This window comes from Lethenteron reissneri, chromosome 14 (genome assembly GCF_015708825.2).
Source record: "Lethenteron reissneri isolate LAM-NWPU_2019-01 chromosome 14, ASM1570882v1, whole genome shotgun sequence".
NCBI lineage: Eukaryota > Metazoa > Chordata > Hyperoartia > Petromyzontiformes > Petromyzontidae > Lethenteron > Lethenteron reissneri.
The window spans coordinates 2,801,324-2,860,321 of NC_083792.1; the positions used below are offsets into that span (position 1 = coordinate 2,801,324).

At 46.3% G+C, this 58,998-nt stretch overlaps 2 protein-coding genes and 1 non-coding gene across 9 annotated transcripts; 1 reads left to right on the plus strand and 2 right to left on the minus strand.

Annotated features, from left to right (window-relative positions):
* Positions 1-1,562: 1,562 nt before the first annotated feature.
* Positions 1,563-35,280, minus strand: LOC133342246 (ABC transporter B family member 1-like). 7 transcript variants are annotated; one of them, XM_061551279.1, is made up of 22 exons: positions 34,820-35,280; positions 34,671-34,711; positions 33,224-33,340; positions 32,474-32,632; positions 29,802-30,082; positions 28,853-28,935; positions 26,000-26,117; positions 24,141-24,252; positions 23,493-23,667; positions 21,796-21,856; positions 21,516-21,651; positions 20,220-20,408; positions 17,753-17,787; positions 16,795-16,885; positions 15,909-16,082; positions 15,327-15,388; positions 13,889-14,015; positions 12,233-12,366; positions 12,042-12,095; positions 7,241-7,357; positions 4,165-4,287; positions 1,563-3,482 (listed from the first exon to the last, which is right to left on the minus strand). In XM_061551279.1, the coding sequence occupies exons 4-22, from the start codon at positions 32,580-32,582 to the stop codon at positions 3,168-3,170; spliced, it is 2,496 nt and encodes an 831-aa protein (XP_061407263.1). In that variant the 5' UTR covers positions 32,583-32,632; positions 33,224-33,340; positions 34,671-34,711; positions 34,820-35,280; the 3' UTR covers positions 1,563-3,167. The 7 variants fall into 7 exon arrangements, with proteins under 7 accessions (XP_061407263.1, XP_061407262.1, XP_061407261.1 ...); XM_061551278.1 differs by lacking the exon at positions 33,224-33,340; XM_061551277.1 differs by lacking the exon at positions 34,820-35,280 and having other exon boundaries at positions 34,671-34,813.
* LOC133342454 (U6 spliceosomal RNA) lies at positions 34,943-35,047 on the minus strand. The gene has a single exon (XR_009755140.1). It is a non-coding gene; the product is annotated as a U6 spliceosomal RNA (small nuclear RNA).
* A 6,217-nt stretch (positions 35,281-41,497) lies between the features above and the next one.
* On the plus strand, positions 41,498-52,705 carry RTRAF (RNA transcription, translation and transport factor). Its single transcript, XM_061551283.1, has 8 exons — positions 41,498-41,658; positions 43,314-43,438; positions 45,221-45,320; positions 46,425-46,511; positions 46,816-46,904; positions 49,214-49,282; positions 50,016-50,064; positions 50,937-52,705. The coding sequence occupies exons 1-8, from the start codon at positions 41,598-41,600 to the stop codon at positions 51,089-51,091; spliced, it is 735 nt and encodes a 244-aa protein (XP_061407267.1). The 5' UTR covers positions 41,498-41,597; the 3' UTR covers positions 51,092-52,705.
* The last annotated feature ends 6,293 nt before the right edge of the window (positions 52,706-58,998 follow it).

Below are 58,998 nucleotides of genomic sequence, written 5' to 3' on the forward strand. Positions count from 1 at the left end.
ACTAGAAAACTATAGACAGACATATAAGCAGACAGACATCACACGGACACACAGAGAGAGGACACATATCGGCACAAAGAGAGGGGTCGTTTCTGTGACGGTCCCTTAAATATAGAGAGGGGGGCAGGGACGGAGAGAGGGAGGGGGCAGAGAAAATTAGCATATCAATGAGTGGCAAAGTGCTGCTGCTACTCTAGTAAGATGACGACGTGGCACGGCACGCAAGCTTGTAAATTAGGAGAAAGGCACACTAAAATTAAATAACCTCGCAAAATATCGAAATGTGATGTAATACAACACAGAGAGTCGGTCAACACACAATTAACGCATAGCCTGGTTGATTACGTATCTCAAAGATTGCTAAGTTAGAGTTTAAAATTTTCTTTTTTCTCTCTCTGGCTATTTGTTCTCTCTCCTTGTGTCCTCTCTTTGGAAGTTTCACACTTAAACTCTAACTTAGCAATCTTTGAGATACGTAATCAACCAGGCTATGCGTTAATTGTGTGTTGACCGACTCTGTGTTGTATTACATCACATTTCGATATTTTGCGAGGTTATTTAATTTTAGTGTGCCTTTCTCCTAATTTACAAGCTTGCGTGCCGTGCCACGTCGTCATCTTACTAGAGTAGCAGCAGCACTTTGCCACTCATTGATATGCTAATTTTCTCTGCCCCCTCCCTCTCTCCGTCCCTGCCCCCCTCTCTATATTTAAGGGACCGTCACAGAAACGACCCCTCTCTTTGTGCCGATGTGTCCTCTCTCTGTGTGTCCGTGTGATGTCTGTCTGCTTATATGTCTGTCTATAGTTTTCTAGTTAGATTTTTTGTTGCTATTTCTTTTTTTTGCCTGATGATGATTGCTTGTGTTGCAATCGAAACGTCGTAATATGCTTTTATTTTAATTTATTATTTTATCTTTAGACGTGACTTAACCGAAAGAACCAAAGAATATTTGTCTTTTGTCAACGTGACACCTTTTTGCTGATTGGCCGTGTCGGGTGGTGGAGGGTTACGACAAATTATAAAATAACGCGATCTAACCCAAAAAACGTTGATTGTCGAATATGAGACTTGAAGAAATCCAGTCGCGGTGGTATTGATTGATTGCCCCTACCAATAGCAATGTGGCTGTCCTAACCACTGACTAACAACAGCTAGCAATATAGTCATGAATTTGTTTGCATGTGGGAAGAAACCAGAGTAACTGGAGAAACCCCACTCGTCCGAGGGTATAATACTGAAAGACTCTCACTGCCACCAATCAGCGTCATACAATTCAATGCGTTTTTATCTGGGAAAGTCTCATCGAGGACTGTATCCAGTCTCTTTTCAATGAGAGACTGCGGTGAAATGTCTGGCCGATTTCAAGGCGTGTTTTGCAACCCCGCAAGACATTTTCTCTGCGGAGATGTGGATAGAGCGCTAAAATCACGTTGGAGCAAATTCATTTTGATCAAATATGAATGCTTGTCAAGTGTCAGTCTCTTTAGAAAAGTGTGCATTGTACTAAGACAGCGAATGGTTTACCGCATGCAAATGAATGTTCAGTTTGAGGTGTTTAATTGTTACACGTAACATGCAAGACCTTTCACACTCCTTTTGAGAACAGCACTTTATTACACAATGTACTGTCTTAAACACACTACATTTATGCAAAAATACAGTGGAATGCATACATTGATATACAATTAGGAAGAAACATTGATAAGGATTATTCCTGAGAAATTAATTCACTGAGGTCGGATGTTAACTCACCCGTGATTATCTTTCAATAATAATAACGTACTTATTTCCCAGGCGAGGCCACACTGATTAAGCAGAAACCGCCCAAACGTTTTGGGAACCATTCTTGCTCCGTACCAACGTGAGGTTTCCTGATATTGCAATGCTGCTCTTATCCAGCGGCAGGAGCTATTCAGTGCACAGGCGGTGCAACTGCACTCGGGCCCCAAGGGGGCCAAAGGCGCCCCACACAGTAAACATGGAACCTTGGGCCAACGGGTCCACCACATGCCAACGTTGACTCAACGTTGGCATATTTACCAGGCAGGCACCTGGGCCACAATGATATGGGACATTTCAATATTTGGAGCCAAGGGGCCCCCCGTTGCCACCACACTACGCCACTGCTTATAACCACATTCGCCTGTGACCAAGGTGAGGTGAGCACGACGAACGGGGCCAAAGGTGCCCCACGCAGGAGGGAATGTGGTCACACAAGGCAGCTGTGTAGTGTCACTCATGAGTGCATGTACACGCACTGTGCACACACATGTCATACATCTAGAATATCGCAATCACACGCAGCATGTAACATACTGCATCATGAGCAGCACAGTGCATCAGACCCATGAGTTGAGGGTGAGAGAGCCCCAAATAATTTGGGCGGGGTGAATGCCATATGCTGTGCCCCTTCAATAACATCTCCATAGAGCCACTTGGCTACTTGACAAGAAACAACATCGATACTTGCCCCCTAAATTTCTAAACTAACATTTTTTTTTTACCAGGATATGCCCACTGGGCTATATAGCTCTTTTTCAGAAGAGACCTGGCCACATGATATCCCAATTAAGTGGCTTATGTGGAAATTTATAGCAGCCAAATACTGAATGCAGGTTTCTAAATGTAGAGGTAAAAACCAGACAACCCAAAGAAAAAATAATTGTCAGGGTTGGGCTTGAACCCACGACCTTCTGCATTCCGGGCGAGGCAGTTAACATCTCACCACCGCGGCACCCCCAGTAACAGTTTCAATGCGTCTGTGTAGACTACTTCATCTTGCCTGACCACAGAAGAACAACCATGTACATGTGGCATCATAATAATACCGGCATCTCTCATCCAGGACTTTAGCTGTGTGCAATATTGAAATCAAAAGTAATCACACTCATTTTGATCTCCTCCGTGGATAAATATGACAGACAACTCGTACAGATGTAAACTCGCTCATACCCGAGGAGAGAAGGGTTTGTGTGTAAATACAGCGCTATGGACGATGACAATTCTTGTTTGAACCTGTTCAACGGAGTTTTTCAACGTACAATAATTTCCCTTCGTTTGTACAATCAAAAAGTTCCATATGTAAAGCAGTCGCACCTCTAGATTACCCATTTACAGGTCATTCGCTCTCACTACACAGCAAATTCGACCACACCGCGCTTGAGTCAGCCATTTGACTGCAAGTCAATCAGATCGTCGTCGGTTTCGTCATCAACAACAGCCTCCTGGCTCTGTCCTGGATCCGTCTGCTCCGAGTCACGGGGACTCAGCTGTTTCACTTTGACCTCCGCGCCATTCCCTTTGTCCCTGTCTCCGTTCTCGACTTCGCTGCCCACGTCCCCGTCGCCCGCACAGGGCGCGCTGGTGTGCCCAGCGCTGAGCTGGCGCAGCACGAGGCGGCGGTACACACCGCCCTGATGCGCCAACAGCGCATCGTGGGTACCACGCTCCACGATCCGGCCCTGTTCCACCACGACCACCTGCATACGGGAATGTGATGGGGGGCAGCACATCCCAGGTTTAAAGCAGATGCACCCGAGAAACCAGCAGGTCTTCCTCCTTACGAGGAAGTGTACATGCAAAAGGTGATTTAAAGACGGCAGAAGACTCGATTGTAACCATCATGCCTTGCATGTCACGTGACGTCTCCATGCTGTGTGTATAATGCCCATGGCCTGTGTCAAACAACCCAATCAAACGAGTCAAACCTGTGGCCATATTGCTTTAGACAGCAGCAGTGCGTGAGTGCATCATTCCTGGAAGCAGACTGTTGCGTGCACCCACGCTCATGAATTGTGAAAAGATGGATACATTTTTAAGGGCTATAAGTCAGCAACTGGATGACACCGGATTTATCCTTGTTAGAAATATAGTATAGCCATCATTGCCTACCATTCATTCATTTATTCCTTCGTCACATATGTAGCGTGCACAATACAAACCTTATAGGGACATTCAGAGGCACGTGGATAAGTTAACAGAGGAAAGTCTTAAGATTCTGAGAAAAGGCCAACACCGACGCCAATGCATGCAGCGAGAGGGGGAGGAGGGCGTGAACTCCGGGCAAGTGGAGCTGCGACAGAAAAGCGGCATTCACCTCGATTCAGAGGTGGGGGGATGGGGGGAGGGGGGCTTTGCATGGTGGAGATGTGGAAGCGTCACCTGTGAAGCGCTGCGCACGGTAGAGAGGCGGTGGGCGATGACGAGCACCGTCCGGTCCTGCATCGCTCGGTCGATCGCCTCCTGCACCAAGTGCTCGCTCTCCGCGTCCAGGGCACTCGTCGCCTGCGATCGACACACGGCCGACGGATGAGGGAACGAAGCCACAGGTGAGAGGGTGTGTAAAAGGACAGTGCGGGGTAGAGGACCGCGCTTGGGAGGCAGTGCCGTAGACACGACGATGCTGTGAAAATGCAGAGCAAGGAAAAACAGTACAGTGAAGATGGAAGGGCAAATAAATTAGTGTAGGTAAAAGAATTACAAAAAGACAGCAGGAGTGAAAGGGGTACAAGAAAACAGTACAAACCATACAACGGTGCACAACACGTTCCTTCGGAGTGGGCAGGTAGGAACTTGGTTGGACAGCGCATTTGTGCGATCCGTGTTGGATACCGTAGTCATGTTGGAGGTTGTAGCTGTTACTATTGCATCTGATGATGATTGTTGATTTATTGCTGTAGGTCTTTAAGTTCATGCTGCTGCTGCAGCAGGTTGCGCCTGTGCTGTGACGCCACCTCCTGCGTGTACCACGCGCGCCAATCCACCTGACCTGGTCTTCTTTGAACGGCCACGATGTTGTCGTAATGGCGCACCAGGTGCATGATGTTGAGCAGGGCATAGACGCCGCAGTCGAGAAAGGTCACCTGCGGGCGTTGCACCGGGGAAACCCGGGGCAGCACGTTGGCCACCTCGACAGGACCGTCTTGCATGAAACAAATGGCGTTCCCCGTTGAGTGGCTGGCCCTTATCAAGATGTCAATATTGAAGGCTCGGGCGGGTAAAATCGCTCCCTGTATAAGATTCAAATACTGTCAATAATAGCTGTATTATAATAAAATACTGTCAATTATCCATTTTCACACTCACGATGTATGTATCATGTCAGAATAATTTCTAAATAAGAAATGCCAAATCTATTTTTTTCAAATTAAGAAATGGCAACCTCGTGTCTTACCCACAAATGTAGCAACTACCCAAAGCGTTGAGTAGGCACGTAAAATAAATTCATCAACTGAAATTGATTATGCTCCTGACAAAGTCACGTGAGATTAGATTATTTACAATGCATGTACATTACATGCCAATGTTCATCATCATCATCAGCCATGCTCAATCTACTGCTGGGAGAAAAGGTTCCCCAATATTTTCCCCGATATTGTCACCATCCCTCATGATCTTGTGATCCACCCAGCTCATGCGCATGAGATGATCTCATTGCTTCATCTCCGTGGTGGTTATTTTCTCACACGTGTTTTCTCCATCGGTTGACATTCCATCCCAAGTTCTGTCCACTTGCTATTATCCCTTTAAGTCACGATGTGTCTTGGCCAAGCCTAATTAAAACTCTACTTGCATTTTTGCAATGATGCATTGAGGAGAAAGTAAAGTAACCAAAAAATAACTGTATGAATTAAAATAGAGATGGTCAAAATGAAAAAAAATAATAATGAAATAATGACTGTAAATCTATCACAATTAATTGAAAAACTGGAAAGTGTGCTGGGAGTGGGGGGGGGGACTCCAGTTGAATCGTAAACATGGCCACAGGCAGCCATTGCCACCATGCACACATGTCCAGTTAGGGATGTTCATTGAATTTTTAAGGGTGTTGCGATAATTGCATGCACAAAAGCTTATTAAAAAAACCATTACCAATCTACAGCACACCCACAATGACCGGAGTGAAATATGGTCAAAATAAGCTCAATGACTGACATGGCGTGGTTAGGCCTTCATCTAGCAGTGGCTTGACCAAGTGGTGTACGTTTATTATATTGTTTATATTGTATCTATAATGATCAGAACAATGACATTGCAAGATGCGTCTGTAAAAATGCGTGCCATGCGCCAAGCAGTTTGATCAAGTACTCAAAAAGTAGAAGATTATAGATTCCATGACTTAGGAATCAATACAATATTCCATAAGCAAACGGTACAAATCCATAATAAAAGTGCAGGAGATACAAAACACTGAGTACGCTTCGCCAGTACTCTAACTTACAATACGATATTATATGTGCATAGGCAGCTTATTCTGCGTCAAGAGATACGAGAAAAAAGCTTATCAATATACTCATGGTGTTTTTAGTGATAAAGCAAATATCTGTGGAGTCACGTACCGCCTTGAGGACTCTTAATAGAAGACTTAATATTTACGTTGAAGCCTATTCGCCATTGTTTGAAGCACCATCGGTGGGGGAGGGAGAGAGCACAGAGGTGGTGGGGTGGGAAAGGACTGGCACCAAGATGGCCTCGAGTGGCATGGGAGAGTTAACGCAGCGAATAAGATGCACGACAGACAGACAAATAATCCCTGGTGGGCAGTGTGGAACCTGTTGTTCCTACCTGTATGTAGAAAAAATAACTTGACTTTAGGTAGCCAGGCAGACAGCCCCCTTAACTATCGCCTCCCTCCCTTAGGCCCCTCCCCTGAACCTCCTCCCTTAGGCCCCTCCCCTCTCCGTACCCGGAAATAGGTTTCCACCAATCAAAGAGCTGTTTATGTTATATATTTATATATTTATTTATGCACGACAAACAAACAGACAGATGGTCGACACACAGACAGACAATAAATCCCTGGTGGGCAGTGTGGAACATTGTTCCTACCTGTAAATCTGTGCTATGCAGAAGGGTGATTGAAACGGCACCGCTGATATATTTTATATTAAAAGCCCGCTCAGTATTATTGATGAGTTTGTCGAGTGTTCTCGTTTATTGTTCCTGTGCATCACTGCCATCGCAGCTGAAGCAAATCATTTGTTGATTTTTTTTTACGACCAAATTAGCTTGAAACTGATCTATTTAGATCTGAGATGTTAGAGGGGATAAACCAAGTAAGTTACTTGGATGGCAGTCTGCCTGGGAATACCAGGTGTTTGCATGGGCTGATAGGTATTTCAATATTGGCAAGAGAACATAGAATGCTTATCCCTAGTGTACACAAATAAGTGTTCACTAACAGCACCTGTCCCGAGAGTAAATGTGACTTGATGTGTTGCCTTCAGCTCCAACGAACCTCATCGAGTAGCAGCAGAACTGGGTTCATGATGAGCGCCCGAGCAATGGCGATCCTCTGCTTCTGACCCCCAGAGAGTCGCACTCCGCGTTCTCCCACCATCGTTTCATAACCCTCCTGATGGGAAAGACATCGTTACAGCCTCCACGGTTGCCACACGGTCTCCGCAGTCGCCACATAGAATCGCGGTAAAACTATCTGTGGGATGGTGTTCTCTCTGCCTATCTGTCTGTCTCCAGCTCTGCATTTATGTTTCTCAACAATGTTCTGTCTCACTTTTTCTGGGTCTCTTTCTGTGTCTCTTTCTTTATCTTTTTCTCTCTTTCCTGTCTTCAAATTATTGGTAATCCTGATACATAATTAGCTTCTGTTACAGCTTACAACTATGTAATTATTGCAGCAATAGTAGTAAATATTATGAAAATTGTTGATCTCGCGTTAAGGAAGAGGGAATCACAGCGGCCGTTCTGGCACCATGACGAGCGGCGATATAAGAAACGCCTTTTATTAGTCACTAGCGGGAAGTAGCCGGCGTTGCCCAGGAGAAAAATATATTTCAAAACTTCTCTTAAAAACATAACATATACATACACAAGTACTAAGCTATTGTGAAAGCCCGGCGTTCCGTTTGTCCATTTGTCCATCAACAAAATTATAAGAGGCTTGAAGAAGTCCTGAATCCAAAAGTAATAGAAAGTGACAGGTAAATAGTTGATCTAAAAGGTTTCCTAAAATTTACCCCCCCATCTATATATATAAAATCGCAAATCTGTCTGTCTGTCTGTGTGTGTGTCGCCGGACCATACGCAGTTTCATTGGACGAAATGTGAGGGATTTGCGAGACGCGATTGGTCCGTTTGGTTTTCCACGGCGGTTGCCCCTGGCAACGGGTAGCGACGCATTTGCTGCGGGGTGGACGCCATTTTTAATTCCCGTTAAAAATATGCGCACGCATTAACACGCGACTCTGAGATAAGTTCATCAAAGTTTCACGTCCTCTCCCCCCCCCCCCCACCCCAATGTGTGCAATTACTATTATAGGGTCGGTAGATAATAAAATTAGAGCGATTAGACAGTATTATTGTAGCGCGGGGGGGGGGGGTTAACGGCCCCAGTACCCAGCCTCAGCCGGGTGGGCAATTTAGGCGAGGCCGGAGGCTCTGCACGGTACTAGGCCTCGACACCCCACCCGTGTCAAGCGACGACTTTGTGGTATAAACTCGATATACCCAGCGTTGCCCGGGGGGAAAATACATTTAAAATCTTCTGAAAACTTTCAAACATTACATACCAATGAAAAAACAACTGTGTAATTACTTTTAAACCCGACGCGCCAAGAATCGATTCTTTAAATGTTGACTGTACAAATAGTCATTAAGCTGGGTGAGCGTACTGGCAGTCTATAATGTAGACTGTAGCCTGGTTATTAAGCTGGGTGGGTGTACTGGCAGTCTATAATATAGACTGTAGCCTGGTTATTAAGTAAAGTTAGTCAATTTGTAACACGTAGGCTTTCGCGACCATTATTCATAAACAACGTTATTGGGTTTAGATCGCCTTATTTATTAATGTGTTGTAACCTTCCACCACCCGACACGGCCAATCAGTAAAAAAGTGTCACGTTGATAAAAGACTAATAGTTCACTGCTTTAGCCCACCGGTGTGTTCAAGCGTGAAACCACAACAATTACCATTTCAGAGTACGACGTATATGTAAGGTTTTTAAGAAATATATTTTTCACCCGGGCAAAGCCGGGTACTTCCGCTAGTAGGCATATATACCGACACACCCTACATACAATAGAGTGAGTAGTATCTGGCCCTACAGTAGTATCTATTGACTGTATAGTAGTATCTATTGACCCTACAGTAGTATCTACCAACTCTATAGTAGTAACTACCGACTTTAGTAGTATACACTGACTATAGTAGTAACTACTAACTCTACAGTAGTATTTACTGACCGTAGTAGTACCTACGGACTGTATAGTAGTGTCTACTGACTGTAGCAGTATTTACTGACCGTAGTGGTATCTCCTGACTGTAGTAGTATCTGCCGACTATAGTAGTAAATACTGACTTTACAGTCGTATCTACTGAATATAGTACTATCTACTGAATCTAGAGTCGTATCTATTGACTCTATAGTAGTATCCACTGACTATAGCAGTAACTACTAACTCTGTCGTAGTATCTGCTTACTCTATAGCAGTATCTACTTACTCTACAGTAGCCTCTACCGACTCTGCCGTAGTATCTACCGACTCTACAGCAGTACCGACTCTATAGTCGTAACTACTGACTCTATAGTAGTTTCTACTGACTGCAGTAGTATTCTTGGTTCTTTCGGTAAAGTCACGTAGAAGGGAAATAATAAAATAATAAAAATAAAACAATTAAATAAAATTCTCACGACGTTTCGGCCACAACGCAAGCAGCCGTCAGGTGAAGACAGCTGTCGGAAAGACAGCAACTTAATGAACACTGCTAAGCTTGGCAGCGTATTTTAAGCTGGGTGGGAGGAGGAGAGCGCCTTGACAAAGGAGTTTACATATCAACAGAGGAATTTAGCATGTTGATGACAAATGCAGCTTTGGGGTTAGTCACTCCTTGTGGAATGCGTACGCGGTGGGGGGTCTCAAAGTCATATTATGCTCGTGTATTATGTAGGATTAGCAGTAATAAAGGGAGGGAAATTTTCATAATAAAAACTGCAGCAGCCAAACCACTGTGTATCAAGCTAGTGCATTATGTGGAAAACAAAGAAGGAGTTTCTAAAGAACTACAAATACCCTACTACCATACAATAAACCGATGTGAAAAAAACTAAATATAAACTACATCAATATAATCAATGTATACCCAGTATACCCAGTTACTTAATGGTAATAGCTCAGCTTATTGGAGAGTATATTGAGTACATTGATTTACAATCTGAGTACGACGTTTCGCCAGTAATTATAACGAGCTTCACCAAATGTTGTGGCTTGGCTCTCCAACACACCGGTGTGCTGTACTTGAGACGAATTGGCATGTTCTGTTTACATGACAACCCTTACTAGTTGGATTGTCGGGTGGTGGCGGGTTTTAACGACATTTATATATGTATGCAATCTAACCCAAAATCCTCTATTATGGATGATATTGGTCGCGAAAGCCTACGTGGTAAACAGAACGTCACAGAGTGTAGTGGTGAGCCCATGTCCCGTGCAGAGCCCCTGGTCTCGCCTAGATTGCCCAGCCGGCCGAGGTGGCACCTTGGCAGGCTGGGGCTGGGCTACTACCCCCCTCCACCCACGATCCCCCCGCCCACTCTGCAGTAACATCTACCGACTCTATAGTAGTAACTGCACACATTGGGGTGGGGGGGGAGAAGAGGACATCACACTGTGAAGAATTTACCTCAGCGTTTTGTGTATTTTTATAGCATTTTTAACGCGAATGATAATCTTTCCCCAACTCCATGCACAAATGCGTGCTTTGGCGTGCGCTGAGCGGCATAAGGAAATAAATAAATCATAACAAATTGCACTAAATTGTTAATTTAACTACTTTAAAGTTGACGGATGTGAAAATGGAATAGCGCTGGCTCACCACGGGGCTTATCGCGTGGTACCCGGGTACTTTTTTTTAAACGTAAACCCCACGCTTCGCGAGCCAAATCCTTTGCAAGTTTTGTCCACAGACAGACAGAGAGACAGACATAGGTAAGATAGGCACCCCAATAACAGCCGCTCTGATTAGCAAGAGGTTTCCCCTCAGAGCTGAGTGCGGTCATTCATGATTTAAAATAGGGGGGTGGACAGTATGAGTATTAATTACAAAATAATGTAAAAAAACACGAAGAGGCGCAGGATTGGTGGGACCTGGACCTTTTTCAACAGTTTTACTTAACTTGACTCCTATGTTTGTCGTGGTCAAATCTTATAATCAAAATTTAGTCTACTTCCTGTTGTCCAATGAATTCCAAATTTTGCACACGTACTCAGATTCGGTGACAATGCATGCCTGCATCAAAATCGGCATCAATTTATTGGCTCTTTTAAAGCAATTCACATTTTGTATGGACGGCTTATTCATTTCATATTTATGTGGGTAGGTCAAAAACGCCGTGGTCCCTAAACTCTGGAATCGCCTCGCCCAAGAAGCAGGTGCCACGTGTCTCTTGTAAGCATGATGTCGTCCACTTCCCGTTGTCCAATCGAGTTATTTACTTTTGAGTGCACTTTATAATAAAAACGTTGTTTAAAAAAATCTTTTTTTAAGAAGTTTTTTTGTTGTTGAAATCTTAAATTAATCACGCGAGACCAGTCTGTGTAGAAAATGTCAGCTCTTTGGGCTTCGTAGATCCGAAGATATTAAGCGTTCAAGATTTGAAAGAATATAAACATGCACCAGGACAAGTTCAACGAAGTGTGTAAAAAAAATAGACCTCTGTCGATTCACCTCTAAAGCCCCATCTCACCGGTCCCAGCAAAGAGCGCAGCCATCACAGCCTTCCAAATTTTCTGATGGACGCGCTGACTACTACTGGCTGACTTCAGTGCACGGGCCCCGGAGCAGTTGCACTGCCTGTGTACTCGACAGCTACTCCACTATGCGGAGTCCTTGTACGCCTTCAAACGTAGCTTGAAATGCGTTACAAATGCTGCTGGGAGATAGCCCGATGCCATGGTGGAATCTAAATGTAATTTTAGTTTGCAAATGAAACAGACCCTTGCCGTTTTTAATTATTCATTAACCACAATCACCATACACAGGACAAGGTCAATTTTGTGTAACTCTGTTTGTTGATTGTTACCTCGAAGGATGAGATGAAGTCGTGCGCATTCGCTTGCTTTGCAGCCTCCACCACCTGTCTCGCACAGTTGAGCAGATGGACGAAATATGCCGAATAAACAACATTCACGGTCACAAATTCTGGGCGTCAATATTTTCATTATCTGTTTGTATTTGCCCGCAGGCATGCGGTATGAATGGTAAATGTCTCGCCTCCTCAAAAGTGGCCTCGCGACCGTAGGAGATATTCTTGTGGATCGTGGTCGCGAAGAGCACGGGCTCCTGGCTCACGACGGCCATGGTCTGGCGGAACCACTGGGGGTCCAGCTCCCGCAAGTCTGTCCCTCCTGCACTCGCACGAGTTTCCACAGCTCAGCGGGTACCGTGGCGGCCAGAGGAAGCAATGCAGTTCACCACTATACTTAGACATTATCACAAGGCAGAGTTCCTCCCTGTTAACCCTTTCACGTACGTCATCGGAAGTAAAAGGCCATGTGGGATGGCGTGTGGCACAGTCTGTCACCAACTAGCTATCGTTGAGTGCGGTCATGTCGCTACAATTCTCTGTGGCGAGTACAATGTCTTTAAAAACAGCGGCGCTATGCCTCTCGAAATAACAGGACCCTGCGGGGTGGGCTGGTAGGAACGAATAACCAAAGAATATAAACATAATGTATTATTACACTTGTTTAGCCAGGAAAGCCCCACTGAGTCTAAAGGTTTTTCTAGGGTCCTGCCAAATGTTTGCAGTAGGGGGCGATGTTGCTACACCTAATCGGACGATACGAAGGGAGAGTTTGAGGCCTAGTTCTAGGATTTAGGCCTAGCTGTAGGCTTTAGGCCGCTGTGAGTACATTTTTTATTTAAATGTTTTAATTATTTATGTAAAAGCTTTAAATGTAAATGTTTCTATTTAAAAACATCAGGGAATGTAACATTGTTAAACATTAACTCCCTTTCACACACGCGGGGGTACGATACGAAGGGAGAGTTTCAGGCCTAGTTCTAGGCTTTTGGCCTAGCTGTAGGCTTTAGGCTGCTGTGAGTAAATTTTTAATTGAAATGTTTTAATTATTAATGTAAAAGCTGTAAATTTAAATGTTTCTATTTAAAAACATGAGGGAATGTAACATTGTTAAACATTAACTCCCTTGCACACACGCGGGGGTACGATACGAAGGGAGAGTTTGAGGCGTTGTTCGAGGCTTTAGGCCTACCTGTAGGCTTTAGGCCGCTGTGAGTTAAATTTGAATTTAAAAGTTTTAATTAAAAGCTATCTCAGGGAATTATAAAGGAATGTTACACTTGTTTAGCCAGGAAAGCCTCATTAATTTAAATGTTTTAATTAAAAGCTATCTGAGGGAATTATAAGGGAATGTTACACTTGTTTAGCCAGGAAAGCGTCACTGAGTCTAAAGATTTTTGTAGGGTCATGCCAAGTGTTTGCAGTAGGGGGCGATGTTGCTACACGGACGGACGGACGGACGGACGATATAATCTATTGTAGGCTGGTTCACTTCGTTCCTACCAGTAAAATTAACGCTTACTGCTTGCGCATTCCAAGATTCAGACGTCTAGGGAAAGGGTTACGGATTAAGAGGTGGTAGTGTGGTTCAAGCATTCGAGGTGCCGAGTCAGCACCGCTGTGATCCTACGAGGGTATTTGGATTCCAGCCACTGAGTTGTGTGCTTCGACCACCGAGCCACCCAGCCTTGCGTGTAAGGATATCTGCTTCTGTTGAAGAATACGAGCCGAGTTGTATGGCAGCGACATTTAGGCGAAAGTGAGGTCACTGGGGTCACAACAAACACCCCAGCTTCATGCACACGGACAAAAGCACCCGATGTGAGACAAGGAGCGGTGGTTACCGAAGATGATGGATCCGGTGCTGGGGTCGTAGAAGCGCTGCAGCAGTGCCACGATCGTGGACTTTCCGCCTCCCGATGGCCCCACGAGTGCCACGACGGTGCCCGGCTCCACCGAGAATGACACGCCCTGGAACGCGCGGAGAGACGATCGCTCGCTCGGCCATCACAACCATGCCGCGCTCGCTCGTTCACAACAGCCACGCCACGCTCGTTCACTACAGCCACGCCACGCTCGTTCACTACAGCCATTCGCTTATCGTCAGTCTGTCACCTATTTTCTCTGCTACTGCTACTATCATTGGCGGAGCCAGTGGGGAAGTGGGGGGTGGCACGTGCCCCCCCAATAATCCGATCGATATCCCAAGTTTCGATCAGATCATTGGGTTTTATTAGTAATAAATCGGCATTTTGCGACCCCCACTGCCACTGTGTAGCATATTATTACGTGCCAGGGACTCTATGAGATGATAGGACAATAGTCTGAGTCCATAATTGGCAATAAGTAACGGCAAAGCAGTTATAAGTGACTCACAGAATTGTGCGCAGTTGCGTATACAGTACACGACTTCCCTGAAAGCAATCACCTTCAGCGAGCGCGATGCCGATCACACACGGTTGAATTCGACCCTCGGTCAATGGCTGCGCCATCGCCGCACACGCTTCGAATAAAAAGCAAGGGACAAGTCCTTACTTACTAACAACTATAATTTTTCATTGATGGAGGGGTTACCCCCCCCTACCTGAAAATCCTGGCTCCGCCATTGGCTACCATCATTACCCACAGCCACCTGCTCATCATCGGTCTGTCACCACCTTGGTTCTCTGCTACTGCCGCTATCATTTCCACAACCACTCGCTCATTATTGGTCTCTCATCTCTGCCACTATCAATTTGACAACCACTCATTCATCGTCAGTCTGTCACCTACTAGTTTATCTGCCACTGCTTCTGTGATGCCACATTATTGGTCTGTCACCTCCTAGGTTCTTTGCTATCGCTACTATTATTACCATGACCACTCGCTTATCATCGATCTGTTGGCTTAGAAAATATATGATATGGTGGTGGACAAGGAATTGTGATGGAAGAGGTGGACAAGCATAGACAGAACCCCCAGTGTACATATAAACCTACACACTAAATAAAAGGAGAGGGTTTTTTGCTGGTCAATAACAGATAAAACAAAGTTAAAGTAGTGCCTTGGTCAAATGAAAATGAGGAAGCACTCATCTCCCGTTTACAGCTCTGAGTCAGTGGTGGAAATTCCACATTCCTTTGTCAGGAATTCGTATCTATGGGAAGACCACTGCTGGCCCCGAAACAAAAAGGGCTGAGTCGATCCCTGAATAGGAATTGAACTCGCACACTTTAGCTACTGTCCCACCCATCCAAGACAAGAACAGATCAAGGGGTCAACACAAGGGACGGCAACACCAACCTGCAGAACCGGCGTGTCAGGGCGGGAAGGGTAGCAGAAGTGAATGTCGTTGAACGAGACTCCTGCAAATGCAGATACGGTCGACCGTTACAATGTCCACATTCACAAAGTCACAGTGAGCGATGGAGTGGACCCCTGAGCCAGTGGCAAAAATTCTACATTCCTATGGTAAGGGCCAGTTCATCTCTGAGATAACTACTGTTCATTTTCATGAAATGCAGTATTCATTTTATTTGCCCTTAGGGGTTGGCTGAAATTATAACCTTCCAAATACAAGCAAAGCACTTGCCAATACATTGCAAATGCCCCTATTATCGCTGCAAATGCCAGTATTCAGGTTACCATGTGTTGCTATGGGGACTTTTTCTAAATTTGAACACTGAGGTTCGTAAGCCACGTAATGCCTTTGGGTGGCGGTCTCATCTACACACTCAAAGTTTCCCGTGAAGCATCGCGTCTGGCAAGGGCTGACAATGCATTCCGCCGTTCGGCCTACCGTCTCTCCGCAGTCACACTGTGTAATGTATTCTGTGATCTTCCACTTGTGCGAACAGAAGGCCCTACCGCGCCTGCGACACTCACTGCCATCCATGCGCACGCTGGGCGGTGCTCGTCCGCCCGCGTTGGGGATGCGAGGCTGCCGGTCGAGTAGCTCAAAGACGCGCTGGGACGCGCCGACCGCCTGCATGAAGTCCCCGTAGAGCGACGCGAGCAACGCGAAGCCCATGGCCACGTTCAGCGTGTAGAGCATGAACGCTGGCCACGTCAAACGCGTGCAACAGGGGAGGCAGGTGGAAAGAAGGAGAGATGACACCGTACGTCACAAGGAAAGCTCCCAAACGTCCTTGATTGGCCAGGACAATGACGCTTTAACAAAGGCTGCAGCACCACCACCCCCAACTCGGTGTCTCAAAGGATTTAAAAAAATCGGGAGTTAGTCTCGGTATTACATTTTCTGGCCTCTTGAGGTTTATACGCATAGGTGGGGGCAATGAGCAGGAGGCGGGGCTAGTTCTTAAGTGGGCGTGCCTATATAAAGAGTCGGCAGAGCTGAAACAGGGAGGGGGCTGTCCGCTACCCACGTGTTCAGGTTGAGCCTCAAAAATTGGTAGCCTACATTACACTACAATTTGCCATCTGGGTGAGACTGCAGTCGTTGAGCTGGCTTATGTGCAGTGTGTCCCCCCCCACTGCCGAATCTGCCCGACCCGTGTTTTAGATTGTGGAATTTTTTTTTTTTTTAAATGTCCGTACGTGCCGTTAGTGATTATATGACAACTCGCAATAGGAAATTTGAACTCGCGAACCTTCCGGCTGCGAGGCGAGCGCCCTAAACGACAGCGCCACGTGGCTTATATCACAGCCCCGATACTTTATTGAACAACAAAGTGCACTTTGCATTCGTACTGCACAGGCATATAGAGAAGCCTCTATGCAGGATGATGACGATAGGGAACAAAGTACCCACCGGTGAGAGTGCCGACCGAGATGCCCGTTTGCCCGTGCAGGTTTTCATAGACCAGCTTCCCTCCGTACCACAGCACCAACACGACCGCCCCCTGTGCGGGAAACAAGAGAGGGTGGACGGAGCACGAAAGTCAAGCGTGAATGAACGCATCCAGTGGAGAGCTGCCGGTTACGCAGCAGCGCGTACACGTCAAGCCCCCTTTTTTTTACGTACTTCAACCTTGAAACAAATCGGGCCGTGCTGCTGCGGCTGCGTTGGTAATGGTGCACAAGCACATTTAACAAGCACAATTAACATTTTTTGTCAATAATGCCGTGGCCTGTAAGAAAAATATATAATCGGTGAGGTTTTAGGCAGTGGCCCTTCACCTGAAGGGGGAAAGTGCTGTTCGCGAGCACCTATAAAGGCTGGGAAGACACATGAGGGGATAGAAGGCCAACACCACGCCCAGCCACTTTTGTCTCCATATTGGCGATCTTTACACATCGCACAAGGTACCCATTTGAGGCCGAGTCGACCTAGCAGAGGCCCAGGACCGGTTCAGATAATCGTGATGCTTGTTGGAATCCTAATGCTGAACTGCCGATCTTATTCGCAAAAGACGCTATGGGGTATGTTTGTTCCCTGAACATACTTTACCATGCTGGTTTGTGATGGTTTGTGAAGAGGGAAGTCCAAATGACTGGTTTAGATATGACTTTAGATATGACTTTAGATATGACTGCTGAGTTGATCTAGCAGAGGACCGGGACCAGTTAAACATGTCCGCAACTGATGTTGGCCGTAAGTGGAAATTGAACTCATAGCGCAGCGCACTAACCACTGTACCACCACTCCGCACACCTTTGTAGCACATCACCTTTTAAATGTATCTGCTGTAGCACATCAAATATATGTATTTTAAGGCAGTATTGATGAATGTCTCGAGTTTAATGACGCGACAAATGGCTCGTCTTACCTGTGCCACTGTTCCAACAAGCCCGCTGAATGCACCTGTGACAACAAACGCACGCAACTTTCATCATCCTCTGCGAAGCAGGCTCCAGAGTAACATCCAGGATTGCGCCCGTTAAAATCCTTAGCCATTTGACATTAGATATATATTTTTTCTCCCAGTTTTCTCAGGGCCCCGCAGTGTAAACTACAATCTCCAATGATAAGCCACTAGGTAACTCTTTCCTCTTTCTCTCTCTGCTCAGCCGACTCTACATTACTGTTGTAAGGTAGCATCATGAATGTGATGATTATTTTGATTAATTTTGTACAGTTGAGAGAGAGAGAAAAAACACAATATCATGTCAAAAGTCAACCGACATTCACACAACAGTTCAGTCACAACTTGTTTGCTAATATAACATTTTCTTTCCGTGCGATTGTTCTCGGCTTGCTCGAGGTGGCTTCCTTCAACCCTAGTCCACCTACAACAATTGTAACCGAAGCAAGGGTTTGCCAACCTCACTCGGTGAAGCAAACCTGACACTGCTGATGAGACAGCGTATGCCGAAACCCGGTCCAGAGTTTTCTTGTTTTGAATCAATGCTGCTGAAATTATGAACTCCCAGAAGGCCGTACAGCTCATGGGTTATGCGAGAAATACTTAGTAGTTTACATGGAGAGGCAAATATCCGACAGAGATAAATCTTCTGCTTATTTATTTTGTTTGATCAATCTCAGGGAATTACTGCACTAATAAACAACAACAATGTAAATGACCAGATCGTGCAAATAAGAGCTAGTGAAACGCCAGATGGTGATCAATCATCCATTAGTTAAGGGGGAGTAACATAATGCCAACATTGTGAAGACACTCCAACACATATTGTGACGAAGTAACTTCACAACAAACATTTTAGATTTAGAGAATATAGATGTGAGCCAAATAACCATAATGGTGACGCATAATGACTACGTGCATTATATTGCCTTTTCCTTTCAACAGTCAGCTCCTAACAGCCTCGAACAACTCAAGGTAGGAATACTGGCGACATCACAAAGGCCTGGTAATAATAATTTAAACTTATAATGCCCCGCCAAGTATTCGCTCACTCTCGAAGACAGAGATTGACTCAGAGAGTCGCAAGGCAGGAACCGTAGAGAAGCAGGAAGGCAGCAGCCACGCAGTGAGCCGGCGCCAACAATCTGCAGCCCTCTATATCTTAAGATGTTTTTAACCAACTAATGAGTGATAAAGGATAGCCAAACAATCTGGTAAAGATAGGGGACCAGCAATGACTTATGGTAGGGGATAAAACAAATCAGACAAAACAAATGAAAACAAATTGAAGATGATTGATTAATTTCAGACGATGATCAGGGGTATTGGATGGGAGATTGTTGAGCACAAAAATAAGTTTGAGTTATGTAGGGGAGACATTGTTTAAATAATGGAATTGAGTGAATCCTTTGGGCAGAGCTCTAAAGAATCCTTCGTGGAAACCTGGCAAACTCTGTGTGAGGGAGAGACAGGGGGGCCTTGGGTCTGGGTGTGTGTAGAGGAAGAGACAGGGGGCCTTTGGGTCTGGGTGTGTGTAGAGGGAGAGACAGGGGCGCGCCTTGGGTCTGGGTATGTGTAGAGGTGGCTGCTGTGAGGTGGTGCTGCAGAGTGGTGTGAGAGCGCTGTAATGATGACACGCATGGGCAGAGACTGCGATTAAACTTTTCAACATCACAGAGCTGTGCTCCAGGGTGAGTGATGGTATAGCGGTCCCCGCACTGTGATCAATTCCATCAACACACACTACAAGCGTGGTGAAGTTATGGTGAAACGGCTAAGATAATCGACATGGCATGGGGAGCTCTTCTTCCATCAGTGGATTGACAAAGGGCTGCATTCACGAAAAATTGCTCCACTGCTTGGGACAACTTTCGATTTAAAGCTTTCGTGACTGCAGGGATTCATCTTCTTGGTTCTTTCGGTAAAGTCACGTAGCAGGGAAATAATAAAATAATAAAAATAAAACATAATAAAATACAATTCTCACGACGTTTCGGCCACAACGCAAGCAGCCACAAGTAGTGACTAATCCCATATCTGCATTTTCAATAAATATGCTAAATTCATCTGTTGATATGCAAATTCCTTTGTTAAGGCTCCCTCCTCCTCTAACCCAGCTTAAATATACGCTGCCAAGCTTGGTGGTGTTCATTCGGACGCTGTCTTTCCGACAGCCCTGTTCTTCCCCTGAGGACGGCTGCTTGCGTTGTGGCCGAAACGTTGTCAGAATTGTATTTTATTATGTTTTATTTGTATTATTTTATTATTTCCCTTCTACGTGACTTTACCGAAAGAACCAAGAAGATGCTTGGGACAACGTCGCTATGTGGGCTTTGTCGTGGTCTGAAATCCCCAGAGGGAGAGAGACAGACGCGTGGCTATGTGCGGTGCTTGTGATTGGGCTGTGGCGATGGCAGCGGCGGCCACGCACCCTCCGCCAACGCGATCTTGCGTCCGATGTTGAAGCTGCGCTGCACATCGCTGTCGTATTGCGCACTCATGCGTCCCTCCCCGCAGAACGCACGCACCGTGCGCACGCTGGACACGGCCTCCTCCGCCGTGCTGCCTGCCGACGCCAGCTCATCTTGAAAGTTCTTGCGCAGCCGCTTCACAAAGTTCCCTGCAGTGCATACGTACATCCATGTGTCCGTGTGTGCGTACATCCATGTGTCCGTATGTGCGTGTGTGCATGCATGCGAGCAGGCGTGGGGAGGACGGTAGCGTAGTGGTTAGCAAAGATGCGCTATGAACCCGGCGACCCGAGTTCGATTCTTGCTCATGACCAATAACCAGGGGTAAATGTTTTGAATCGGTCCTGGGCTTCCCCTAGCTCGACTGAGCCATAAATGAGTAGCTGATGCGGTGTGTAAACATCAGTATTGGGGAGACAAAGGCGGCCGGGTGTGGTGCTGGCCATCCACAGGACTTGCACCAACAGTCTGTTAAAGGCTCTGCGGGGAGTCACAAGCAGGGTGACTCACGATGCATCATTTTATCGATTAACATTTTTCACAAATCCTTTCCCACAATGTTATCCTGATTGTTCTATGGGCATTGTCATAAGAAGAAGAATCTATTCAGATCTCCCACAGAGCAATGCAACACAGTGTGTTAAAAAAACGGTCCACTGAAGCGGACTTCACAGAGCTACCTCTGAGATCCTTTCAAATGACCTATCGTCCATACAATTGGGGCCAGCATTGTCCCATTTGCCATACCACAAAAAAAGTTATGTTTGTCGCCTGATAGTCCAGCTGATATTTTTCATTCTCATAACTGGAATTTAGCCCAATGAAGTGCATAAACCAAACTCGATGTGACGGCTTATATGTGCTCTCATTGGTGACCTGGCTGAGACCATCAACTCACTGCATGTGAAAACCTTCTTGAATCACAAACACTCCACCACTGACGGAGCCAAACAAATTCAAATGCTTGGCTATGTCCTGCGGAAACCTGAATACTGCCCGGAAAACATGGTAATTCAAGGCTTAGTCCCAAGAAGGTTAGGCCGAGGCCGAACGAGAACAACTTGGATTGTTTACACGGGTGCTTGGACAGGTCTTCGTGTGTGACAACCACGCAAAAACTACCAATGACGAAGCCCTCTGGACCGTAGGGTAGTCCACCAACGCTCGGCTCGGGGAAGGCTGAAAACGAATGCATGTCGAGTGGCGGAGGGCGTTACGTCATAAATTTGGCAAAATAATTGCGTGGCTGAACTCACCGTACTGCACGGCTCCGATGGCAACGAAGGGCACGGATGCGATGAGGACCCCGCAGAGCGCGGGGCTCAGCACAAACATCACGACGAGTGAGCCCAGGATCTGCACCGCGTACCGCACCAGCATGGAGATGTTCACCTGCAGGGACACACCGAGTCCATCATGGCAGGAATAACGGTGTCACACCGAGTCCATCACGGCAGGAATCAGAGCGTGACAACAAGGGCTGCGCGTGTTCATGGACCACTCGCAGAGGTGCTCTGTGTGTGGCTGTGAACGTACTGTGACGGCGTTCTGTATCACTTGGGTGTCGTTGGAGAGGCGGTTGGTGATCTCGCCGGTTCTGTGGCAGTGACAGCACACGGACGAAACTCCTGAGATGCTTTATTGGCAACGAACATGACAGAATAAGGTATCCAACTTACACAGCATCCAAAGCCAATCGCATCTTGAGACAATGTACAACAGTGAAGGAAACACGAGCACTAGAAAGAGAATTATAGGATGAGGGAGAAAGCCAAGAGAAGCCTGTGATATGAGACGACTGGCGTAATGGATGAGTCATAGGTGGAGAAGAGAAAGATCTTGAATGCCAGACTACCTATGGGAGGGAATTTCAGATTCAAGAGCGGCAGCAGAGGAGTGACCACCTTGTGAAGTGGCTTCAACTGCGGGTTTTAAAAGAAGATCTTGCTGAAGCAGAAGGCACGGGGAGAGGAGAAAATCAAGATGGAGATGGTAAACGTAGGAGACGACAAGACAACGCAGATTCTTTGTTTTTTTCGGTAAAGTCACGTATTTAAAACAATAAATAAATTAAAAATGAAAACAACTAAATTAAATCACGACGTTTCGGGTGCAACACAAGCGTCCGTCTTCAGGTGGGGACAACGCAGTGAAAGCACAACCGCTTAAGTGTGTCTAAGAGATGGCTGTGACCAGGAATTATATAGTTGCGGAGGAAGGAGAGGGGGGAGAGGGCATGGTGAGTGTGGGGGCGTGGTGTTGGCTGGGAGGTAACGCCTGGAGTTCAAACTGAAGCTTTGTGATGCCGGGGGCGGAAGTAGATAAGAAAGCTAAGTTAAGCCAATTAAAAACATGCTTTGTTATGCTGCAGGGGGGGGGGGGGGGGTAAATTGTAGTTGTGCAAGCTAAACTTGCACGCTCGAAACAACGTGTGGCAAATTTTCCAAGTGTTGGAAGTAAGCCGGGCTTGGAGTCAAATTTCATAGTGATGGTAGTGTGTAAAGCTGGGAGTAAAAGACTGGGAATATGGATATGAATATGAAAATAAAAATAAAACTGGCTGCCTTGCAGTAAACTGCACGGCAACTAAAGTTGAAGTTGGTTAATTACATCCTTCCAATGATTGCTCAATTTGAATCCATCCTCTCGGTTGAAGTTATGTCTATGTTTGTATATCTGGATGGCTTCATGGACAAATCTTTGGTAGTATCCAGGAGGCTTGTAGAGTACTTTGGTATCGGAGAACACAATGTCATGAGAACCCGCAGTGTTATAATAGTGGTCAGCTACGGCCGAAGAATTCATCCTACCGTGTTTCAAATCTGACTTGTGCTTGCGAATGCGGTCAGAAATATGTCGTTTCGTTTCCCCGATATAACAATCACCACAGGTGCAACTTAGTTTGTAGACACCAGGGTACTGTAAGTCAGGAATGACATCCTTTACGGATGGGATCAGATCACAGAATTTGTGTACTGTACTGAATCGGAATATTTAATTTAGTTGTTTTAATTTTTAATTCATTGTATTTTTTACCTAAGTGACTTTACCCTGCAGTCACGAAAACTTCTAATTTAGATGAAACAACACCGATTCTGAAATAAAGGGCGATATTTTAGCTAAACTGGAAGTCAACGAAGGGATCGGAGGATTGGGTTGATGTGGTCACATTTCTGGCTGTGGGTGAGAAGCGTGAAGTTCCAGGCTGACAACTCGCAGCATTGGCCCATCACCTGTTCTCATCAAAGAAGGCCACCTCCTGGGCCATGACGGCCTCGAACAGCCGCGTACGCAGGCGTGCCACCATCCGCTGGCCGGCGAATATGAAGAGGTACGAACGCACAAACGAGCAGAGAGCCCCACCCACGTAGATGCCGAAGAGGATGAGGATGGCTTCGTTCAGCTCGTCTGGCAGGCGAGTAGAGGAAAGCGCACGCAACACAAGCAATCACAAGCAAAATGGCAAGGTCACACTTTCAGTTAGTTTGAGCTGGTCATCTGGATACGGCCGAGAGCTTTTTTGTGCACGCAATGCTGCACATCCTTTGCGTTTTGTTGAATCTACAATGCCAGACAATGCCCAACAGCTGAGATTCAAAGTGCCTCTTTGCGCAAGTGGGAAATGCGGTGACCCTCATCACTTTTTGTGGCCTTGAGTCGGTAACATAAACTTCCACTTAGTTTAACAGTTGGTCAACCTCCCCATCGGATGACCACGGTTCGACTTCCCATCAAGTTCTGCTCGTTTTTTTTCCATCAACGAGGAGGGATAAACGTCGAAAGCCGTTCTGCAAGGCTGCCTTGTTTACAAGATGTGACGGTTTACAACGTTCTTAGTCTCATCAGCGGTGTGGGTACACGGGTACAGAGGTGCCACTCACTCATGGAGGTCCTGGCAGCATCGATGACCTTGCCAAAGAAGAGTGGGGAAACCATTTGAGTGGCAGTGGAGCCTAGGAGGGCTATCATTCCCAGGACCACAATGCCGGTCTCCTGTCAGACACACCCAGAGACAGCAGGCCACACAGCAATATTGCACAGAGCACCGTAGCAGACAGGGGCCATCCAGCAACATATCAGACAGGGGTTACAGAGCACCGTAGCAGACAGGGGCCATCCAGCAACATATTAGACAGGGGTTACAGAGGAACATAGCAGATGGGGGTCACAAGCCCCTCCCCCCACCCACTCCAATACCAATACCCGCCATTCACCACTAAGTGACGGTGACATCACCATGGCGACTGTGCCAAGCCAGGTGCACTTTGAGGCCATGTGAAGTGTCGAAGGCTCGTTTACAGGTCTCGGAACAGACCCAGCTGCCATGGGTTAGCCGACTGAGATTACTGGTAGATGCACCAGCTGTACCCCTAATATGCTAACTTTTTGTATTTTAGACGCCAGGCACTCCACTCGTTGTTGTGAGCGTTGCTCCTCTGCCCTCCATTGTTGCTGGAGGGTGAATGCCTCCAACTGCCCAGTAGCGTCTTTCACGAGCCTCCTCCATAGAGGCTGATCTTGACATCGCTGGTACTAGTCGTCGGCAAGTCAATTCAGCTCCAAATCCTCTTGTATCACATCAGTCCACCTCTTCTCCAGCCCATGTCGTGCCCATTTATCCCCCTTTATGTGGCCCAACAAAAGCTGCTTGAGCATTCAGTGGCTGGGCATGCAGGCTACATGACCCAGCCGATGCAGCTTTGCCTGCCGTAGTATCTTACTGATGGGTATGTTTGCAGATATTTCAAGGATTTGTGAGCTCCTCACACAATCCAGCCTGGTTAAACCCAGGATGGATTGGAGGCAGACCAGCCTGAATGATTCTAACCAGCACAGATGTTCCATTAGAGGGGTTCACATTTCACAAGTATAGAGAACGGAGGCCATGACTGTGGCCGAGAAGACCCGAAGCTTCGTGTAGAGCGACAGGCCAGGTAGCTTCCACACAGCATTACACAACCAATGAAAAGATAATTCCACCCGACTGATTCAGAGTGAGACCTCTGCTGTTAAACCGGAGCTGGTCATAAGCACACTGACCAGGTTTGGGAAATGTGGCACATTAGGAATGGACCACTCTTTTAATTATTTCCTCGTGCAGCAATGGAGTAAAGTGTAGCTTTGTACCGAGCTCAGCCTGTAGGTGGCTAGCAGGGTTATTGAGTAACCTGACCTGTTCACCAGTCACGTGGTTAATGGCGACTCGGTTGGAAATTGCTGTGTGTGATACACGTGCTGTTGCATTTTACAGATTACCACAATAAATGCGTTTGCCCTCGATTTGGAGCACCTGCCCACGTCCTTAATTTCGAGTGTTCAAAATAAATTCTCAACTCTCTCCACTATTGCGCCTTCACCAATACGGAGCTGAGGGAGTGGAGTGGTTGGTGGCATAAAATACCCAGGCAGGTGCTTAGTTTTGGTGGGACAGATGGTAAGACCCCACCCTCTTAGCGCCACACTCCAGGTTCTGCAGCAGTGCCCCCAACTCCTCCTCTGAGTGAGCAGCATCACCAGATCATAAGCATACAACACATGGTTGACCTATAGGGAGCCATCATCCCTCGACCACCCACTCCGCCAGCCCTTCCCACTACACAGGTAGCTCTGCCCTTTGCCTGCATCAGGAGTCACGCACGATTTTTGCTAATTCTTCATGGGCAGACCAGAACAGCCTTTAAGAAACCACAGGGACAGTCTTGCCCAAACTGGGATGTTTGGTAGCTTCATCATCACAAACCTCTTTGGCCAGAGACAGAACCCTGCAGATACCGACGTTCTTTTTCTTCTTATCTTCCTCCTCCTGTGTGTCCTCCACCTTGTGAATAATTCTGAGCAATTGCAGCTTGTTCAGGAATCTGTGAAGAATCATTGACAACTTTTACCCGATAACAACCAATTCATAAAATTTGATAAACATTTCGCAAACAAAGCTGGATGTAGTGGTGCGCACCTGCGGTGACCCGGCGCTTTGGATGCAATGGTTGGTGGATCACACAGATTTGTGAATCTCCCAAATCCACCTGACTGCGAGGGAGCCAGATGTTTTCAGTGCAGCAAGTGGATTGGTGAATCTGTCTCTGTGTGGATCTCTGAGCGATAGCCCCTGGTATGCGTGATGAGTTGTTTCTCGGTACTCTGACTGTCTCTCCCATGCAAAACTTGAATTGAAGAATATTTACTCAGACTAGAGCCAGCCTTGGCAATTCAACCACCACTGCGGTCTGTTGCTATTCGGGTTACCGCAATGTTATTTTTCATGAAACCATGAAACAATGTCACGATTTGACGATTATAATAATAATGTATAGTTACACTGCACCTTTTATTGAAAGATCAAAAAGTGCTGTACATGTGAAAATTTCAACACTCCATAAATAGACGATAAAAATAACGAAGTCTATACAAGACATTCTAGATTTGAAGCTTTCGTGACTGCAAGGATTCATATTCTTAGGTTTTTTCGGTAAAGTCACGTAGGTAAAACATTAAAATTAATAAAATTAATTTATTTTATTAATTTATTTTATATTAATTTTAATGTTTTACCTACGTGACTTTACCGAAAAAACCTAAGAATACTATACAAGACAGTAATGTACGGAGTTAGATTTCACCGAGTGACTGACCTCGTGCTCCAATAGCGATATCAGTTTCCCTCAACTTTGAAATTGTTTTCTTTCTGCTTTCCGGTACTTCCAGTGTAATGAAAGATCACTTAAGCCCTTTGAATGCTATTCACTAAACTTAAGCCAGCGAAGAATATTCTAATCATGACAACTTTACCGCCTGGGATATATGTAACGCAGACGGTATCAGTTACACGAGAATTTATTAAGAAATAAAATTAACTATGGAAATTATTGTCATAGAATTATGATGCAGTGATTTAATCAAAGTACTAATTAAATTGGAAAAATATGTATAGTTTTTTTTTACTATTATTGTGAACGTTAATCATGATAATTTCGTAGATATTTGGAGGGGAAATTTTATATTTAAGGGCAATTAAACGAGAAAAAAAACTATCACGATATTCCGAAAAAAAATTAAATGGATGATACGATGACCATGGATCGTACAATATTTTTCCATATTGCGGCAGTGTTGCGAATGGCTCTGCAGTGATTCCCACTGACCTGATTATCACGATAACAACTCCAACATTATTATGGTAAGTGCTATATTTACGTTGGAGATGCATCCCTGGAACATGCGGCGTTCGGCAAAACACCATAAGTTGAAACCTAGTTTACCATTCATTTAATTATGTAAATTTAGGATACGTTCCTTTGTATAATTATTTGTAAAAAAATTACAAAAACAATATTAAATACGTACTAAGAAGAGAGGAAGGATTCTCAAAGAGATGTTATACAAGGGGTCCGCAATATCCGTTGTTACGCACTCACGTCGCTGACTCTTTGGGAACCCAACGTAAAATTTCCCCGCACACACGTCGTTTCGACTCAGTTCAGCTTAGTATAGAAAACGTACAACTTTTATTTCGTGCAATGCACCGCCATTTAAGGATCAATCCCCAGCATCCTGTCTGCTGCTTCTCAGTCCCGTCATGTTCTCAACACGTTGTGCGTAGTAGTGAGCGCTCATTGTAATCGGCTTGGACTTTAGCGCAAAATATTGTTGCAACCCTTCAACAATGAACAACAAGCGTAGTGCACATTGAAGGTGACAGTGCAGGTGGTATGATAAAAAAAGCACTAGTATTACGCTCGATGTTAAAATGGCAGTGGTAAAGCGTAGTACCGTAAGTATAAATGCTGCTTAAAGGTCCTTGAACTCAGAATTCGTTTTAATGTGTGCATTATGTGTTGTATAGTATATTACAGGTACGATATATATTATTTGGTTGCTAGGTATGAAGCACAACATTTCCCGAAGTTACCGTCCTCATCCCTGCCTTATTCCGTGGTTTCTTATGGGAGAAATTGCCCGCACTTTGGAGCACAGAGGCAATGTTTATGCTCTTCCCGATCCCCTCCCCCCCATTTCCCATTATATTTATGGCAAGAAAATTCCCCGTTATACATCATTTCGTTATAAGTACGGTCCTTAACCCCCACTTATAACGTAGATTCCCAGTAATAACAAGTTCAATAAATAAAACAAGTGAATTGCAGTACAGAGTACTCACCAGAGATGGCAGTGGAGATTGCATTTAGAGAGGGTGGTACAGTACAGTATGGCGATGTAAATACTGCCCAAGCGACAGTAGAGCGTTCTTTGCATTAAAATTTTCAACAACATCAAAACATTAAAGTGAATCGATGCATTTTAAAATCAAATTACATCACCTAATTCGTTGGCTGATGTTATAGTGAAACAACATAAATATGAGCATGGGAAATAGAGGACTCGCTTTATTATAATCCGCTTGTTCGTACAAGACAAACGTTTTGGCATGATCCCCAAAAATCAACAACGACGATATTATTTGTCTGTTATTTTAAGTTTTGCAAGAATGGCAACTGCCTTTTTTGTTTCTACATTAAAGCTGGTCTAGTCCAAATTGTCCTATCGATTGATGAAATAACTGGATGCCCTTTGAAGATTAGATGTTTGACTGTCTCACCTGTGGCAAAGCATGTTCAGGACAAACTCAAATAAGCTGAACACAAAGGAACTGATGAGCATGATGTGGAATGTCAGAGGCATCTGAAAATTAAAAAAAACATCGGCCAGTTCAGTCAAACTAACATTTATACAAATGATTTGGTGGTGCTGCTGCTGCATTGGCAGTGGTGCACAAGCACAATTAATAATACAAATTCTACACATTCATCATAAACACTGTGACATTAAAGATAAATATATATAAGTGGTGTTCTGCGGCAATGGCACCTCTTCACAACAGATAAAAAAAATAATTGAAACAGGTAAATATGTAATTGTTTTAAAAAGCTGAGAAACGCTTTTTTAAAATTAGTCATCAAAGGGTTTTAAACTGTTAGAAAGACTCATAGCTGGATTGTTGAGTGAACTGCAGTTGAAAAGCTTTCAAAAATTATCCTCATTCATACTTGAAGAACTGTACAGCAAAGCACAAAAACAATACAACAAAACAGCAAAACACAACTACAAATTTATGGGAAACTGATTTTGTGATAACCATCACTTTGTGAAATTTCATATCAAATCGTTTTGTCCGCAACAATATCACTGCAATCCTAGAGGCCAATTGCTAGTTGGGACGAATATATGTATGTGCTAAGAAGACGGGCAATTGCCTGAAACCTCACCTTTTATACACTTATTCTTCTAAAACCAAACAAAAGTAGTTTTATTGATCGTGTTGAATTTTTTGTTTTTTTAAGCGCTTTGAGGCCTTGTGCAAATTGTGCTATAGAAAACTGAGTTTATTATTATGATGGTTGAGTTGGTGCGACTGTCAAAATTGGGCAGGGCTGCGAGCACACATCACGTGTCCTGGTTGAGCCTCCCAGACATTTTAGAGCCTTACGCCCGAGCCACCCCGCCACCTCAGGGCAGCAGTGCACCTACAAAAGCAGGCTTTTACTCACGTGCTTGTAGCTGCCACTTTTTAGAACGACTGCTCCCTTAGCCGCCGTGTACGAGAGCCACATCAAGGACAGGAACCCACAAACAACTTGAAGGATCCTTCTTCGCCGCGCCGAAGTCAGATCATCGGGCTGATCCAACTGCTTCAGCGCCGCATGCTCGAGCGCCGTGAACAGACCGATGAGGAGGCATGTCTTCATGGCTGACAGCCCCGCCATGTCGAAAGCGGACGTCACGAATGACCAGTGCAGGATGTCATTCTCCAGGTAGTGGTCGGGACCTCCTGTTAACGACCCCACAGCACAGTTAGAGTTGACTCTGCTAGCAGTGATACTCTTGAGAATGAATCTAAATATCATTGCGGTGAAAATGTTAATGAATGCCAGATGTTTCTGCGTTTGCAGAAGCAAAGAAAATGCGTTGTTCACCCTGAGAGGACCAGAAGTTTCTACTTTGAGAATCAGTCTCAAAAACATTCACTTTTGGCAAATCAGGAGACTCTGTGAGCATGACACATCGATCATGTGACACAGTCATCGCTCATGCCACTATGTACAAGCTGATCAAGAGAGCTTCTCGACAACGCTTCCTGCCAATGTTTTTGCCTGAACATTGTTTAAAAAAAACTTCACGGAAACATTTTTCCATCCTTATCGCTGGGTTTTAAAAACAAGTAATTTGACCTGCAGTGTAAAACCAGTGTGAAGAGTGCATGTGGGGTACAGTCGACAGCACAACATTTACTCTGATAGCCCTCAAACCCTCACTTGCTGCACACATTGTCAACCCCTCTAAAATGATTTTGGTTTTTTTTTGTCACTGGTAGACTGGAGTAGGCATTTAGTTTTAGTTAATTTATTTTTAGTGATTTGCTTACATTTCCTAAACGTTGCACTTCTGGCGTTTTTTTAAATTGTTTGTTATCGTAACTTTATGACTCGCCCCTCCTCGACATCTGTGAAAAAGAACTTCATAGTTCATCGGATTTCTCCAGGATAAATTAAAATGTTGATTCTAATGTGACTAGTGGCCATAGCAATTGTGAGAGGTATACAGAATGTGGTGTGCTGGGTGCGGAAACATTTTCCAAGTCACTGATCCAGACTCGATTGAAATTGAGCCTTGATTCATATTTTTTTCATAATTAAACAAGAGCCTGGTAAGCGATGGGGAGGGAGGGGGAGTGGAGATATTCCACGAACGACAAGCCCAAGGCCAGGTCCCTCGGTGGAGTGAAACGGTAGGGTGGTTGAGTTCACTGACCTATTCACATGGGGGCAACGATCGGGTACGTGGTATTTTTTAAGGGGGGTGGGGGGAAGACGAGGGAAGGGGGCAGGAGGCCCTGATTAATTGATATAATTTTAAGTAATCAGTGGACTGCGCATGGTCTAATTCAGGGATCGGAAACCTGCAGCTGCGGAGCGACATGCGGCTCTTTAAATGACTGCTTCGTGACGTTATGTATTAAGGACCGTCTCCTGTTCACGTGCATTGCAGCTCTTTAAATAGAGCTGTTAACCGAATTCGAAAAAAAATGTTTCTTCTTGTTGTTATTTTTGTTTTTGACCCGTGGTCTAATTTGACCGTTTCTGGACTGGGAGGTGGTCAATGCGCCCCGTGTTTCCGTGCCACGTGAAACGTCTCCTAATCCTTGGCTGAGCTGGGACCCGTGCCAGAACTGTCCAGAGCCACAGACCCATGCCAAGGCCTGTTTGTATGTGCAGAAAATGATTATGCAATTGATGGGGACAGATACCAACTCAATGAAACCTCCATGATAAATTATCTGATCAAGTCCAGGACAAATATTTACACGTTTTTATTTAGTATTTTGCCTTCGACCAAATCACTCAAACACGTCCAATCTCGACAGATCTTGGACGCTGAAGAGGGTTGAGCCTAGATAGTTACTTGAATGGGTGACCACGAAGCATGATAGGTTGCTATAGGCAGTGGGCTAATGTGGCATGCAGCAAAGGCTATTGCAGCAGGGCATACAATACAGGACATCCTCTTTTGTCTATATTTTCAGTGAATGCGTTTTGGAATCTATCCAGCACTTTCACTGGATAGGTATCTAGGCAAGGTTGGGCGAGTGGTGGTTGGCAAGTGACGATTGTTAAAATACAATTTCTGATACCGAGTCTAATCATGGGTGGAGTAGTGGTGCAGTGGTTCATGAATTGCACTTCGAAACCGGCAGCCTGACCTTATTCCGGGACTTGGCTAACATCAGTGGCAAGTGAAATCTGAATCGGTCTTAGGCACCTATACTGACACGCTGGGTGAAGTATGGTCAATCATTATCCATCACCGTCACAGTGGAGGGCAGGCCTTCAAACAGCCAGTGGATTAACAAAAAACTGTCAATTATTGTAAAATAATTACTATTCGAGGTACTCATTTGATTCATTCTACAGGTTTTTATGGGCTGAGTTGAATCCAAATCAAAATGTGAACTCGCAACCTTTCAGATCGCTCTGCCAACTGTGTCACCGCCGGTTCTGCATGACTATAGCGTGACTCGTATGTTACGCAACGTCATATTTTTGTAATCATGACAGTAGGCGCTCTATACATAATCAGGTTGTGCTGGAGACTAGTGATAACTGGACAGATAGGCTCGGCGCTAGGAGGCATTCCATTCAGATTTTTTAAATAAATATATCACCCAGGATCCACAGCAGAACTGCGGTCAGGCCATCAATAAAGTAGCAGAGGTTGGTGACGGAGATGAACCGCACGGTCGGCAGGGTGTAGATGATCTTCTGCTGGGCCATGCTGCCGACCGAACTTCTCTCAACTGTCACAGCGCCGCCACGAAGCCACCCTGTGAACCAAAGACACACACGCAACTCTCACTGCATGACAACGCTTTTGCTACATTTCATGAATCTGTATTTGGTATTTCAATCAGCAGGCCTGTTGAATTATTCATGAGGGTCAAGGTAAAGAGGTCATCATCGTGGTCAATGCCATTATGGGACCTCCTTTGCCAGTACCAAAATATGAGAATAGGTTTTCCCCTTTTTTCTGGCAAGAAAACAGATGTTAAGATGTTAAAACACCAAACGGAAACCTTTTACAAGGAATCATGTCTGCATTAACGACAATACTTGTGGTCAGACACGAAGTCATTAGTCCCGGGCCATAGTAACAGTTACGTAGTAACCAGTGTAGTTAACATGTTGGTCACCACCCGGTTAAACTACACTAGTAACTGTTGTAACTAGTGTAGTTAGCCTGGTGGTCACCACCTTATGTTGTTATTCTGTTAATGGGAAGTTACCCCGTGTGTTGGAACTGAATAAATGTGTTGCCTACAAAGTCTACGTCTGTGACTCAGTTGAACTCATTACATTTATATAAACCGGCTGTATGTAAACTGTACATATACTACAACTCATTACAGGTTGCCTACCATGTCGTAGACCCTCAGAAGTTTCATAATCATCACTCCCGCCGCTGGGTGGGGCTAAACCATGATGCAACACTGCAACACCTGTGCTTCTTTGCAATGTAAGCACTGCGTATTCACCTGTAATCACATGCACACACCTCCGTCCATTGTATTCACCTGTAAACACTGTGTTTATATATGCACACAGGTACACACATGTAATTACTGACCCAGTGTTTACCTATATGCACACACTTACACTCACGTGCACACCTCCGATTAGCGTGGTTTTTCTCCGTACGGTGCTAAAGAAGTTCAACATACATACACCTGTGCACACCTGTGTAACTCATACGCATCCGCACATACATCTGCCTGGCCTGTATATCTGTGTTCATATGTACAACCATACTTCACCTGAACACATACGCTTCTGCACACTTGTACACTGGCACATGCTCGTCTGCACACATCAAGTGTTCACGTGTGTTCACGTGCGTGTATATACCCATACGCATGAAACTATAAATCCCAATGCCACCGATTCTCATCTGTACACGTCAGTTGTACACATTCTGTACACACAGCGCTTGCCTATAATCACCTGTATACACCTGTGCTTAGACGTACACCCATACACACCTGAAGGCAGGTACACCCTTGTACTCACCTATACACACCCTAACACAATTGTGTTCACCGATATACACCGAGAAACGAGTACACATGTGCTCACCTTGACACCATGTTTACCTGCACACGCCTATACACTGTACTGCTACACCGGCGTTCACCTCAATCGACTGTTCTCACATCGTCCTGTTTAACACGCAGTAGTAAGTCGCCTTTCGCGATCCCATATTATCCATAATAGAGGTGGTTCGGTTAGATCGCGGAAATATCAGTGTCGTTAAACCCACTACCACCCGACACAGCCAATTAGTAAGGTTTGTCACAGAAGTAGAACGTGCCAATTCGTGACAAGTTCAGCGCACCGCTTGTGTGTTGGAGAGTAAACCCACAGCATTCACAATTCGAGTACGACGTTTCACCAGCAATTACAACTAGCATCATCACATTCCTTGCTTCACCTGTCAAAGATAAACATCTCCCATCGAGCCCAAAGGGGCTGTTGGGGCGAGTACCTCTACGAAGGCCGGCACGGCACACGAATCATCCACGCCTACACACAGCACCGGGTTACTCGCTAAAGGCCGAGCCGACTTAGGGGAAGGTCCAGAACCGGATCAGATCAATCATCGGTGATTTTAGCCAATGGTGACAGAACCCCAGGTTCGCCGTTTCCATATCACGGTGTTTCTCATCTGTGCCCACGTAAATAAACACACGTGTTCATATATACAGAGAAGACACAGACCCCCTCCCCGTATAACATTGACAGACTGCAGGGGCAAGTGCTGTTAGCGACTCGCACCTGTTGAAGCCCGGCACGGTGGCACCAACGTACCTGTGTACACCTGGAGCTATACAGCATACACCTCCATACACCTGTAAACGACAACACATCAGTACACACACACACACACCTGTAACACCATTCGTAACTGGTACACACACACAAACACGTTCACACACCAACACCTGTGCTCGACGCACCTGCAACGCAGGTGCGTCACGTGGCCCCGCGCCGGCACCGTCCTCTGCTGCAGCTGCCCGCCCGCCCTTCTCTCCACGCCTCCCCCAAAAACGCAGGGTCCGTCCCTCCCTCTTTTTATTTTCTCCTTTTTTTTCTACTTCACGAATTTGCGTGTCGTCCTTGCGCAGGGGCCATGCTAATCTTCTCTGTATCGTTCCAATGTTAGTGTTTGTACTGCCGGAGCAAGCCTGCTTGCTCCTCTCTCCCCCTTTCTCTCCCCACCTGTCCCTCTCTTTCCTCTCTTCCTCCTCCTGCTGCTGCTGCCTCTCTCTTCCTTTCTCTCCCGACTCTCTCTCCCTTTCTCTCCCCACCTGTCCCTCTCTTTCCTCTCCTCCTCCTCCTGCTGCTGCTGCCTCTCTCTTCCTTTCTCTCCCGACTCTCTCTCTCCCGTCTCTCCCCGACCCTGTCCCTCTCTCTGTCCCCGGCTCCCGGGCCACGGGGACTGTGGTAAGGGGAGAGACGCAACTCCCGTGTTGGGGTGTGTGGGGGGGGTGAGACGGGGTGCTGGGGCGGCAGCGAGAGTCACGGAGTGGGTGAGCACGTGGGGTGACGACGGATGGAGTTGTTCACGCTGCTTCCTGCCGCTAGTGCAGTGGGAGCGGTGGGACAGCGGTTAGCGCTACGCTGCGCTTCGAGCCCGGCGACCCGAGTTCGATTCACGCTCACGGCCACCAACACCGGTGACGATTATCCGAACCGGTCCTGGGTCTCCCCTAGGTCTACTCGGCCTCAAATGAGTACCTGGTGCGGTGTTTAAAACATCGCCGCTCGGGAGACAAAGGCGGCCGGGCGTGGTGTTGCCCCCCCTCCTCCCGTGTGCCGTGCCGGCCCTTCATAGGTGCTCGCTAACAGCACTTGCGCAACCAGTTTGTTACAGTCTGCTACAGGCTATGCGGGCGTTCTTTGTCTTTGTGTGTGACCCGTCCTGCCCAGCGCCAGCTGACCACGCTGTTCGCTTACGGAACCGCGGTGCGACAGCCCCCAAGGCTCTGGGACGCAGCCGTTGTTGTGTTGGGTTTCGTGATGTCTCAACACGCACAATGTTTGTCTGCGGTGGCAGTGGTGCGAAAACACAATTAATCCTCAACACGTCAATCAATGGCACTGCCCTAAAAGAAAACAAATCTATAGTAGGCGACGTTGCGTCGTCCAATGTCCTTTCTTCATAGCACGTGGAGGGCGTCTAAAGAGTTAGAATGGTTAAGGGTTGGAAGACTGCACTTTTATTATTTTTTATTTTACACGCTTTTACTTAACTCACTCTGTTGTTGTTGTCGTATTCTCAAATATTGTAACTCAATTTTAACCCACTTCCCAATGTGGTATCGATTGCAAACTTGGTATACTTATGTCATACTGATGACAATACCATATTCTATCATAAAAAATAAACATTTCTTTTTAAACAAATCTTTTTACGTGCTTTCTATGAACTCACTCTGCCTGTTGTTGTTGTCGTATCCTCAAATCTTGTAACTCAATTTTAACCCACTTCCCAATGTGGTATCGACTGCAAACTTGGTATACTTATGTCATACTGATGACAATGCTATATTCTATAAAAGATATATATATATTTTTTAAACATTCATTTTTATATGTTATGTTTCGGCTTGGCTCTAATTGTCCACGCTCAACTCACGTTGGCTGTAAATCACCACGGCCCCTTACGTTGTGGCAAGCTTCGGGGCCACTTCCTGGAGTCCTGCCATGACCAGTACGGTACATTTCATTAAAGCGTGTTTGAAAAAAAAGTATTTTTAAATATTACTTATTACACCATTATTCACATGGGACTAAGAAACACCCACATCACAAATAGATGTGGCTTAGAGACACGTATAGATATGGATGTTTGTGTCCCTCCCCTGCACAATGCGAAGCAAACTCAACATGCACACGAGACGCACACACACACACATCTCTGTGATCGCATGTCCGTTCATCCGTCACGCTCTGGATTTACCAGACGGTACGCAGGGAGGGAAACGTGCCTCAAGCCAAACATTGTCCTTCGGCGATATCCTGCACTGTTTCGACCAAGACGTTCTTGCGACCTAAATACATTATTTTCCAATCCATTTGCAACGAGAACTGACCCCAGGAATGCACCACACTCAGCTGATTATGCAAAAACTGTTCATCGGTGTTACGCAGCGGTACGGATTGCAGTGAAATATATTTTTTTCATTTGTTTGGTAAAGCCCTGTGAGCCATTCGGCTCTTGAATCGGGTGCAACCGCAACAAACAAAACATGAACAAGAAAACATCTTAAAGTGACTACGCGCAAACAGAAAAATCCATGAAAAATCAGCAAAATCTTCCAGAAAAAGCATCGTACACCAACGCTGTGTGCAAAAATCGCAGTGGGATGCAAGTCAAACAACAACAACAAGACGACTTAAATTAAAGCCATCAGTTTAACTCCGTACTACAACAAACAAACATTGCCAAACCCAAAAACTTTTCGAAATCACCAAAATAAAGCCATAAAAGCAATGTAACAGTGATCATAGGAACTGTGACCGAAATTTCACTATAAACGACATAAACAACATGTACCACCAAACCTTGTCGCCATAGCTGGCTGCATGAGTCACTCCACAACAGCAGGAGCATCAGTAGGAGTATCAAAAATTCCCAATGCATCTTTAAAGATCAGCACACTAAATCAAAACACAAGATCAGACTTTGCAGCGGTCATCCGGAGCGAAACATTTTATTTTAGTTTTAGGCCACTGAATAGCAGTGGCAGATAGGGGTGTACAACTCCTCTAGAGAAGTTTTGAATGAAGATCTCATAGGTAGTGATTCAAGTTCCAGTTTATTGGTAATAGCATTCCAGACCTTGGGGGCATCAATAGCAAAGGCCCTTCCTCCAGTATTTGTACGGCTGTAAGGAATGTGAAGCTGGTAAATGAGCGAAGACCTTAGGTCACATTTGTTCTTCGAAACATAGAGGAGATCCAGCAGGTAGTCTGGGGATTATTTTGTAAGTACATCGTGAATAAATAAGATCTGATGCACAAGCCGTCGAACATTAAGAGATATTAAGTTTGACCCTGAACCGGTCATGGGCATCCCACAGATCGACTCAGCCTTAAATGAGTACCTGGTAGGGTTTGGAAAACATCGCAACTCGGGTAGTGTAGGGGAGCAATAGTGTCGTGGTTAATGCACTGCGCTACAAACCTGGCAACCCGAGTTCGATTGTAGCTCATGGCCAACACCAGTGACAATTATCTGAACCAATCCTGGGCCTCCCCTAGGTCGACTCAGCCTCAAATGAGTACCTGGTGTGATGTATAACATTATCACGAGGGAGATAAAGGCGGTCGGGGGTAGTGCTGGCCATCGACCACATTGTGCACTGTTCCGGCCTTCATAGGTGCTCGCTAACAGCATTTGCTCCAACAGTCTAAGACTAGTTTAACATGTAGGCTTTCGCGACCAATATCATCCAGAATATAGTTTTTTTGGGTTAGATCACATCAATATAGATGTCTCGTTAAACCCGCCACCACCCGACACAGCCAATTAGTAAGGTTTGTCACGTAAACAGGACATGGCAATTCGTTACCAGTACAGCACACCGGGTGGCGGCTGTGTCGAGTGGTGGCGGGTTTAACGACATTTATTTTTATGCGATCTAACCCAAAAAAACTATATTATGGAGTCGAAGAATACACGGATGATCTCTGTCTTTGATGTGGGCGAGGTGCACGTGAGATCAGGAGCATCTCCCATATATTTGCGTACCACGAGACAACTCAAATCAAACCCAGAGCATAATCACACACACATTAATCAACGAAGTCTATGCCAAACAAGGCCCCAACAATGCAGTTTACTCGCAACGCCTCTTTGCACTATCCCCACACAGCAATGCATCAACACGACTTATTTGTCAGCCTGAAGCCCCCGTCTCACACTGTAAGACGCAGGCTCTATGAAGGGTGCGAAGGCAGGATAGGAATGTTGCTCTGCGTGTGAACACAAGCAGGGGTTCCAGTGGCAGGCAGAGTTCCAGAGTTCTTCAAAATCAATCACAACCACCACCTTGTGGCTTTCTTCCCCACAATAGCAGGACACCTCCTCGGGGGGGCTGGAGGGTGCACGCCCTGGGAGGTTGACCTCAGCCGAGTTACACACGCATCCACCTCCACGCAGCCTCTCACTGGCTGCAGCTCCACGCGATGTGGCTGGTCAGTCCTCGGAGCCATTTATATCAATGTGTGTTTTTTTAAGAGATGGCCATGTGCCTCTCTCCACGTGGTAGCTCCGATTCAATACATTCTGGTCTGGCTTCAGTCTTTCTCCCTCCTCTCCATTTGAATGATTACGCTATTCGGGGCATGCCATGTCCATGACTTTCAGCCGGGTAATTTCTCAAATGGGTCACACCATTTGCAGGGTTTTCAACAGGGTGGGATATGTTCAAACTTTTTCCCGTTGAATTAGAAAAATTAGTTTTATACGCATAGTGCAAATCATGACAAACACCATTTCGCCACAATCAGGAAACATTTTATTGTGACATTCTTATCAGGCCCCGTTGCTGTCTCCAATTCATATCCACTTTACTTTTCAAGCCTATGGACTGCGAAGAATTGACTGAAATGTTTCCCATTTTTCTTTTTAACGCAGTGTTATTGACCAATGTACTGAGTTGTTTTGTTATTTGTGCTTGTGCACGTCTAGTGGGTTCCAGGAGACTTGAGACTTAACTTTAGAGGCAGCACATTTCTTTATAACAAGGAAACACAACTGCCCTTACCCCGCTCTCTAGGGAGGTACAGCCTCCGGGCTAACGTGCCCTATCACTGGGATTAACTCAGAGCCCTCCGGCTAAGGTGGAATTAGATCACGGATTTTATGTACTGTACTGAATCGGACGTGGATCTTATGTTTGTTTAGAATTTTGGAGATCTTTTTGGTCACGCCTGCTATGTATGGCAACGTGATAGTTTTGATCGAAGTTTCAAGTGGCTGTTTCTGTATGGTGGGAGAAACAGCTTGGCGGATGGTGCGGTCAGAGTATCCGTTCATCCTGAGGGCCCAATGTACATGTCTCAATTCACTGGTCAGGTGGTGTTGATCAGAAATGCCATGAGCTCCGTGGTATAGCGTTTTGATGAGAGAATTATTTTGAGACGGGTGGTGGTGGGAATCAGGTTTCAAGTAGGAATCTGTGTGGATAAAATTATGCAATTAATATAATGTATGATGCAATACCAGGTTCAGATTGCATCATTCATTGTTTTGCCCAGTCATAGATTTATTCATAGATCCAATAAAAAATATACTTTAGTCATTTCTGGTTCAAATTGAGATTCTTTCCCTTTATAACTCACTTATCCTCCGCCATCTCCAAGTCAATGGTTTAGCCATGCGCTTCAGATGTGCTTCTGCGGCCGTCTGGAACGTTCTTCCTTCCGATATTAGGAAGCTGCTGGAGCTATGCACTTTTCAATGTAAATTGAAAACTACTTTCTTTAGAACTGCTTTTTGTGTTTAGCTTGTACTCACACAATTAAACACATTCTTTTTGTGATGCTGCTGCATTGGCACAAGTACGAATAACAACAAAACACCTCAACACATTAATCAATAACAATGTGGGCTCATAAGGAGACATTTTTTTACAGCATATGGTTGGGGCAATGCCCCTTCTTGAGAGCACATAAACTCCATAGCACATACAATGTATATTAATGATTATAACACATTATTTGGGCATACTGACAAAAATATATTACAATAATAATGCAGCTTAATTGTCAAATTATTCCCAACAACAAAACTCAGACGTCACCTGTCTGAAGCGATTGGACGTCCATTTAGTGTCTTGGACTCATCAGTAATCCATGGCCAGGAGTGATACAGCAATAGTGGACTCACAGAAAATTACAGGGTCTGGAAATCCTCTTAAAGAAATGGGCAATACACTTTTTATGACATTATAATCGATATTCCAGCAAGGAAGACGTGGATTACACGTAAATTAGCTTGTGTCATTAAGGGGCAATGTCCTTGCGTTGGTTTTTCTGCAAAAGTCAACTTCACTTCACGTGTTCTGTGCTGACTTCCTTCTGTTCACTGTTGTTGCAAGTCAGTGCTGCTTGCCCTGTGTTGTCATTCCGCATGTTTACCCACTGAGTCTCATGACTGCCGTACAGGAGGATCCTTTTACCATCCCCATCAAAGACTTTCCTTCCATTATCTGTCCATTCGAAACTTCTCAACCACATTCTTAACGTGTAGAGGCTTTCGCGACCAATATCATCCATAAAATAGGGTTTTTTTGGGTTAGATTGCATAAATATGATGTGTGGTTAAACCCGCCACCACCCGACACAGCCAATTGTAAGGTTTGTCACGTAAACAGAACGTGCCAATTCGTCACTAGTACAGCACACCGTTGCGTTGGAGAGCAAACCCACAACATTTACAATCTGAGTTCGACGTTTCGCCAGCAATTACAAGCGCCATCATCAGGCGACAGCCACATTTCCGCCACCGCATATAAACAAAGCTGGCAAATCATCGCGGTCCCTTAGCCGCCCGCGGCGTCAGAACGACTCCCCCCACTGCACGCGGCCCCTCCCTCAGTCGTCCTCGCGCGTGCCGCCGCGTCACGTGGTACGGTGGCAAAATTGCCGCGGTCCCTTTCGTCGGTGGGCCCCCCCCCCCCCACACACGTGGCGCGGGTTGGACTCGAGTCGCCGGGCCTCGCCATGTTCCGCAGGAAACTCGCGGCGCTCGAGTACCACGAGCCGGCCAGCTTCAACCACAACGGTGAGCGCGCGGGGAATACACGGAGACTGGTCGCCACCCTCCACCCCCAGGGTGGGCCCTGCCGTGGAAGAGACACACAGAGACACGCCCGAGTGACAAGAAGCTTTGGGCCTCTGTATACAAAACAACGCCATTCGCTACCGGGTGACGTTTGCGTCGCCACGGTGCCTCGTGCCAGGCTGGGTGCACTTGGAGGCAACCACGTGAAGTGGCGAGTGCTCGCTGCTGACAGCAGCAGCAGGAGGAGGAGGGTATCGGGAGAGACCCATCAGGTGCCATGGGGTTTGGCTGGCCGAGGTGACCGGCGCATGTCACCGCCAGTCTGCCGTGTTTATCCCCCTTAATGTGCCAACAACGGTGGAAACGGCAATAGCAGCCTCTTGTACGTTTCAGTTTTTATTTCATTTATTAGGTATAGCCCTGTGAGCCATTCGGCTCATGAATCGGGTGCAACCGCAACAAACAAAAACCAAAAACATGAACAAGAATACATCTTAAAGTGACTAAGTGCAAACAGTAAATCCAAGAAAAGACAGCAAAATATTGCAGAAAAATCACCGTACACCAACACTGTGTGCAAAAATCCCAGTGGGATGCAAGTCAAACAACAACCACAAGACAACTTAGTTAATTGACGCAGACTGGCGTAGCCCGACTTGAATGAGTGCTCATATTCCCAGGCCTCTTTTTGTTTTCATATTCTTATTCATAGCAATGCATCAGTGATTGTGATGTAGTAACACATTAATCATCACTGCATTATTGACGTCATGGTAATAGCAATGCATTAATTGTGATAATGATGGCTATCGTAGTCCTAAAAAGTAACATCAATTAATGAGGGTAACAATGATAGCAATATGTTGGTTGGTAGTGCTATGGCTGTATAGGTTGGAGCAGTGTTCTTTCAGAGGAGGCCACTTTCGCCGATAAGACATCATCAGTGTGTGGGCCGCCACAAATTTGGAACCATTGGGGGTTGGGGGTGTTTTCACATGTTGTGTATTGTCAGGGGCCACACTGAAGGCCACCATTCGCCCGTGGGCTTTGCAATGAAGAACACTGGGTTAGAGCTGTCTGCACTTTGACATGTAAATACAATACAGTATTTACAACAATATTTATAACAAAATTTAATACGCGATCAAGTCACTGCCTTTGTTCCCCTTGTATCGGTCCACGAAAGCCTCACCGAGTCTCAATGTTTTATTATTTCACGGAGGCACCTGCATTGGGATGTTTGGGCAATTCTTCTTTAGTGGCTGTTTTGTCTTTTTGTGTGGATTGGTTAATAGGTCAACGTGTTGTGAACAGGTTCTTTTAAAAAAAACTGTAATTTAACGTTGCAGTTCGACATGGTTTCAGACGCACATTTCAGGTACTTTTTTAAGATGTGGATAATCATTCGTGTAATCATTTATGCAAAACTAATTAAGATGTAGCTGGCATATTGAGTTTTGCATATTGATATTGAGTACTGTATATCTGTCTTGATCCATCATTTGGGCTCTTGGCCAAGGGAACTGCCCATTACACCCATGGGTGTCCCTTCATTGTTCGTTAGGAGCAGTGTAATACTCCTTTGTGTACAATGATGCCTAATGTATTTGTTAGCTGTTGGGTGTATAACGCGTGTGTCTATCTGCCCACCGTAGATGAAACCGAGTATAGAAATTTCATCCTGTGGCTGGAAGATCAAAAGATCCGACACTACAAGATCGAAGACCGAGGCAATCTGAGAAACATCCACAGCACTGAGTGGCCAGGCTATTTTGAAAAAGTACGTTCGTCTAAAGGTGGTTGTCTAAACCTTTGCGGGTGCTTAGTTCACAAATCATGTGATTAAAAGCAGCCATGATCCATCTGCCTTTGTGTCCCTAGTGACGTCATTTACACATCGCACCAGGTACTCATTTGAGCCTGAGTCGACCTTGGGGAAGCTCAGGACTGGTTCAGATAATCATCACTGGTTTTGGCAGTGAACGGAAATCGGGATGCCAGGTTCGTAGAGCAGTGCACTAACCACAATAGCGCATGCCTGTAATGCAGCGCGCGCTTCGGTTCACCCCGTGGCTTGCTTTCCCGATTGTCTGTGGTTCCTGGTGCCCTCTGATTCGTTTTCGCTCTTCGAGAGCGAGCGAATGCTTTGCAGCGCATTACAAGTTTAAATTATTATTAAGCCCTCCCCTAGATGTTGTCCTCTCTCAGGGTCTTTGGTGCAACGCTCCATCCAGCTTTCTGCAGACGGGTTGAATTCATTGCTCCACTTCCGTGGTGGACATTCCCCTCCGGCATGGTCCTCGCTGCCAAAGTTTGTTTCTGCCCAAACAAGAAATGGGGCAGTGCTCTGGCACTATTGGTGATTGTCTAAGCCAGTGGTGGAAATTCTACATTCCCTTGCTGGGGGCCAGTTTAACCATGAAATGGTCACAGCTTGCAGGTCAACCAATCTGCCATCCGATTCTTAGCAATTCATAACTTAATGGGATCATTGTGGATAATCTATACGGATAACAGGATCCACAATAGGGTGGCATGTAAGAGGATTTAACTCAATGGGCACGATTCACATGTTGGTCAAATGACAAACACACGTTACCTTTGTAATGGACGTAGGCATTGTTTTTACCAAATGTGCATCTAAAATTAACATTCGTAAACATGCAAGTTTAACCGTGTTTGAGGACAGCCAAACATTCCGAAGGTGGAAAATTGTCAAACTATTAATTTATAAATTTTAAAAATTACATTTGTGAAAAATCTGTATATGGCATAGGGCATACAACAGCCATCTGAACATTTTCACGGAGGTGAGGCCCCCCCCCCAACCTCTGTAAAAATATTTATACCCCTCCGGGTGCATCTCTGCACGCACATGCACATCTGAGGAGCGGTGGCGCAGCGGTGAGTGCGCTGCTCTACGAACCCGGCATCCCAATTTCCCGCTCACGGCCAACACCAGTGATGATCTGAAACCAGTCCTGGACCTCTCCGAGGTCAACTCAGGCTCAAATGAAAATCTGGTGTGATGTGTAAATGTTGTCACTAGAGAGACAAAGGTGGCCAGGCGAGGTGCTGGCCACCCACCCCCTCGTGTGCCGTGCCAGCCTTAATAGGTGCTCGCTATTAGCACCTGCCCCTACAGTCTGTTCAGGACTATGGGGGGATCTTTGTGTTTGTATTCATTTGCAGCTGTGGGAGGACACACCTGTGTGCTTGCATGTGAATCATATACTCCGATTTGCGTCTTCCCTTTTTACGTCATTTCATAAATACGCCGTCACTTTATTTATACCACTACCTGATTTGCATCACCTTAATCCACACGTCACTGACAGCATCCGTCCTTTCTTCTATCTGTCGTCTCGGCCTTCGCCTCCATCTACTCTAAATTGCTTTGATTTACATCGTTTCGATATGTCGTACACGTACGTCATCGGAGTGGGATCGGAAGATAAAGTGATTACTTACACATGTCGTCGGAATGAGAAAGGGTTAATACCGCGGTGTGGTGTTTTCGACGAGCACGTTGCATTTAACGTCTTCATCCAATCGTTCACAGTACTTGGCTGACGTGTGCTGCCCGTTCATTGCAAAGGAGAGGGCCGAGGTGACGGACTGGCTCCTTGGACTCGGGGTGCGGCTGGAATATGGAGACAATGGTACGATTAAATCCGAAATGTCAACCCACACAGCGATTAACGGTCTTGCTGATTAATTAACCTGCGTGTTAACAGCAAAGCAAAGCACAGTGATGAACTCAAAGCGAAAGTAGTTTTTTTTGGGTGATGTTTGCAAAATACATTCGCGTGATCGTAGGCGGATTGAATCTGTAAGCGATAAATTCAACACAACTTTGACTGTATAGTTTATATGCAGATGTAATTAGACCAGACGCGGAGTGAATTTATTACGTGTCAGAATTAGAATAGTGATTTATACTGGAGGAATCTGATGAGCGATAAAGCTCTTTTCCACAGATGCCCAGTGTTGAGGCAGCTGGCCAGTGTTGGGCAAACAATTGACCCACTTTTGACCAAGGTAACCAGAGAGCACAGATGTAGGTGTTTTTAAACTCATCACTCACACAGCCAACAATGATCTATATCTAAGAACGCACAAGTAAAGAAACAAATATACTGTTGAGAAGAAGAATTGTAATTCATTATAATCACAGTTACATTAGCGTTATTAGCTGACATTCACAATTAATACTGGTAGGAACCTCCTGGTTACACCAGCCCACAGGGGATTATTGTGTCTGTCCATCGTGCATCCAAACATGGGAGGGGTGGGGCTGGGTTGAAAGAGGAGGGTGGGGAGGGGCTGGGTGGGGAGGGGCTGGGTGGGGAGGGTGGGGCTGGGTGGGGAGGGGCTGGTCACCCCGTGGTGCCCTTATAAAACTCAACATTTAACCTACTCACGCCGGCTTGTGCCCGCCCTCACAGTCGGCCATATTTGCGGAATACACCACGCCGCCATTGACCCTGGCCATTGACCGAGCAACCCAACGTTCCTACCAGCTCCCTCCGCAGGAATGTGTTTATGGATGGCAGATTTGTAATTTATCCTAGCCATGGAGGAGTGAGTAATTTGTAAAAAAAATTATTGTATTCAAAGTTGTTGTGAGTGAACGGAATGTATGTATGTTGCACTTCTTTCATACCGTACGTAGCCAACCGTGCTAATCGGAGGTGCGGAGGAATCATGACTGGTCAGCTTTGTGAATAGTTGATGTGTCAATCGTTACCGTATTTCCTTCACAGTTGAGAAGTACAACAAGATTTCGGCAGACAGTCTAAAGTCATCCGGAGGAAATTCCAAACCTTCAGACCACCTCACCAATCTCGATGGTAAGCATGTAGGAAAGTTTCCATTGCGTATTCTTATTAAGAGTAATGTATATAAATGAAGACAAACAATATAGCCTTAACAGACTTTTGAGGCAAGTGCTGTTAACGTGCACCTATGAAGGCCGGCACGATACGTCTACACGTGTACGCTTACACTTGTGTCGTGTGTACACGTACGTCATTGAAAATGAATCTGAAGAAAAACTGATGACGTACTCGTACAGAATGGGAAAGGTTTAACAGTCGCTGTGAGTAACTGGGGAATGCGTGCCGTCTGTACCGCATCACCCTCTTGCCCGTCCAGTGAGCAACCCCGACGTGAAGGCGGGGGTGTCTGCGCTGGCCAACCTGCTCCAGATTCCCCGACATGACGACTACCTTGTCATGCTCAAGGTACTGCGACCGCTTGCCCATTGTGTTAATTTCCAGTCTAGAGTCAAAACACATTTTCCATGTCTCCAGTAGGTTGGATTATGCGCCTAACTAGTAGCCACAGCCATTGGTTGAGGTGTACTGGATATGTTGTGCCCGTTGCGGAAATATTTTCCGGGTCACTGACCCAGGAAGACCCGACTGAATTTAAGCCCTGGTCACAAGTCAAATCCACACTGTCTCTCTGATCGTTTATTAAGCACAACGCTCCGATAAATGTACGTCACGTATCTACTTCCGAAGTTGCTTCAGTAGGTCCACATTCTGTGTAACACCTTTTAAATTTTCCATATAAAAGGTGTTGCACAAAGATATGACGTTGATCGGGTAATATTCTGACCTGTACTCAGTTGATCCACTTGTTTGATTTCTTATATTGTTTGTGCTAAAATCGGATTGAATTAGATTCTGAACTGAATTGATGGTACACCATGAATACATATTCAACGATTAATTCGGCACAACACTTTACTCATCGCTCCATCTCCTCGGTACACGTCCAGTCGGACGCGTTCCATCCCTTGGCTGTCACTCCGTTATTATTCTCGATCATAGTCCATCATTCCGTTGCTTTATTATTATTTTTAGTTGTGGCTGCTGTGCACGCGCATTGCAGTGACCGACTTAGTTGTAGAATTGGCACTGTTTGCAGGGCAAGCAGCAGGGGGTGTGGACCCACACCGAGGCTGCGGTGGTAGTTGGGTTACCAAACCTTGCTTCCCGCATAGGCCCGCCCGTGGCCATCCGCGTGTGGTGCTGTGGCCACAGCGCTCGACTCATCTCTGGGGTTGATCAAATCAGTGCCACTTTTTTGCAAAGCCAACCTAGGGCCAACAACCGTATCACCCTGAATGCGCCCGATCTCGTCCGATCTCGGAAGCTAAGGAGGGTTGAGCCTTGTTGGTACTTGAATGGGACAGTCAACCTTGGGTTGTGCGTAATTCTGGACGCAGACTTCCCACAGGGGATTGTGAAATTTTCACAATTGTCTGAGGCTTATTAATGAAGAAGAGTGCTGCAGTACGGCTTGTTTGAGCAAAGAGACACTTAAACTATTTATTTGTTTTCCCCAATCATATCTCCCTCGGAGCAATGCCACCTTTCGTGTTATAGATTGGCCCACAAAAGCAGATATCACAGAGCTAACTCTGAGATCCCTTCAGATAACTCTTTGTATGCCCAGTTGGGGGCAGCACTTTCCCACTCCATGTACCACGTGAGAGTAACGTTCGTCACATGACAGTCAATCCAGTTTATTTCTCAGAGTTTAAATGTTGCCGAATTAAGTGCAGAAACAAATGTAACGGAATTGTTTAAATTGTGCGTTCATTAGTGATCAGGCTGAGACCATTAACTCACTACAGTCTGGATTTGCACCCCGGATCTCAGCGTTGCCAGCTCAGAGCTGTGACCTCCGAGCACTCCACCCTGCAACCTTATCTCAATTTCTTTTTACATACAGATAGTCCCCGAGTTGCGATGGGTCCGACTTACGATATTTCGATCTCGCGATAGCGATACGACAAAATTGTAAAATATTTTACATTTCGCGCGGCAGGCAAACGCAGCAGCATACGAGGTACGATACTGTACGTTGGGACGCTGCCGGGATGTACTGTACGCATCTCCCGCCTTTGTATTAAATTGCAGTTCATATCGGTAGGCTAAGAATTGACCTTGTTTTTTTACTTTACATTTTACTGTGCAATACAGTATTGTACTTAATAAATACATACAGTATATAGTTTATACAGTTCGGTACTGTAAATTGCTCTGTTTTGCTAAATTATCACCATTCTTTAAGACTCCTGGGTAGGCTAGGCCATCTTCGACTTACGATATTTTTGACTTACGATGGGGTCGTCGTAACGCATCTCCATCGTAAGTAGAGGACTACCTGTATATAGCACTTTTATTGAGGTATGCGCACAAGTCCGGTACAACACGCCGAGGGTTTTTGGGGAGGGGGACAGAGGGGGAAGAGGGGGAGCTTTCCAGCGCTTGCACGGGCCTAGGAATGGGGATAACAACATGCTCGGTGCACACCTTGAGGGGTTCCCCGATAGGGGGAGTAGGAGTTATTTGTGCTTATGGGGGGGGGGAAGGGGGGAGGGGAACACTGTTTCTATATTAAGTAAAAATGTTTGAGTAAGCGCACGCGCGTCACGCACACCGCCGGTCTCGTCCCTCTGTTTGAGTTGGACGCTGCCACTCTCCTTCCGCTGCTCACCAGATCATCGCCGCCTTTGCCTTCTGTGTTTGCCCTGCAGGCCGTTCACATCCTGGTGCAGCAGCGTCTCTCCACGGAAGCCATCGCCAAGGCGAACGAGAGCAAAGCGGTGAGATGCTCGCGCGGACGGCAGCACAGCAAGTCGGCATCTAGTGACTCGGCCTATCCCGTTGATCAACATCGGTGCTCGTGCTCGCGGTACATGCATCAAATCGTGCGTTTTAGAACCAGTTATTTACAAATGATTGCAAATAATACGTGAATGTTACAACTCGGGTAATGGGACAAACCACTTTATAAACGAGACGGTGAACGCGATACGTTCAAGAATCTACAGCTCAATCGAATCGCGACCCGGAATCGTGACGATTCATTGACTCATCGAGGTAGGTGGGTGAGCGGGGAGGGGGTGGTGACAGTTGCATGTTGAGAAACGAGGATTGAATATCAGCAAGATCCGGACAGTATAAAGAAATATTCTTATTATGAAGATCACATTGAACAAGATGGAACATTTAATATACGGCTAGTTTACAGATATTATTTAATAATTCTGCGACCTCACCTTGCACACAAGTCTAGCACAAAGTGTTCAAATCCGATTTGTTGATGGTTATCACTCTGCACTACGAACATTATCACGGCTATCAGCAGTGAAGGGTGAAATATTAACCGGTCCTTGGCGCCACTTATTCTCCTTCTCTAACCCGCACTGACCAGCGTGGTGAAGTATGGTCGTCCCTCCATGGCCGACACTGCAAGGGAAGGCCCCCATCCAATAGTGGATTGACAAGGAGCCGTAACAATTGTAATGTCTAATGTTGCGTCTTCGCTATTTTCAGGGCATCCCGATCGCTCTGGATCAAAACATTCTTGGCTTCGACACCGGAGGTGAGCGTTATTAACACTCTTGATTTTCAAACGCACGATTGTCATATTTGGACATGATTATACTATACAGAGAATGGCAAGCCAGTCGCAGGTATAAACTGGCTAAAAAGCCTGGGCCGAAATATCTGAACTTATATTCGACTTGATTTAGCCATACACAAGAAGAAGTAATAAGCAGCGGGGAAAACATTTCTTGAGCCTGGACGTAACAGGTACAAAGAATTGATGGTATGGATGGGAGTGGGAAAGGAGTTGCGGATCCTGCGGTCATTTGTGTTTTATTTGAGTTGCTAAAAATCATGTACTGCTCGCCAATATAGCAGCTCCGTTATAAGCCCAAACGCAAAATGTGAAACATCTGTGCCCCACCAAAACTGAGAATGTAAAACTGCCTATTCACCTTCACGTATAGCATTGAATCAGTCGGGTGGTGCTGCGATAAGAGCACTTGGCTGGCTATCGAAAGGTCAAGAGGTCAGAATCTTGTCATGGGTCAACCCAGAGTTGATTAAATAAGCACTTCTGTGTGGGCACTGAACAGAGATTACCCCATGCAAAGACTGGACCCCATCATGGGAATGTGAAATTTACACCTTCGACACATTCTACTATTTACTACAATGTTTATTTTACCAGGTACCCACGAGGCAAAATAGCTCTTTTTCAGAAGTGACCTGGCCACAAATGATAGCTCAGCAAAGTGGCCTATCACATGGAAATTTATAGCGGCCATATACTCTAAACGCATGTTTCTAAATGTGGAGAGAAAAAACTTTGTTGTCCTCCCACGCCTCCAATTACCACGGTTGTCTGCGTAGAAGTCCGACATACATACGTAAACGCCGCGGTGTCATTTTGTCTCCTCCATGCAGATGCCACCGTGAACGAGGCGGCGCGCATCCTGCGGCTGCTGCACATCGAAGAGCTCCGAGAGCTGCAGACCAAGATCAACGAGGCCATCGTGGCCGTGCAGGCCATCACAGCCGACCCTAAAACTGACCAGCGGCTCGGCAAAGTTGGGCGCTAATCCTGCTGCGTTCTCGCGGCACACTGAACGTGCGCCGGTACCGGGACTTTTCCTGGGCCGTTCCCGTGCTGTGGTTGTTCCCACGATTGTATGATTGGCTGCCGTAAAGTAACTGTTTTGGGGGGGGGGGGGGGGGGTGCCCTGTTGCTATCGAGTAAAATATTTCCGATTCGTTTCTGAAATCCTGTTTGACCGTTCCCGACGTGTGAGTGCAGCCACCGTGCGCTTGAAGTTTCCCAAGCTGCTCTTCGTTGGCTAATATGGCACTGCATATCTGCAGCGCCAGACCTACATAACTGCAGCACCGGCTCCCATAATGCACCACGTTATGTGACTTGCATGTGTAGTGCCGTGTTCCCTACCTCGTGTTAAAGGGTACAGCAGTCGTAAGTGGCAAGGCATTGCCTAAGCATTGCTCCTAAAAGTTGAGTGACCATCACTTTCAGTTTTTTTTTTCCATGAGCAAAGATTTGAACCTGTGGTAAAGTCTTCAAACATCATGGGTATGCAGCTCCAAAACGAGGACTGCGTCCTTAGCTCAGCATTGTCTACCATACATAAATTAGATGTTGGTTTCACGTAATACACTGCATCTCAAGGCTGTACGAGATCAATATGACATACACATGCTGTAGATGGTGAAGAGAGTCATAGGCAGAGGGGAAGAGGGACGTCTCAAGCCTGGATTTGAGCCAGGGAGTTAACAACACATTGCTTGGGGAGGAAGTTCCATATAGGGGTAGCAGTGGAGAAGGAGCAACTTCCCACTGATGAGGATTTCGTATGGACAATGAAGAGCACTTTTTAAGTAATTTGCCAATTTAGTTGCTTTATTACAATTGATACATTCAAATATATTAAACTTTCCCATAAACCAAAGGCGAGGATGGGAAGGGAGGAGATGAGGCCTCGTGGGTTTGTGGGGACACAATTGAGTCCAGCACGGTTTAGTCCCAGCCCGGTCGCGGTTCCAGCTCGCGTTTAACTCAGCCGTGATGTGTGCAGCGATACTTTAGCAGGTGGAACGGCTGCGTAAACACAAACACGCAACGGTGCACTTGCTTCATCTAAAGGTTGTCCAGATGAATTGTAACATTGGGTGTATGTCTTCTTGGTTCTTTTGGTAAAGTCACGTAGAAGGGAAATAATAAAATAATAAAAATTAAACAATACAATTCTAACGACGTTTCGGCCACAACGCGAGCAGCCGTCCTCAGGTGAAGAACAGGGCTGTCGGAAAGACAGCCCTCATCAGGTGCGTTTTATTATTTTATTATTTCCCTTCTACGAGACTTTACCGAAAGAACCAAGAAGATGAATCCCTGCAGTCACGAAAGCTTTAAATCGAAAAAAAAAAATCGGTTTATGCTTTCAAAAAACCATACGAGTGATGTAAAAAAAACTTAGAATAAGTCCCACGTAATGTTTCTTTTCTAGTTAAAGTCTATTGAAGTTCAAATGCATACAAGCACCAATTCAACACAAGACAAGTTCCCATCTTAACGTATACAGGAGTGAGCTGTGCAAAAATGAGATGCTGTGTTTGCACAGTTTGCGTCTAAGAATACTGCTGTATAAAGATTAAATAAGGAATAAAAACTACTGGAGCATTAACGTTACCTTGGTGTCTCTTTAGTCAAAGCCATAACATGGAACACATCGTCCAGCAATGCCCATTGCTCATTCGCTGGCGGCGTCTTGGACGTTCGCAACTTTGCTCCCATAGCCCTTCAACTGGATCGGCGACCTCATCAACAAAACACGTTATTAATCGCCTTCCCGTATAAGAGATGAACTGAAGGTTCGCGCGAAATGGGCATTGGTCTTTACGTGCATTGCACCCAGCAACACGATAATTGTAGCAAACTGGAAAGCAAACGATGCACTTCCCGCTTTTCTGCTGAATGTTACGTAAGCTGGGGCGCAATTCCAATATATCGCAAATGTTTACATTCAGCAGAACTATCTTTACATTAAACACAGCGCTAAAGTTACTATGGTATTCACGTCGAAGAGTAAATCTACCGGAGTTAAATGTGTTGAATTTTAGAGTTAACGGTTCCACAATGTGGTACTAACGTGTCCCCACTGTGAACCGTCGCACAGAGTTACACAATTTAATTGGCCTTGCAGTGAAGGTGAGCCGATTAGATTCGCATCGGGGATTTGAACTCAATAGCTCAGGGTGAGTCGGGTCGAACAGCATGCAGGGCCACAAGCCTGCTAATGTTAAAGGAACATGGCCGGCCTTTATCATAATTTGAACTTAAGCTATTTAATGTTAAAAAATTTACCAGGCCCACTGAGCTTTAATACCGCTCTCAGACGCGACCTAGCCACAAATTATAGCTCGGCGAAATGACATCACGTGGAACTTCATAGCAGCCAAATACTCAAAGCGCATGTTGATTCTAAATGTGGAGGGGAAAACCGGAGGACTTGGAGAAAAATCCACGCGACCACGAGGAGAGAGATACGCAAATTCCAAATACACAGGCTTGTTAAGTGACGCCCAGTATGCACAATATTCGCTTGCTCTAGAAGAGAGAACGACTTGGAGGTGCGAGGAACCACAAACAAGTGGGAAGGCAGCAGAAATGACCGGACTTTCATGTTTGGCACCACTGGGATCTCCAGTCCAGATCTCCCAAAAATCGAAAGAGCAACGGTGAGACGAGGAACAGTGAGAGTGCCAATCTCCGTACACAAGACTGAGGTCTCTCCTACGATGTTCGCAAACTCCGTCCAGGCAACCATCACAAAGAAGAAGATCCAGAAAGGCAATGCCCATAGCATGATAAACCTCACTCTCCAGAAATGCCGTGAGTTCAGGAGGAAGCCATTGGAAGAGCGGAATAATATTCTGAAAGTATTTGGAGTGTGCTTCAAATGCTGTGCTTCTACAAACCACCTTGTAAGGAATTGCAAGGCAGATATGAAGTGCGAGGAATGTGGCAACGACAAACACGCAACTGCTCTGCACACATTTGACTCCAAACCCAGTGGCACTAAGGCTTCCAATCCCGAAGCAGAGCACGGCGGGGAGCAAGGTGAGACCGCCGCATCCACTTTGTCAGTCACAACCAAATGCACAGACGTCTGTGTAGGAGGCTTCAAAGCAGAATCTTACTCAAAGATATGCCTCGTCCGAGTGTATCCCAAAGCACATAGTAAAAGGGCAGTAAGGATTTCGCCATAATGGACGATCAGAGCAACAAGTCTTTGGCAAGGTCATACACGTTCAGAACATGCTTAGAACTGATGGAGACAGTGGGAAGAAGAGCGAGTTGCCTCATGGTAGAAACCATGGATGGCACCATGAAGCTAGCCCTTCCTACGGTGATAGAGTGCAATGAGATACCATACGACAGGAGTGAGATTCCCATGCCCGAAGTCGCACGTCATCACCCACACCTGAAGCCCATAGCAGAGTTCATCCCACCATTGGATCACGGGGCACAGATTTGAATTCTGCTTGGCAGGGACATGCTCTTATCGGTCCATTCGCTCTTTCTCTCCCCCGGCCGCCGCGGGGTGGATTTCTACACAGCTCTCTCATTGACATGCTAATTTCTCTCCCCTGGCCACTTCGGGGTGGATTTCCACACAACTCTCTCTAAAATTGTCTTGCTGGGTCCTTCTCTCCCCCGGCCGCTTCAGGGTGGATTTCCACACAGCTCTCTCATTGACATGCTAATTTCTCTGCTCCAGCAGACCCACCTCTCTCTCTGCCTCCCCCCCACCTCTCTCTATTTAAGGCCACGACACAGAGGCATTGGGTCTCTGTGTGTCTATGTTGTGTGTCTCTCTCTGTGTGTCTCTGTGTTGTCTCTCTGCTTGTGTGTCTGTCTGTGTGTCTCCGTGTCTGTGTTTTGTTTCTCTCTCAAATTTAGTTCTACCTGATGACGATTGCTTGTTTTGCAATAGAAACGTCGTATTATATTATTTAATTTACTTTCTTTCTACGTGACTTTACAAAAAGAACCAAAGAGTGACTACTTCTCTCTCGCAAAGATATGGACAAATAAGTTAACCCATTGAAGTTTCATAATAATTCATTAAAGTTTGTTGCACATTTGTTTATGCAATAGAAAAATAAATGGTGGTATATCCTAGATACCAGATGGGGAGTTTTCTGTCCCACGGCAGATACGGGGGTGTGTTTACACAGGAACTTCCTGATATGATGATGTTGTGTTTGGTCACGTGACCAGGAAGTTACGAGCTAAGGGTCTCGAAGCCACGAGGCCAGGCAGGGGTGTCAGCAGAGGTCGCAAACGGGTTTTGATTCCTTACCTGTACCCGGCCGCACCAGGGTCGCAAACGGGTACCCGATACCCGTACCCTACCCGATACCCGGCTACCCGTACCCAACCGGGTATCGGGTAGGGTACGGGTACCCGATTGCGACCTCTGGGATGAAGCCATGTTGCAGGCGTGGGTGGGTTGCTTCTAGGAACTTGAATTGTGAGAAGAGACAAGACGTTGGGAAATGAGTGACAAACGGTTACTCACCAGTGAGTCACGACCTACCCGTACCCGTACCCGGCCGCACCAGGGTCGCAAACGGGTACCCGTACCCGGCCGGGTATGTCATCGAGGCGGCGGGGTACTTCAGGGGGACCCCGGGACGAGGGCGAGGTCGCCGTGGGGAGAGTGAGGTGGTGGCCGTAGGGGGAGTGAGAGAGAGAGAGGCCTGCGTCGAAGACATCCCAGCCGCCGCCGAAGAAGGGCTAAAGATGTCGAGGTCTCACCTCGTCGCCGGGCGGTGATGGGTGAGCCCCCGCCCGGGGCAGACGAGGGGGTAGACATAAGGGGAGCCTTACCGGGGCGTAGATAGCTGAGGGATGTCCGTGTAAAGGACAGAGTTCTGACGGGCGTAAGCATCGAGTGTAGAGAGTGTAAACAGAATGTATATGAGAGTGTAACATTTGTGAATAAATGGCAAGCAGCCCTATCGTCTCTGTCTGGCTCTACAAGTCTCCTGGGTGTCAAGAGTTAGTACACAACACAAGTATTAACAGATGCTGCATTTTGTGCTGTTTTTCCCGTCAGTTTTACCTCGCTGTATTCATTAAATACGCGGAAGTCGGATGTTCACCCTGGCTCTGAAGGTTTATTGAACGCGAGGTTAACTACTCGGATAGTGGTGCAACGCAGCGCACAGCGAGGCCGAGACAGGTTGGCTGGTATGCTGAATTTTAAATTGTAGTCGTTGCTCTGCATCGACAGAAGTAGCCGTACGAAAGAATAAGGTGTTTTAAAAAAAATCTGCTCAGTCAAACACTGGATCGTACACAATCGTCATTTCTTCTATGCAGTTGACTTTTTTTACCGTTCTGGTTCGACCACAGCAGATGCTTCCCACGTGGGTGTTTAAAAGTATTTGGCTGTTATACATTTCCACGTGATAAGCCACTTTGTATAAATGTCAATTGTGGCCAGGTCGCTTCTGAGAAAGAGCTATACAGGTCAGTGGGCCTTAGGGGCCGTCCATAAATGACGTCACGCGATTTTAGACGATTTTTGCTCCCCCCCCTCCTTCGTCACACGGCGTCACAAAAAGTCTGACCCCCCTCAAATGTGACGTCACAAAGCTCTGCCCCCCCCCCCCCCCCCCCCCCAAAATAAAACGTGCTTCTGTTGCGGCCACTGGCCCCCGAGGTCTCTCCCTGCTGGGTGCTTACTGCAGGGGTCCTGTCGTTTCCCGACCCCTCGCTGGTATGCGAACCACTGCTGCCGCCGCAGGGCTCATCGCTCGCGGGGTAAGGGCTGTCGCCCGACGGCTCCCCTCCCTGGGTCGCACCCCCGCGAGTTCGCGAGAGAGGCATGGCTCGTTGCCGGCTCCCGGACGCCTGTAAACACTGCGTTGCCTCTCCACCAATCAAACGCGATGCCTCCCTTCACACAGCCCCATGCAGCAATCACACGCTCAGAACGGGGGGTCAGGGGTCGGAGGGCGAATGACGTTGCTCGCACATGAGCGGCCGCCGCGAACGGGTGATAAAAGGGTCTGTACCCGATTGAGCTAATTTGATAGGCTCTAAGCGGTTTTGTTTTCTCTAGCCTCAATCCCAATACTCTCTTTCCTCTTACACACGGTTAGATGCGCACGGCGCTCCGGTGGTTTCGTCCTCGCTGCTCACCTCGACGCGTCACACGGACATTCGAGTGGCCGTGCTGGAGACCGTCCTGAGGGCTGACTTTTGGAGCAAGAGAGGGCTCTACCTGTCTGCGCCCCCCTTTTATCGTTAACCTACATCAAAGAAAGCCGACCCGAGGGCCTTCTCGGCCAATCAGGTCACCGCGCCTGTTCAGCCGCATTCCCGGTTTCCCTAATAATGGGTCTGCCGCTGACTGCGGCGCCGGCGGTGGTCCACGGGCGCCTTTGCTATGCTAATCAGCCGCGGTTTCCGTAACAAAGGCTCGCCGTGGGCTGCTCGAGCACACCCGCTATGCCAATCAGCCGCCCACCCTGGCTTCTCCCTTCGTTCGTGGCTGCGGACCCCTGCCTGCCTTGCCGATACGTGTGTGTGGGGGGTGCGTTTCAACCGTGGTGGCTGGACAGCCCCCGCCGTGACCATGCATTCTCAACCCAGGTCACAGCGCCGCGTTGCGAATTAGCATCGGGGGAGATCGCCCAATTCCCTGGCCGCAGGAAACCGTGAAGATTATCCCTATGAGGGCTTTTGGGTGAAAACCTGTTGGCGAGGTGACCTCCCCTCGGAGCTCTATAGGGGGGAAATGCATGAGGGTGTGTTTATGTGGGGGGCGGTGAGGGGGAAGCGGGGTCGGCCCCGTCGCTTGGTGGTGGCGAGGTCGTAGATGGGGCGCCCGCCGAGCACACTTACAATCGCTTTAAATTATTGTCATTGTAGTGCGTATTTAATGTGGCGCTGCACTCTGATGTTGTAGGAGAAAACATTTATTTAAAAGTCTATTTAATTAAGTATAACGTGTCGTCTATATTTATTTAGAGTTGCGAATTTTGATGTGACGTCACATTTCTCAAACCCCCCCCCCCCCCCCGTCGTCACACATCGTCACAGATGTCTGACCCCCCCCTGCCGCTAGGTGCGTGACGTCATTTATGGACGGCCCTTACCTAGTAAAATACAAAACAATATTAGTTTCATACCCTTTGGGTCTTTCGAGTCACGTAGATAGAAAAATAATTCCAAAGCGTATTAATTCCTGCAGGCACGAAAGCTTTAAATCAATATTAGTTTCGTTTTTGTTTAGCTCCGCTTCGTTCTATTTCCCGTGCATTATTTGGAGCGTCAGATCTGTCCAACCTCCGATGTTATCCATTCCTCTTGTTCATTTTCAGGTGCTGCAGATGCTCTCAATTGCCATGTAGTCCCCTGCCTAAACCTACGTTTCTTTAACGGCCAAATAACGTTCCACAATCGATGTGTTTGATTCCTCTTTAAGTTACAGTTTTAAGTGTGCCCTCCACCGCTCCGTGCTTACTTGAAGTTCACACCATGCTAAAACTCTTTAATGTCATGGCCCATGTTGCAGAATTATCTGGACCACAGGGCAATGCCGTCTCTGAAATCAAACGGAGTAAATAGAGTTATCTTATAGAGTGCGCCTATTAAGATGTGCCCGGCAGCTACGCAGTCCCCTACATTAGCGGCAGCACGAGCAGCATGAGTGAGTAGCAGCAATAATAGCAGCAGTAGCAACATCGGTAGGAGCAACAGCAGATGCAACAGTAGCAGCAACGGAAGGACTAGCAGCAGTAACAGCAGTAGCATCAGCACTAACAAGAGCTTGAGTACAAACAGTAGCAGTAACAGCATCACCAGTAGCAGCAGCAGCAGTAACAGCACAAGTAGCAGTAGTAGCAGCAGCAGTAACAACAGAAGCAGCAGTAAGATCAACAGCAGCAACACCATCAT

Coding starts and splice junctions, on each gene's coding strand:
- LOC133342246 (XM_061551276.1), bottom strand. CDS start 32,582: ATGGCCCAGCAGAAGATCATCTACACCCTGCCGACCGTGCGGTTCATC. Junction 15,389..15,908: donor CAGCGTGCGCATGGATGGCA/GTGAGTGTCGCA, acceptor CTGCATTTGCAG/GAGTCTCGTTCAACGACATT. Junction 12,096..12,232: donor GCGAGGCCACTTTTGAGGAG/GCGAGACATTTA, acceptor TGTGCGAGACAG/GTGGTGGAGGCTGCAAAGCA.
- RTRAF (XM_061551283.1), top strand. CDS start 41,598: ATGTTCCGCAGGAAACTCGCGGCGCTCGAGTACCACGAGCCGGCCAGC. Junction 43,439..45,220: donor GGCCAGGCTATTTTGAAAAA/GTACGTTCGTCT, acceptor AATCGTTCACAG/TACTTGGCTGACGTGTGCTG. Junction 50,065..50,936: donor TCTTGGCTTCGACACCGGAG/GTGAGCGTTATT, acceptor TCCTCCATGCAG/ATGCCACCGTGAACGAGGCG.